The sequence below is a fragment of the Leucopleurus acutus genome (genome assembly GCF_964270905.1).
Source record: "Leucopleurus acutus genome assembly, chromosome: 20".
In the NCBI taxonomy this organism is placed as follows: domain Eukaryota; kingdom Metazoa; phylum Chordata; class Mammalia; order Artiodactyla; family Delphinidae; genus Leucopleurus; species Leucopleurus acutus.
The window spans coordinates 49,022,908-49,094,996 of NC_139162.1; the positions used below are offsets into that span (position 1 = coordinate 49,022,908).

A 72,089-nucleotide genomic window follows, 5' to 3' on the forward strand; every position below is an offset into this window, starting at 1 on the left:
GGTTCATACTCAAATGTACGTTCTGAATGCTCTGTTTTCTTCTAGGGATTATTCCAGCTGTTTGGGTTTTAAGCTCTTTCTTTTTTTCTGTTTTGTTTCCTCTGTAGGTTTATCCTGCTTTCATCTTATCTCCATTCCTACTGATTTCTTAATCCTCAATTGTTTTTCATTCCACTTCCCAATTTGAGTTCTATGATTCATGTATTGGTTATATTTTGCTGTTGTGATAACAAGCATTTAAGGTTATGGAAACTGCTAAAGATTTTGGCAAACTATAAAATTTAATATTCCCTGTTTAGATCGCTGCTTTCCTCTACCTTACATGAACATCCTTTAATTGTGAGTTTAAATTCCCTTATAAACCAAGATTAAATAGTAAGAGATTTTAATCTTGCTAGTGATGGTTTTAATTATTTTTTGTTTTAGTGTCTTGACATATAAAAATTTTAACTGAATGATTTCTGTGTTATTCTATGTATATATACATATATATGTGTATTTTACAATTTAATATTTTGTTTCCTCAATGCTTTTTGGTCATAGACAGTGGATCACAATCCAATCTGCTTAGCTGAATTTCCAGAGAAATTATAATAAATATATATTCCCAGCCCAACATCCTACTTTTAACTCACTTAATCACAAATCTAGGCTAGGGCACAGGAAATAGCATAATTTTAGACAGCCAGGGAAAATTTGAAATTGGCTGTTTTAGGAAGCTCTGGTCTACAAACTGTAAACAAGCCATATGTATTTCAATATAAGGTATCTCCAGAAGCTCTACCATTTTATCCATTATGTTATTGTATGAAGATGACTGAATATGTGGGTCAGTTCCTATGTGTATTTTACTTTTTCTACTGAATGCAAGAGGTGTGGTTACCCCCCAATTCTTCTCTATCACTAACCATTCATGATTATTATATTTATATAAGCATTATGGTTGGTACTTTTTTCCAGTAAACATTGATCTTTTCCTATTTAGTGCTCTTGACTTGATTTTTTTTTTTTTTTGGTTGGGGCTGCCTTTTGTTTATTTATTTAACCAGCTTTACTGAGATATAACTGACAAATAACATCGTGTAAAGTTAAGGTGTACAATGTCATGATTTGGTATACGTCTACATTGTGATATATAAGGTTAGTGAACACATCCGTCACCTCATATAGTTACCTTGCTTTTTTGTGGTGAGAACATTAAGATTTGCTCTCTTAGCTTATTTCAAGTATACAGTATTGTTAACTTTAGTCACCATGCTGACCATTAGATCCCCCGAACTTATTCATCTTATAACTGAATGTTTGTGCTCTTTGGCCAATATCTTCCCATTTCCCCCACCTCCCAGCCCCTGACAACCACCAATCTACTCTTTGTTTCTATGAGTTCAACCTTTTTAGACTCCACATGTAAGTGAGATCATACAGTATTTGTTCTTCTCTGTCTTTGCATTTGCCCTAAGTAAAAAAAGTCACCTTTTAAAAGTCCTCAGTGGCTAAACACAAATATCCGAACTCCTTGCTGAGATCCCTTACAGAGGACTTCTCACGCCTTCTTTTTTTTTTTAAAGTATTTACAAAGTTGTGTTCATTTCTGGTATACAGCAAAGTGATTCATATATATATATATATATATATATATACATATTAATATATATTATATATATGTGTATATATATATTTTTTCATACTTTTCCATTATGATTTACTATAGAATATTGAATATAGTTCCCTGTGCTATACAGTAGGACCTTGTTGTTTATCTATTTTATATATAGTAGTTTGTATCTGCTAATCCCAAACCCCTAATTTATCCCTTCCTCACCCCCTTTCCCCTTTGGTAACCATAAGTTTGTTTTGTATGTCTGTGACTCTGTTTCTGTTTTGTAAATAAGTTCATTTGTATCATTTTTTTTTAGATTCCACATATAAGTGATATCATGTGCTATTTGTCTTTCTCTTTCTGGGTTACTTCACTTAGAATGATAATCTCTAGGTCCATCCATGTTGCTGCAAATGTCATTATTTCGTTCTTTCTTATGGCTGAGTAGTATTCCATTATATATATATATATATATATATATATATATATACACACCCCACATCTTCTTTATCCATTCATCTGTCGATGGACATTTAGGTTGTTTCCATGTCTTGGCTATTGTAAATAGCGCTGCTATGAATATAGGGGTGTATGTATCTTTTCAAACTAGAGTTTTATCTGGATATATGCCCAGGAGTGGGACTGCTGGATCATGTGCTTGCCTTCTTGTATATACTTGAGTGCCTAGAAGAAGAACCTGATAGAGCACAGTGATTATGTGGCAGGTTCCCTTTACTACTATAGTCTAACAAATGACCACAGACTTCGTGCCTTAAAACAACTACTTTATTATGCTCATGGGTTCTCTGGGTCATGAATTGGAAAGGGCACAGCAAGGATGGCTTTCCTCTGTTCCATGATGTCTGGAGCCTCAGCTGGGAAGACCCACAGGCTGGGTGGTAACTTGACAGCTGGGGAATGGAATTACATGACTGGTAGTTGGTGGAGACGGTCAGCTGGGACCTCAGCTGGGGCTGTCAACTACAATACCTACACATGGCCTCTCCACGTGGTTTCCAAGCCTGCTTCACAGCACGGCGGCTCTGTTCCAAGTGTGAGTGCTCCAAGAGAACAAGGGGAAAGCTGCAACACTTTTTACGATTTGGCAACGAAAGTCACATATAGTGTTGCTGTCATCATCATCAAAAGCCTGTTCAGATTCAAGGGCAAAGAAGATCAATGCCCCTCCCCCAACCTCTCAGTGGGAGGAATGTTAAAGTCACAGTGTAAGAAAAGTATGGATTTTAGAGGATTTGTTGGAAAATATAATCTGCCATATGGTGCTTCCCCCGAAGTTATATTTTCTTCCCTTTCTTTTCCCATTTAGCCCACTTGGAGTTTGAATACAAATGAGGATCTGTCCACATGGCAACCGTATCAATCAGCTATACTAACTCCCTATTCTCAGAAACCTCACTTTGATGCCTAGGGGACGTGGCCCTCTCCCTCCATCTTTAAAACCAACAATGGATCACTCTGGCCTGACACTTCTGCCTACCTCTTCCCTATTTACGGATACTCGTGATTATGTTGGGCCACCAGTACTCAGGGTAATCTCCTTACATTACGAGCAGCAGATTAGTAACCTTAATTCCATCTGCTATGACTTACCCAAGTAACATAGCCAGTAAGATGCCAATGAAATGTTGAAACGAATTTGTAATCAGGAATTCTTGGCTTCCAAGCTTGTGTTCTCTTCCCTAAATCCCGCTGCCCCATCGCAGAAACATCGGAGTGCAGGAAAATCGGAGGTTGAAGGTTGATTCATTGACTGAATGATATCTACATCCACCCCTCACATTGAAGGATGTGGGTGGTAGAGGATTCTTAGAAAATTTCTTCCTTGCTCCTCTGGAAAAGTTACAGGATGCCTTTCTCTCTCAGTTCAAATGGTAATGATAAAGCTGTGGACCACATCACATAACTCTGAGAAGAAACCATACCTTGAAGCATTTCTTGTGGACAGCAGAGAGACAAAATCAGAGTGAACCTTGATGATATTGTTAAACCAACACACCAACCAAACAACAGCAAAAGCCACCCCAAATGTGGAATAAAACTTTCTGATGATTGTGGGTGAAAGCATTACTTCCGATAGAGAAGTGGACAGTATTAACCTTGATATAGTCTCTGTAACAACTACTCTATTATGCTCATGGGTTCTCCAGCGTGACACATGATTTTTGTATCCAAAAATCATGTCACAAGTGGACAGTATTTTCAGTGATAAAAAATGTGATAATGATTATGTCATGGGAATAAGCATGAATTGTTCAATGTGAAATCCTCTTGGCTTTTGTTTTTTCAGATATGAAACACTGTGTGGCGTGCTCAAGTCATTAGTACACAAACGCTGAGAGACTGCTGTCTCCCCAAAATCGTGACCTTCCTGGCATTTGAAGACACTGTAGGGATGGTGCTGGCCTGCACTGCTCTTTCCTTGTCTGTACTCACAGCAGTGATTCTCGGGATCTTTGTGAAAGATCAAGAAACCTCCACTGTCAAGGTCAAAAACTGGGTACTCAGCTACCTTCGTCTCATTTCTCATTCTCCACTTCTTCTGCTCCTTACTTTTCATTGGTCAGCCTAACATGGTAACCTGCATCCTCCAACAAATGACATTTGGAGTTGTATGTACTATGTATCTCTACTATTTGGCCCAGACAATCACTGTGGTTGGTTCTAGGCTTCAAGGCCACGGTATCGGGGAGAAGGATGAGGTGGTACTTGTTATCAGGTGCTCCTACCTCTGTCATTCCCACCTGCTCTCTGGATTAAGGGATCCTCTGTGGAATCAGGCAGGAGGGTCACACTGCCCAGCCAAGGGCTGCCAATGGCCAATGTGGTAAAGTCGGCCATTAGAAGTGTCCCTTCTGTGGGCAAAGTGTGTGACAGTAGCTGGGGGACACAGGGGATTCTCTGAGGGCTGTGGGTGAAAAGATAAGGGACATGGGGGAGGAAGCTGGTGAGTTCTGTGAGTTAGTAAGTGTTTCCTGTGGGCGATGGGCTGACTCCTGCAGAAATCTGGGGATGGTAAGAGAGTAGCATGTAGTTTGGTGAGTCAGGGCTGGGGGACCCTTCAGGGTAGAAGCCAGATGGGACTTCACTCTCTTTAGATGAAGACATGATTGAGGAGCCTGCAGCTCCCAGAGCCTCCTCCTTTTTTTTATGACCCCACAAATGGAGAGTAGTGTGCTGTGTATGTGTATGTGGCAGGACGGGCGTGGGTTGGGTGGGGGGTGGACCACGGTCTCGAGACAAATGCAGTAATAAACAAACAAAAGACACAGACTTACCAAGTGTTCTGTCCTCTGTCTTCTGAATCGGGTTCCACACAGGGAGGACTCTGTAAGGACCAAGTGCAGGCGGCTCAGGCAACCCAGACTGAACGCTGCTCTCCCCTGGGAAGATCTGAGCGGAGAGAAGCCGGGGTGGGCTCAAATACCAGGGAGGAGCGCGGGGTGGGGTGTGGGGGGCGGGGACGGGGGAAGGGGCGGGGCTTCACACCTTCTTACGCATCTTGTACAGTTCTGGCTGCCAGACTCTGCCCAACACAAACTTCCTCTCCTAATTTGATTTAAAGTTAAAAGTTTGGCACAATTTAAGACAAGAACTTAGAACTTTTGTGAGCCAGATATATTATAAGTTAATTCCATTTAAATACTTAAAAACGTTCTAGCGCTGTGGTTCTCAGGTTGTGGTCCTGGACCAGCAGAATCATTGCAAACCCCCAAACTCCACCCCAGACCTACTGAATCAGAAACTCTCGGGTCGCGACCCAGAAACCTGTGTTATAAGAAGAACTCCCTCTGATTCTGATGCATGGCAAAGTTTAAGAACCACCTATGTAAAGGAAAAGTTGTGTTTTTTTTTTTAAGTTGAGATATATGTTGTATAAATTAAGATTTTGTTCTTATCATCTGGGGAAATGGAAGCTAGGGAGGTGGTGGATTGATTGCATTCGGGTGATTAGGTTAGGAATTCGATGGTTCTAGATCATTAGATCATCTAATTATTTAAATTATACTAAATCGTTTAAATTATACTTGTGTAAATTGGGGGGCAGTAGGAAACCAATATAGTCTAATTTGTCCCAGATGTTTGGTAGATGGAGTACTGTTTTCCACAAGAGGAAGTAAGCCCATATTGCAATCAGGTTCTAGCACATCTGGCAGAGTGATGTGAAGCTCTTCAACCTTGAAAAATGGAAGCAACTGTTAAAAGCAAGGGGATTAAGAAAACCATACAAGAAGAAAAAAAAAAAAAGAAAACCATACAAGAAAAAGAACTATCAACCAGAATTCTACCTAGATATTTGGTTCCTAAACATCCCTCGGCCATATATTTAGTGTTGCTTTAGAGTTGGTATTTGTATTCCCCCCCCTTTATGGTTTGCCTCCTGGATAAATCTACACGTTGCCTGCCCCACCTCCACTCCCATTCACGGAATGGGCCATATTCATTTACATATTTTTTCTTGTTTTCTTCCTAAGTTTTACCAAAGAGCAAACGAGCGTCTCATGGAAGGTGAGTTATCATTAATCCCAATCACTTTTTCCCCCTTATCTGCTCCCTTCAATGATAAACATGACCAAATACACCTGGGGCTGGGCTCCCTTATTTTTTATTTATTTAATAGATCTTTATTGGAGTATAATTGCTTCAAAAGACTGTTAGTTTCTGTTGCACAACAAAGCGAATCAGCCATATGCGTACACGTCCCCATATCCCCTCCCTCTTGAGTCTCCCTCCCATCCTCCCTATCCCACCCCTCTACGTCATCGCTGGACTCCTTTATTAATGGCATATTTATGTGTCCTTATAGAGCCCGTGGCCTATCCACCAGAAGCAAGTAATGAAGACATCAACCTCCAGGGTCAGTCAGTGAGGGGCCTAAGCTGGAATTTTAGATGCCCCTTTCATTGTGAGATTAAAATGTGTAGTTTCCAGATCTTCATCCTAGTGAAGGTACCTTTTTCTGTATGGACCTCCATATAAGCCTGTTTTTCATATGTTATAAAATTAATGATGACCAACACTTGCCTGCAGGGCAACTGGAACTGACCAATATAATGCACCTTTATTTGAAGGCCATTAGAAATTGAGTTTGTGCCTGTTGTGGACTGAATTCTTGTGTCCCCTCACCAAATTCATATGTTGAAATCCTAACCCCCAATGTGATATTAGGGGGTGAGGGCCTTTGGGAGGTGGTTAGGTCATGAGGGTACCTCACAAATGGGATTAGTGCCCTTATAAAAGAGGCCTCAGAGACCTCAGAGTCCTTGTGAGGACAGAACAAGAAGATGTGCAGCTAACGAGCAGGAAGTGAGTCCTCAGACGCTGATACAGCCAGTTTAAAGTATTTTTGTTAGAGCAGTCTGAACAGAATAAGAATGCCTTTCTTCAGCACGCTTGATACTGCATCTCACGAAGGACCCATGGCTCTGTATTGACCTACCTTGGTCCAGCTGTCTATGACTAATGGTTTCTCAATGCTCAAAGTGTTCCTGCTTGGCTGGCAGGAATTCCACACAGGTTAGTGGCCCCTGTGGCATATGTAACACCACCCAAATGTCTCTTGAAGTGTTTTTTAACCTATTATTCACAAGATAGTACAATCTCATTTCTATCTTTCTGCCTTAACATAAGCTACTCACCAAAGAGCCCTAGTTCCAAATTGCTGCTGCATCACTGATAGATCCCTAGGATGATGTGCAACCCAAGAGGCTGCTCAGCTTTTAAGGGTGTGAACTAATGCTGCTGTTTTCAATTTAACTCTTGTTTTAAACTAGTCTCCATCTTTTACTTAAACATTTTTTTTCTCATTCAGTGTCTTCTGACCAATTTGAATGTTTCATAAACACAACACCCCCACAAACAATTTTATAGTTTCATTTAAAGCTAGAAACTTCAGTTTTCCTTGCATAACAAAATGCAACTGGACTTTATCCAGCAGTAACAGAGAACAATACTCCAAACACAGTAGTCATCCCATCTTCCCATGTGAACATAGGAACCATGGTTGGATACTCATACAAGGTAGAGGCTACACCACCCGGGGATAGGTGTAGCCTGTGGTGACTGGTCATCCAGTTTTCTGGGGACACATCTTGGAACTGGCTGTATTGTATACAGGTCTAGATGATCAATACTATCAGCTATATCTAATTAAAGCACCAGATTACAAAAAAGAGACTCCAACTCCCTCTACCCAGTGCAACATAAATACTAAAGCAGAGAGTTTCAGTGATGGAACCCCATATAATTAGTAGAGAATAGTAATACCAGAGACTACAGATAAACAGTTTTGAGATTTCATCAGAAAACCCTCTTCTGGCTTTTCCACAGGTTTCGTTCTTTTATAACCTAATCCCCACTACTAAAATTTCAGCACATTCCACTTATGATCACAGCTACGCATTACTTCTTAAAAATAAATTATCAATTAAAGTTAATGGCATGTCCATGAAGTTTTTTCAAGAGTACAGAAAAATCAGGAACTTACACCCATAGAAAGTTCCAGCACTCCACAAAATATCTGGCAGGGGTAGTGTGGTCCTAGTCCCTTCAGAAAGCGAGGCAAGGTGGAGAAACATGTGGACGAACCAAATATAGAACAAGAAGAAGAGCTTCCGGTCAGAAGAATCACCAACCTGCTGGATCTGTTGTGCAGTGAACCACAGGCATAGGTATCAACAGTCCAGATCTAAGCAAACACTGTCAGAGAGTAACTAGTAGAGCCTGGGCAGAAAAGAGGAACAATATTCCAAAGGAATATGTGTTTCAAGAACTTGATCCAACAGTTAAATGCCAGGAGTCCTCCCTGAAGAAGAGAGGAGGTGATCATGAAGACTGTCATGACCTCAGTAGAACACAGAAGATGTTAAAGAGTCCAGAAAGGTGCTAAAACTACTACGGAAAGGTTTACCAATCCTATTTATCAACCTATTTCTGCTGAAATGCCATCCTCAGTGGATTACAAATCAGTACCACATTGGCCATAAGACAGAAGGTCCAACTTTACTGTTCCAACATGAAGATCCACTTGGCAAATGCCAAAAGTGATATTTTAAATTTTAACAATACTATTTTTACTGCAAAGCATAATAAAACAGACATTGATTTAGTTAGACCCCCAAACAAATCCAAATGAGGATTAAATTATCGTAAGCAGTAAAAACTACCCATGTCACCAACTTGTTTGTGGTTTTACAAAAGCAGCTTTAGAAAGCTTTTGCATATCTACTCACAATCAAAGTTACTGAATATTTGCTTGGTAATTTGACCTGGTTTATAATCCCCCCCATCCTTTTTAAATGCCCAGCAGCTGAACCATCTTTTTACACGAGGAGTTTTTCACTAGAAATGGAATGGACACCACTCAGAGATCCCAGACTTGGAAGTGGAAGCAAAGATGTGAAGCCCTGGGTGAGGAAGAGAGTACACGTTTTTGGTTATAAGAGAGGTATGATAGGTTAAGTAGGAGGCTGCATATACATATTAAAGTAAGTGAAAATGTAGAGAGTGAAGAAAATGTTGACATATGGGCTAGGCAAGGGCCTGCTATACTGGAAATCTTTTGTTTTTTCCTTTGCTGTTGCTTAGCAAATGAGTAACAATTCTATGAATGACAAACTGCCCAAAGAATTAGTATGAGTGGAAGGTACAGCCCATCTACAACTATGGACTCTCCAGGAAACACTAAGCACTGGTGGCCCTGGCATCTTAACCTTCCACACAACTCAGGTGCAGGCACAGCCTATGATCCACCAGAACCAGGCACTTGCCCAGACTTCGAATCAGAAGATATAGTTAGTTCTTTACTATATCTCAAGGAGCTTTGGGAACACTAAGGAACTCTCATGGCTCTGCAGCATGATTCAGCAATTGTTTCTGTGAAGCCCTGAACATTGTGTTTCTTGCCAGTTCTTGAAGCCACCTAGTATCTTTTGAATCAGCTGGTTAGAACTGGCTCATGTGCTTTCCAATTAAGAACCCAGGCTGCTATAATTTGTAAAGAGCAATATGCAATTTACTGATGTGACTCATCAAGTCTTCTAAAGGGAAACTGAGTCCATGTGCAACCTCTTTCAGCAAACAGGAAGAATACTGATTTTTCAAGATAAAGTTCTAAAGGGTAGGTAAGATTAATTGGTCTTCTCAAGTACGTTAAATGAGACATACGAAATAAAGGGTATTGATTAAGTACAAAATCCAAAAGAAATTTAGAAATATAAAAGGCATATCTGAAAACAGCATCAAAAAGTCTGGATTCCCTCCCCACTCCAAGCTGAAATCTCTTTGGACCAAAAAAACACAAAAACAGGGGCTTCCCAGGTGGCGCAGCGGTGGAGAATCCACCTGCCAATGCAGGAGACACAGGTTCAAGCCCTGGTCTGGGAAGATCCCACATGCCGCGAAGCAACTAAGCCCCTGTGCCACACTACTGAGCCTGCGCTCTAGAGCCTGTGAGCCACAGCTACTGGAACCCACATGCCACAACTACTGAAGCCGACGCCCCTAGAGCCCACGCTCCACAAGAGAAGCCACTGCAATGAGAAGCCCGCACACTGCAATGAACAGTAGCTCCAGGGGCTTCCCTGGTGGTGCAGTGGTTGAGAATCCGCCTGCCAATGCAGGGGACATGGGTTCGTGCCCCGGTCCGGGAAGATCCCACATGCTGTGGAGCGGCTGGGCCTGTGAGCCATGGCAGCTGAGCCTGCGCGTCCAGAGCCTGTGCTCCTCAACGGGAGAGGCCACAACAGTGAGAGGCCCGCGTACTGCAAAAAAAAGAGTAGCTCCAGCTCACCACAATTAGAGAAAGTCCACGTGCAGCAACGAAAACCCAACACAGCCAAAAATAAATAAATAAATAAATTTATAAAAACAAACAAACAAAAACATTAAAAGCACGTTTATCTTTGTCAGGCCTAGGAGTAAGCTGAAACATCAAACCACAAAATAAGGTGGACAAAGTACAAAAGTACTGAAGACTAAGCAGGAGTGTGGGAGGAAACATGATGACTACAGTTAACGCTGCTGAATGGTACATTTTAAAGCTGCTAAGAGAGCAAATCCTAAGATTTCTCTCCACAGGAAAAAAAAAAACCACTTTTCTTCTTTTTCTTCTTTTAGTATCTATATGAGATGATGGATGTTAACTCATTGTGGTAATCATTTCACAATATATATATATTTTTGGCTGTGCTTGTGGGATCTTAATCCCTGACCAGGGATTGAACCCGCGGCCCCGGCAGTGACAGTGTGGAGTCCTAACCACTGGACGGCCAGGGAAGTCCCCATTTCACAATATTTGTAAGTCAAGTCATTATGCTGTACATGTTAAACTTATGTCAATTATATCTCGATAAAACTATAAAAACGTTTTAAAAAATTAGTTCTAGGAGAGAGAGTATTCCTTAACATCCACGTATTTTAAAACGCTTTGGTCACCTTTCACTTATTTCTAATTTTACTGGAATATGGTGAAAGAAATTTGGCCTGTCAAATCTCTATACATTTTGCTATGGCAAAGTACAATTTTACTTTGTGAATTTTACACAAAAATTTTTATGCAGGGGACATATGTGGTTATATATGTGTCATACATATGTCATTAAAATCAAGTTACTGATTCCCCCTTTTAAACCTAAATTTTAGGTTCAGAGGTTTAGTTATGTATTTTTAGCACACTGTCACTTAACTTCTCTTCATTATTGGTCGACCATTTTTTAAAAGAATACCTTTCCTGGGCTTCCCTGGTGGCGCAGTGGTAGAGAGTCTGCCTGCCGATGCAGGGGACACGGGTTCATGCCCCGGTCCGGGAAGATCCCACATGCCGCGGAGCAGCTGGGCCCGTGAGCCATGGCCGCTGAACCTGCGCGTCTGGAGCCTGTGCTCCGCAACGGGAGAGGCCACAGCAGTGAGAGGCCCGCGTACCGCAAAAAAAAAAAAAAAAAAGAATACCTTTCCTACAGAGGGAAATTACTGAGCAAATAATGAAATTAACATTTTTGTTTATTTAGTGGATCTACCCTACTTCAAAACACTTGGCAACCATAATTCACCACCTAGGAACTGATGTAATACTTATGACTTAGTACACACAGATGACTCATATTCAACCTGGCCAATAAACACACAATCACACACATACTCACTTCAAAATTCTTTGCAGTTCTATCAATTTCATTTTCAATGAAATATTTTTAACACTAAAAAGATTACTTTGAGATAAACCCCTTCCAAAATTTGAAATCTTCACAGGCTTCCTTCTTAGCCCAGTTGGCTTTAATCTCATTTGTACAATCCTGTCTCCTGTCTCCTGTCTTCAAAGTAAGATTCAACATGCCCAGTGAAAATCATCCACTTGTACCTAGCACTGGTATTGGTTTTATCTATAATTTTGGGGAAAAGAAGCCTAACCATGTCCCACTACCAAATTAACATTTTCACAATTTTACATCCTCCCCCAAAGGCAGTGCACAGAGAACCCCTTCTCTTCCTCTATCTGTGCATTCATGGACTGACTGAAGATTCTCCTGGGGTGGGCAGCCAGTTTTCCAGCCATCAACAACTGTTCCCCCAGAACTTCAGTCACTGTGAGGTGTGCTGCACTCTCTGGCTTAACCCTCATAAAGATGAATCCACTTAGGGTCATATCCTGGGGACAGAATTTACTAAGGGTAACCCCTATTAGATATCACTTTAGTGTTTTTTTTTTTTCTTTCTCCAGGGAATTTACCTCTATTCTCTGGTCTCTCAGTTCAACTCTCAGCCTATTTTTCAATAACTCTCTGGGATCAGAGGTTTCAGGTCCATGACAATCCACAGAATTAGAATTCATGATAAGGGGCAAAGGCCAGAAAGACTTGTGAACCAAATCTAAAAAACCAATGAGAAGCTACAAATATTACCTCACTAAAAGCATTCTTGTGTGCTTAATTTAGATGGCAAGCACTTAGCCAGGGCAATACCTTCCCACTCAGAGGATTCTCACATTAGGGAACATATCCCAGAGGAAAAAAAGACAATACTACATGAGGGGAGAAAAAAAAACAAAACACCTTAAAAATAAAGCTCCTTTATACTGCTTTTGATATATGGCTTAAAAAAAAAAAAGCCCATATGCCCTCCATACTGCCCATGCACTCTTAGTCCCTCTGGCTTAAATTTCCAGTTCCACATTCACAGGGAAATATTTTATTCTCAATGAGGAACATTCCTGGGAATCTAAGTCCTAAGGAGTAACCTGTTCATGCTAATCCAAATGGAACTCTCAGAACCCTGAGGGATCTTTGCTATCTGACTGTCAGGTCTTTCCTAAATGGTCAAAGAGATGGAAATGTTTGTACTTTTTTGACTATTACTCATATCATTTGTTAGTATTATAAAAAAGCATACACACAAAAAAAAAAACAGGCATAAACCTAAAATTAAAACAGATACACCTAGAATCCCTTTAGACCCTGATCCAAACACAAATATCTTATCATGATGGTTCTAGAAATGAATGTTCTATACTCTTGCCCTGCATTTTTCAGTTCATATCATAGCCATTTCCCTAATTTTTACAAAATCTTCACATATAAGAGAAAGTGCTGTATGAAACTGATTACTAAGTAGCTGCTAGGGAAATCATGTTGGAAAATGATACACTGAAATGCCGTTTTCCAGTCGAAGTTCTAATAACTACAGCAATTTTCCAACCTTCTCAACAACAAGCCCACTGGTATCAGCATTCTCATTTATTCTTTTTTTTTTTTCTCATTTATTCTTTATTGGAAAAAAGGTCCACCTCACTGGCAATCACTCCACAGCATATTGCCCATTTAATGGTAATTCTCTCAAAGTCAGGTCGAAGTGCTTTCTGCAAGGAAAAGCGCCAGTAGTTATTACTTTTGTGGGAATGTGTTATAAGGGCCAAGTTTGATTTTTTAACATGGAACTGTTAAGTAAAATATGTGATAGTTTTTCTATGTTTCTTCCCCAGAACAAATTTCCAGATACACAATAACAGAGAGCTAACTGAAAGCTTTTTCCAGACACATTGTTTTCATAGTAGTTCTTTCCAATACATGTAATCCTGGAGGAATGGAAGGAGGGAAGGAGGAAATGAGGGGCTGAAGGGAGGGAGGAAGGGAAGGAGGGAGGGATATACTCTGGCTGAAAGATTTCCAAACTAGTTACATTCATAGGGTTTCTCTTCAATATGAGTTGCCTGATGCCTAATAAGTTTAGAACTATTAATGAAAGCTTTCCCACACTGATTACATGTAAAGGGTTTCTCTCCAGTATGAGTTCTTTGATGTACAATAAGTCGAGCACTCAAGCTGAATGTTTTTCCACATTGGTTACATTCATAGGGTTTCTCTCCAGTATGAGTTCTCTGATGTTGAGTAAGGCATGAACTCTGCCTGAAGGATTTTCCACACTGACTGCACTCATAGGGCTTTTCTCCAGTATGAGTTCTCTGATGTACAACAAGAACATAACTCTGGCTGAAGGACTTCCCACACTGATTACATTCATAGGGTTTTTCTCCAGTATGAGTTCTCTGATGCATAACAAGGTGAGAACTGCGGTTGAAAGATTTCCCACACTCATTACATTCATAGGGTTTCTCTCCAGTATGAGTTCTTTGGTGTGCAACCAGTTGAGAACTCCAGCTGAAGGATTTTCCACACTGATTACATTCAAAGGGTTTTTCTCCTGTGTGACTCCTCTGATGCGCAACAAGTTTGTAACTTTGACTAAAGGACTTTCCACACTGATTGCATTCATAGGGCTTTTCTCCAGTATGAATTCTTTGATGGGCAATAAGCTTATAGCTCTGGATAAATGATTTCCCACATTGATTACATTCGTAGGGCTTCTCTCCAGTATGAGTTCTTTGATGTGCAATAAGTTTGTAGCTCTGCCTGAATGACTTTCCACACTGACTGCATTCATAAGGCTTCTCTCCAGTATGAGTTCTCTGATGCACGACAAGGACATAGCTCTGGCTAAAGGATTTCCCACACTGATTGCATCTATAAGGTTTCTCTCCAGTATGAGTTCTCTGATGGGAAACGAGGTGAGAGCTGCGGCTGAATGATTTTCCACACTCGTTACATTCATAAGGTTTCTCCCCTGTGTGAGTTCTCTGATGTGCAACAAGATGAGAGCTCCAGCTGAAGGATTTCCCACACTGATTACATTCAAAGGGTTTCTCTTCAGAATGATTTCTCATGTTTTGAGCAAGGGATGAACTCCGGGAGGTTTTATTACATTTATACTGACTCTCTTCAACAGGGATTCTCTGTTGTTCATTATGGGATATGCTGTGGTTCAAAACTTGCCCATGTTCCTTAAAATCAAAGGATTTTCCTTGTGCATGTATTTTCTCATGTAGATTTAGGGGTTTATCATGGCTAAAGTGTTGAATACTGTCACTAAATCCATAGGATTTATCTTCTGTTTGAGCTTTTGTAAACTGAAAAAAATGAATGCTCTGGGGGAGGTTTCCACATTCTTTATTTTCACAGAGTTTCTCACTATCATTAATCATCTGATGAGTGTTTACCATAGAATTATAATGCAATTTTTTAACATGTGAAGCATGTTTATGAAAATGGTTTCTTATGGGTATCATCTGTGGTGAAAGAAGACTGTTATTTGGACCACGCTTCTCCTCAAGGTCATCACTTTTGCAGGCTCTCTCATGACTAATAGCTGTTCTGTGAGTGAATGTCACTTCCTTCAAAAGTCTCTCTTGTTTTTCCTGTTGCTTCTCCAAAAGCTCCTTACAATCCTGAACTTCTTCACATGAAGATAACCAAGGATCATCTCTTGTCAACCTTTCTATCTTCACTCTGTGGGATGGTTCATCACCAAAAATGCTCTGCTTTGATGTTGATTCTCTTCTTCCAAGTGCAGTTGCCGACTCTGGAAGGAAGCAAAATAAAACACCCTAGCCAAAAAAATGTTAGAGCTGGAATAGGGGAATAAAAGCTGACAAGAGAGTATGCAATTATATGTGGATTTGTTTTCAGCTATGGACCTATAACATGAATTGAGAAAGCAAAAGGATGGGATGAAGCAGTAAGCAGAGAACTACCATAGTCCAATAGTGTAACAAGGCATTAATATGAAACTATTTCAATCTTAGTGTTGCTGAATAAAAAGACTTTAGATGTCAAATATCTCCATATTCCAAAATAAGATCCCCTATGCAGAATCTACAGAATTGCAAAACAATTTTGCAATCCTTAGCAAAAAAAGAGGGTCCTTTCTACCTTCTTTAGTGCTAGATATATGTTTACTGAAATAGAAATTAGTGTCTACATTTCTAGAAATTTCTGGAAGCATGAAACTTGCTAGCACAGTCTGTGTTAGTAAAACAAGGTCAAACTACTTCGTGAACCAGGAAAAAATAATGGGGGCACTGTTATCCCAGGTTCCCTAAATGCCTTAGGGGCTAATATGGCCCCATGAATTCCTTTAGTTCCAAGTGAGAGAGGATGAAGATTAGCTCATAAACAGAAGCCTTGGTGGCTATTAGGCCAGGCAATATGAAGCACACTTGGAAAAAGTGGTGATGTATAAGTCCACCAGGAGTAGGAGATGGAGAAATATGCAGCATGCCCTATGGGGATTTTTCAAACAAATCTTCTATACCTGTAATGACTCCCAAATGTCTGTTTCTCACCTGGATATGCATGTTGAGAAACTCTTTTCATATTTATCCCCTTGTTCCAACTAGGAGACTGCATCTGGTTTGAAAAGCCGATAGGGAAAGATACAGGACTTTGGGTATTTGGGCAGGGGACAAAAGAAAATCACTGCAGAATTTGATCCCAGTCCTTGGCCTTTAGGAGCCAAGAAGACTGCATAAGCTCAAACCCAAGAATCTGTACCTTTGCTACCCTACAAATTAAAACTAAATCTTCACTGGGGAATAAAAAGCACAAATGCAATCTATGTGTGGCCAAAATCATTCTGGCCTCTGAATTCCCTAGCTCTTGATCAATGGAAATGAGAAATCATTTCAATACACAGACTTCATTAAAGGGGACTGTACTCTTACCCCAAGAGACTAGGTGCCTGTGGTTCTCCAGGATCACATCTCTGTCCAGGGTCCTCCGGGCAGGGTTCAAAGTGCCTTCTTCCTCCTGAGTGAAGTCCACAGTCACTCTATGGAAGTTCACTCCTTCCTAAAACAGGACACACATTCCTGCTCAGTTGGGTATCATTTCCTTCCAATGTTCACAGAGGAAAAGTTTGACAGGTGGAAGAAAGAAAACCTGATGGCCTGGAAATTGTCCTGAGATGATCACCGTTCAAAGGATTCTAGTCAAGGGATACAGGTACCTTCTAGGTGAGCCCCTTTGGGTTTTGGATGCTGGACCTATTTATATAACCCCAAAGAAGAACACCAGCTAAGAACTGACGTAAACTGTTTTCTCTCTTGTTGACCTTAAAGAAAATGCTTATTCTGATTTTTGCATTGGTGAATATAGAATTCCTACTTAGGAATTCCCTCCAAATTCCCGAGAAACTAACAGAACAGGGTCAGCAAACTTTTTCTCTCAGAGGTCAGAGAGCAAATATTTTAGGCTTGGCAAGCCATACAGTCTCTATCTATTACAACTACTCAGCTCTGGTGCTATAGCAAGAAAGCAGCCACAGAAAATACATGAACAAATGGATGTGGCTGTATTACAATAAAACTTTATTTTCAAAAAACAGGTGACGGGCCAGATTTGGCACACAGGCTTTACTGATGCCTGAGACAGAAAATGAAATGTGGGCCTTAATGAAAGGCAGTATGTACAGGTTTAGAGCACTGGATATGGAAAAGAGACGTGGGTTTTCTTATCTATTAAGAGCCTATGTCTGAATTTTTTTTTTAAATATATCTAATCTGATCATCTGTCTATTAATGGTGAGTTTATTCCACTTCTATTTATTAGGCTTAATGATACCCAATTCATTGTGCTGTTGAGTGAATTAATTGTAATGATATATGAAAAGCCATTACCAGAGTTTACTAAAAAAAACAAAGGCTGGGAATTATTATCAGGATGATTAGGTTTGAGGAGCCTCAAAAAATAAGTGACAGCCAATGAAACCTTTATCCTGAATTCTTAAGTCTTCAGAAAACATTTCTATTTTGTCCACACTATGAGCTGCACCATAGGGCCTGTCATTACTGCCATGTAAAAGGGGTCTCTTGGACTGCCTCCTCTAAGCAGGAAAGAACCTCCTTCTAAGATTTTTGGGCAGGAATTTTGTTCCAAAAAAGTGCTGGAGGTGATCTGTCCTTACCCAAAGGCAGCAAAAACCACAGAAGTCAAATGCCACTTGCCAAGGCTTTTTAAATAGATGGGGTGTTCTTAAGCTGTGGTTCATGCATAGGACACGAAGTCCCTGAATCCCAAGAAACTCCATGCAAAATGCTGCTGTACCTTTTTCTAAGTTGTGGCCCATAAATTTCACTAAAATCTCAAAGGTTTTCACAGTTACCCCAAAATGGGATTCAGAAATATCATTTGTTATTTCTCATTATTCGTTTTGTGCCATTTCTTCAGGATTGAAGATCTTACAAGGATGAACTGAGTCAAAGAAAATAATCAGAACCACAATGCTGTTTATAGGTAATAACAATTAGGTAAATATTTTTAAGCAGCAGTTTAAAGAAACAGAAAGTTCAGCCAGAAGAACCTACAAATATATGTGTTATTCTTTCAGGTCATATATTTTTTAAGATCTTAATAAAAACATTGATCTAATACTTAAAAAAAAAGAAAAGAAAAGAAATATCACTTGCAAACTGCCCCGTGTTGAACATGGATCTATACGTACTGTTTTTCAACCTCCAATACATGCTTCCTTTTAATAAACACACCCCTTCACTGTTTAACGTAGGTCCCTTTAATATCAAACTTCTTCAAATGTTAAATAAATAATACTAGACTAGATTAGCACCCCCCACTGCACCCCAGGCTATATGTTCTCAAAGCTCCAGGAATTTCTATCATAAGACTCACGATGCTTTCTTATCATTTGCATAATGGTCATCTTTGTCACTAGGCTGTAATCCATGAGGGCAGTAACTCCAGAGCTTAGTACAGTGTTGGTGTATAGTATAGACTAATTATATATTTGGTAAATTATTTCAGTAAGTGAATCAACAGTATATCAGTAGACTCTGTAATATATCAAAATAATCCTGGTTCAAATTCTGACGGAAATCCTTTCCTCTCACCTGAATCTCACAAGGCCCATCACATACCCATTTGAAAAGGTCCTTCAGCGTGTGGATACTGGCTGTTTCTGAACTTCTATTCCTCTTATTCTATTCTTCCTCTCACCTGTCCCCTACACCCAAGTCCTCAAAATTTCTTCCCAAACCCTTCAACTGTGCCCTTGGGAACTCTTCTTCTATAATAATGAAATCCGGAATTTCCCTGGTGGCGCAGTGGTTAAGAATCCGCCTGCCAATGCAGGGGACATGGGTTCGAGCCCTGGTCCCGGAAGATCCCACATGCTGTGGAGCAACTAAGCCCGTGCGCCACAACTACTGAGCCTGCTCTCTAGAGCCCACGAGTCACAACTACTGACCCCATGCACCACAACTACTGAAGCCCACACGCTCTAGGGCCCACACGCTGCAACTACTGAAGCCCACACACCTAGAGCCCATGCTCCACAACAATAGAAGCCACCTCAATGAGAAGCCCGCACACCGCAACTACAGAAAGCCCGCATGCAGCAACAAAGACCCAGCACAGCAAAAAAAAAAAAAAAAGAAATCCTACATCTTCACCAAATATTCTCTCTACATCCCTGTGTTAATAGAAACCTACACTTCCCCCCTGAGGACTCCCTCCTCTGAAGTCCTCACAGGCTCAGGGTGGTCGTGCTCTCCCATCCCAGGGGTCTCAGCATCAGAGGGGGAGGAGGGTGTGTGTGCTCCCAGTTACCCTGAAATTCATGCCATTTACCTCACTTCTTGGAGCTTTGTTGTACCAACTTCTTGAACACCACCCATGCCCCCAACCACTGAAGATTTATAATACCCAGGATTTATCCGCTAATTCAAGAACGTGTACTGTCTCGTCTTGCGCAGTCTACAGCATCCACATGTAGAGTTCTCTGGTAATAATATAAAAATAACTGACTTTCATGAAGCACTTACTATGTGGCATCAGGCAGTGTGCTAAGCATGTTGCATAAATTATCACTTACTTAATTCTCACAAGGCCCCTTGTGAGAAAATACCATTAGCAGCAACATTTTTCAGATGAAGAGCTAGAAGGTCGGAGAAATTAACACGTAGGCCTAAGGTTAGTGACTGGGATGCAACCTCAAGTTTCCCTAACATCACAGACTATGTTCTCAGTCATCAACTCATATGGCCAGCCCAACTCCCAGCCCCTCATTCTTAGTGTGAGACCCCAGATCTTGAAATCACCATAAAGTACTCCACCTCGCAAGTCGCACACCCAGAAGCACTCACTCTTTCATTACGACATCAGAATTCTCCACTTTACTTGCTTAATCACTCCCTTTACTCCTCTCATTCTCTGCTGGTTTGGGGCCTTTACTAAAATATCTACTATCACTATCCTCCAGTCTGTAGTCTTTTCCTTTCTGTTTAGCATCCTCTTTTCTCTTTCCCATCTTCATTATTCAGGTGAGAGCCTGTGGATCACTCACCTTAATCTTTCTATTTGATATATTCAAAAATTCTCTTTCAAATATTACCCTGACCTATGGGGCTTCCACTGAATATACCTGGCTACAAAAACTAAACAAATCTGAATGTCAAATCTGCTCTCCATGGAAAGTAGGTTACGGAATGCCACAGGGAAAGAAAATCCACAAAAGCAACTGAATAGAGTATTATTAACAGTCACTATCGGGAATCCCTCTGCGCTCTCACTGCCGAGGCCCCGGGTTCAATCCCTGGTTGGGGAACTAAGATCCCACAAGCTGTGTGGCACGGCCAATAAACAGATAAATAAATTTTAAAAACAGTCACTATCTCAGAATGAGCTTTTCGGACTGACCAGCAACACTATTATACCTCCTGGAGCAGCCTGTCTCTCATAATCCAAATTACTATTTTAAGTCTTCTCTACTCTAGTCAAACATCTCTCCATTCCAAGTCCCACCCACATGCTCAAAAGATAATTTCACCTGACTGTTCACAGAGAGAAACACAAGCCTTCAGATAATTCCCTCAACCTCATTTTTCTTATATGAGCCCTTCTTCCTCTAATAGAGTTAATGCATTCACATATGCTCTGAATTAATTCCCCTGGCACTAATTAAGGACTCTGCTTTAACGCTTTTGTCTTCTTTTTTAAATTATTATTTTTAATTTTTATACAATTTTGAAACGTTACTTTCCATTTACAGTTATTACAACATATTGGCTCTATTCCCCACGTTGTAGAATACATCCTTGAGCCTACCTTACTCCCAATACTTTGTACCTCTCACTCCTCCACCCCTCTACTGCACCCCCCTACACTGGTAACCACTAGTTTGTTCTCTGTATCTGTGAGTTCTACTTTATAGTTTTATCTCCTCTCTCTCCTGACCGTTAACTTCTTTTCCTTCACTTACTCTTTCCTGCAACCATTTAAACCGAGCCAAATCCTTTCTAACCTTTAGGGGATAAAAGACAACAACCCTCAACCTCAGATTTCCTTGCAGTTATCACTCTCTTCAATCTTTTATAGATAACCAACTTTTTGTAAAAAGTTGCCCACTCTTATCTCTATTTCCCCATTTTCTACTCATGTCCCAGCTCACTTCAATGTGGCTTCTGCCACCCACCAGCCATGCACATTTCTCGAGGTGAAGACAGAGGCCCTGTCCAACTCACCTGGGATGCAACGGCCAGTGACCCGGCATCGTCTCTCTCGACCTTGACGATAATCTCCTGAGGAAGGAGACAGTCCTGAGAAGGCAAAGCAGATGAGAAAAAGGAAAATAATCAGGGAGCTAAGCCATGGCTCAAAACTCCCACTGTGAGTTGGCTAGGATTTGACAGGCCATCTGTTTTAACACATCCCACCTACCAAACTTCTGCTCCTCCCCACTGGTAAGCTCAAGCTGAGCATGTGGAGAGAGAGGGGACATCTGGAGGAGCAAGAGGCATCAGAAACATCATGATGTCTTTGTGCATCTTCCAGACCAGCCCAGCTACCAGCTGAACGGAGCTGAGTGACCCCAGACACGATGCAGAAGAAAAGAACTGTCCAGCTTAAATCCCTGCCTGAATTCCTGGATCAAGGAATTGTACGGAAATAACACGTAATACAGCAAGACCAAAGAATGATAAAGACAAAGATCAACAAATTAACTTCATAAAATGTTTGGCAAAAAGTGCCACCGATAAAGGCACCACCAATAAGAATCTATGTTGTTAAGATTTCCTCCGAATCACAAAGAAAGAAAAATAGACAAAGGAAAATGCACAGGCAACTCAACTATGAAGAAATAAAATGGCCAGTGAATATACAAAAAGATGCTCATCTCTTTCAATCAGATAAAATCACATCTCTATTTCTATGACACCTCTATACCTTAGAGACCATAAAATTCACAGCAATAATTCCAATTCCAATTCAACAACACATTTTATTCTAGCCTTCCCACTTTCTGTATTTGTACCTTCCTTCTCTGCGTCCCGTTATCCTATTTATATTTACTTATCTGCTCAATCTCCTTTATGTAACCAATATCCCAACCACATGGACTGTTTCTTCGGCCTGTTGCTAATGGCTCCTGCCCTGGTGGCCCATGGGTCAAGAGCTTCATATACTCCTAGTGCAAGTTTAAGTTGATACAAGCTCCCTGGATTGGCAATATATTTCTTAAAATAATATTTTATTTTGAAATAGTTTAAGACTCACAAGAATTTACAAAAACAGAACAGAGAAAGTTCCTGTGTACCCTTCACCCAGTTTCTCCCAATGATACTATCCCATGTAACCACAGTGCATTGTCAAAACCAGGAAACTGATATCAGTTCAACATTTTTAACTCAGGTACCGACTTTATCCAGATTTCATCCATTTTTACATATACTCTTTGCTTTTATTTTTGTTTTTTTAATGGCAATATTTTAAAAATGTAATATCCAGTAAGTCTTCTTGATAGTGTTTCCTTAGGAAATAACAGAAAGCACACTTAGGGACTTCCCTGGCAGTCCAGTGGTTAGGACCCAGCACTTTCACTGCCCTGGCACAGGTTCAATCCCGGGTCGGGGAACTAAGATCCTGCAAAACATGCGGGCGGAAGGAAGGAAGGAAGGAAGGAAGGAAGGAAGGAAGGAAGGAGGGAAGGAAGGAAGGAAAGAGAGAAAGAAAAGAAAGAGAGAAAGAAGGAAAGAAAGAACACTTAGATGTATGTACAAGAAATCTCATTAAAGAGTTACATTATCATAGCAAAAATGGGAGGGGAGATTAAGTGTCCATCAGTAAGTGCCTGGTTAAATAAATTATGCTTCATCCAGATAACTGAATATTATTTTGCAGCCAAGAGAAGAAAAGATAGATTTGCATGGATTGATGCATATAAAGGACAGAAAGATGTCTATAATATATTGTGGAGTGAAAAAATTAAGAACAGTATATAGACCATGAATAAATTTTTATAAAATACAAACATGCCCAGAAAAGTCCAGAAGGACAGTCTCAAAAGCATTAAAAGCAGTTATATTTTGGAAAAGCAGAATTGAGGTGCAGGTTCACAGTCTGTGTTTCAACATGGTATCCATTTTTTAATGACGTTTCTTTTCCTTAATTCAATATTTACCAAACAGCAACAAATGTTTCCCTCTTGAAAAAATCACTCTGAAACAAGATAATTTCTTTGTGGCTTCCCGAAGTTTTTTTTTTTTTTTTTTCTTCCTGAAGTTTTTACTACTGAGTACAATGACTCATCCTGTCAAATGACATTCTGTTCAAGGACAGGCATACTTTTTTTTTCTTTTTTTGGCCTCGCCACAGCTTGCAGGATCTTAGTTCCCCAACCAGGGATTGAACCCACACCCTCAGCAGTGAAGGTACAGTCCTAACCACTGGACTGCCAGGGAATTCCCCCGGCATACCTCATTTCATTGCACTTTACTGCGCTTCACAGATACCAAGTCTATTGGTGCCATGTGCCCAATAGCATTTGCCCACTTCATGTCTATGTGTCACAGTTTGCTAATTCTCAAAATATTTCAAACTTCTGCATTATTATTATACTTGTCATGGTGATCTGTGATCAGTGGTCTTTGATGTTACTATTGTAATTGTTTTGAGGTGTCACAAACTGTGTCCAAATAAGAGGGCAAATTTAACCCATAAATGTTGTGTATATTCTGACTTCCCCACTGACAAGCCCTTCCTCCGTCTCTCTCCCTCTCCTCAGGACTCCTTATTCCCTGAGACACAACAATATTCAATTAGGCCAGTTAATAACCCTACAATGGCCTCTAAGTGGTCAAGTGAAAAGAAGAGTCATACATACATCTCTCACTTTAAATCAAAAGCCAGAAAGGATTAAGCTTAGTGAGGAAGGCAGGTTGAAAGCTGAGACGGGCTGAAAGCTAGGCCTCTTGCGCCAAACAGTCAGCCAAGGTGTGAATGCAAAGGAAAAGTTCTTGAAGGAAATGAAAAGTGCTACTCCAGTGAACACGCGAATGACAAGAAAGAGAAACAGTTTTATTGCTGATATGGAGAAAGTGTGAGTGAACTGGACAGAAGATCAAACCAACCACAACGTTCCCTTAAGCCAAAGCCTCCTCCAGAGCAAGGCCCTAACTCTCTTGAATTCTGTGAAGGCTGAGAGAGGTGAGGAAGCTGCAGAAGAGAAGTCTGAAGCCAGCAGAGGTTGGTTCCTGAGGTTTAAGGAAAGAAGCGCCTCCGTAACATAAAGGTGCAAAGTGAAGCAGCAAGTGCTGATGGAGAAGCTGCAGCAAGTTACCCAGAAGATCTAGCTAAGTAATTCATGAAGGAGGCTACACTAAACAACAGATTTTCAATGTTTCAATGTACACAAAACAGCCTTAGGTTGGAAGAAGATGCCATCTAGGACTTTCATAGCTAGAGAGGAAAAGTCAATGCCTGGCTTCAGAGCTTCAAAGGACAGACTGACTCTCTGGTTATGGGCTAAGGCAGCTGGTGACTAAGTTAAAGCCAATGCTCATTTACCATTCTGAAAATCGTAGGGCCCTTAAGAATTATGTTAAATCTACTCTACTTGTGCTCTATAAATGGAAGAACAAAGCTTGGATGACAGCACATCTGTTTACAACATAGTTTACCAAATAGTTTAAGCCCGCTGTTGAGACCTATTGCTCAGAAGAGAAGATTCTTTTCAAAATGTTACTGCTGGGCTTCCCTGGTGGCGCAGTGGTTGAGAGTCCGCCTGCCGATGCAGGGGACACGGGTTCGTGCCCCGGTCTGGGAAGATCCCACATGCCGCGGAGCGGCTGGGCCCGTGAGCCATGGCCGCTGAGCCTGCGCGTCCGGAGCCTGTGCTCCGCAACGGGCGAGGCCACGGCAGTGAGAGGCCCGCGTACCGCAAAAAAAAAAAAAAAAAAAATTACTGCTCACCTGAGAGCTCTGATGGAGATGTAAAATGAGATTAATGTTTTGATGCCTGCTAGCACAACATCCATTCTGCAGCCCATGAAGCAAGGAATCATTTCAACTGTCAAGTCTTATTATTTGAGAAATGCATTTCATAAGGTTATAGCTGCCATAGATAGTGATTCCTCTGGTGGATCTGCAGAAAGTCAGTTGAAAACCTCCTGAGAAGGATTCACCATTCCAGATGCCATTAAGAACATTCGTGATTCATGGGAAGAGGTCAAAATACCAACATTAACAGGAGTTAATGTTAACAGGAGTTCCTGCTAATTAACAGGAGTTTGGATGAAGCTGATTCTAACCCTCATGGATGACTTTGAGGGGTTCAAGATTTCAGTGGAAGAAGTAACCACAGATGAAGTGAAAACAGCAAGAGAACTAGAATTAGAAGTGGAGCCGGAAGATGTGACTGCATTGCTGCAATCTCATGGAAAAACTTTAATGAATGAGGAGTTGTTTCTTATGGACGAGGAGAGGAAGTGGTTTCCTGAGTTGGAATCTATTCCCAGTGAAGAAGCTGAGAATATTGCTGAAATGACAACAAAGGATTTAGAATATGACATAAACGTAGTTGATAAAGCAGCAGCGGGGTTTGAGAGAACTGACTCCAATTTTGAAGGAAGTTCTACTGTGGGTAAATGCTACTAAACAGCACTCCATGCCACGGAAATACTGTTCGAGAAAGAAAGAGTCAATGGATGAGGCAAACTTCATCGTTGTCTTATTTTAAGAAATTGCCACAGCTCCCCAAACCTTCAGCGCCCACCACCTTGATCAGTCAGCAGCCACCAGCAGTGAGGCAGGACCCTCCAGCAGCAACAAGATATGACTTGTTGAAGGCTCAGATGATGGTTAGCATTTTTTTAGCAATAAGTATTTTTAAATTAAGGTATGTACATCTTTTAGACATAATGCTCTGGCACACTTAAGAGACAACAGTATAGCGTGAACGTAACTTTTATACGCACTGAGAAACCAAAAAATTCACATGACTCGCTTTATTTCGATATTCACTTTACTGCGGTGGTCTGGAACCGAACGCGCAGTATCTCCAGCGTATGCCTGTGTACTTTGTTCCTTCTTAAATCTTCAAACACTGAGAAATAAGTACAGTTGACCCGTGAACAACATGGGTTTGAACTGCCCGGGTCCACTTATATGTGAATTTCTTTCAATAAGTACGAACAGTACTACCCAACCCTTGGTTGGTTGAATCCATGAATGTGTAACCACATCTGAGGATGTTGGTATACATGGAGACTCCTGGAACCAATCCCTCTTGGATATCGAGGGATGATTTTACTGTTGATTCTTGATTATAACTCAGTTATCATTCAGTCTCAATCATAAACTAAAAGGAGATAAACTACTGTACTTTTCACAGGTGTGCCAATTTCCCTCCCTTATCAACCTAGATAAAATTTCACCATTGCATTGGGAAGGGTCATGAAAAGTAGCTAGCTTAAAGTCAGAAAAGGATTTCTCCAAGCCTAAAAACACCTCTCTATAATTCCTGGGCAGGTACTAAGGGTAACGCTGAGTATTTAATGAACTGGAGTTGTTGCAATGTAAAGGCGGCCCAATGTGAAAGCTTAACTGCTAATTACCTGCATTACTGTTGAGTACAAATGCCAGGATGGTTAAACTGCCTTAACATGGCTGCCTGGGCATTACAAAATAGCTCCAAAGGCCAAGGAACAAAAACATACAAATCTAACTCACAAGGCTAAAATAACAACAACAAAACTACAGATAGCCCCAAGGAGCCACAAGTTTTGACCCCAAACTGCTAACGGACTCAAATATCATGGAAACTCGGCTACTAAGAGAAATCGCATTCTTAATGTGTGACAACACCAAAGCTGTCTTTTCTTGCTACAAAAGTGGCAGACGTTGAATTCTAACAACTTAAGGGCCAGAAGTTAACTCATCCTATAATCTAAAACTACCTGGGAAATGAGAAGTTTCTCAAGAAAGGAAAACCTAGAAACACTGGACTGTGTTTTAAATTATCACATAATCTTTCACGTTGTTTGTTTGTTTTTAACATTTAAGACCAGTTAAGAAACAAAGCCGAGAACTGAAAGACTTCATGTTTCTAACTCAGGAGGTGCTAGTAGACACAAAACCCCGAAATGCTCCTTATCTGCCACAACTGCTAAAACCATTTTACTTGGGGAATACGGATGCACCTTCTCTTTAATCAAAACTGTTTTCAACATCTTTTGATTTAAAAGTTTTCACAAGGAAAACAAAAGGGAGATCACTTCTGCTCACGGTCTTCTCTGCACCAAATGTCCTTCCCTGCCACCAGCCCATAAGTCAATTCCGCCACTTTGCTTTCATTTCTTTGCATCACACATATATTTATACCTTTTTTAAAAAATCCAACTTCCACTAGAGTGGGTTCCATAAGAGCTGAGCTCTCCTCTCTCCTATTTACCATGGTTTCATTGTGCTTCAATCAGCACAGTCATCACTCAGTGTCCTGGGGGGGGGGGTGGTTCCAGGACCCCCACTGATACCAAAATCCACCGATGCTCAAGTCCCTTATATAAGAATGGCGCAGCACTTGCATATAACCAACGTATATCCTCCCGTCTACTTTAAATCATCTCTAGATTACTTATAATACCCCATTCAATGTCAGTGCTATGTAAATGCCATGGAAACGTGATGGAAAGAGTTGCCAGGCAAGCAACAAATTCAAGTTTTGTTTCTTGGAACTTTTTGGAATTAAAAAAAAATTTTTTTGATCCTGGGTTGGTTGAATCTGCAGAAGCCTAGGATATGGAGGACCGACTGTACTGACACATGGTAGCCACTTCATAAACCTGTGTTGACAGTAAAACAACCACACGGAATGTGCTACCTGAGCCTTCACACTGTCCTTTGGTCCCCAAAGGCACCAAGTCTTTGCTGAGTTCAAGTGCCTCCTCTGGTTAGAAGAAACCTCTGTTGGGCGCCCTTTCTTCTCAGAAAAAGCATCAGCCTCCAGAACCTACCCCCAACTTACTCTCTCAAACTAAATGCTCAAAAACCATGTTGTCGGGACTTCGCTGGCAGTCCAGTGGTTAAGACTCCAACGCTCCCAATGCAGGAGGCCTGGGTTCGATCCCTGGTCAGGGAACTAGAATCCTGCATGCTGCACAGTGCGGCCAAAGAAACAAAACCAAACCACCATGTTGTCTCGAAAGTATGTACACACACACACACACACACACACACACACACACACACACACACCCCTACACCCACCCACTCCTTCTATCCACTTCGGATTACCAACCATTTTAGGAATGTCTCCTGTATTTACATCTTAGCTCCTGCGGTTTCCTTCAGATAATACCTATCATTTGCTAGTGTGTTTAACAACACACAGAGTACTTCAACACAGACTATCTCACACAATTATCTAAACTCTTTTGAAGAAGGGAGTGACATGTCAATTTTACCCACACAGAAATAAATGGTAATAAAGTTTCGTAAACTCATTGAAGTCCATGGAGTTCACCAGAGATGGTCCAAACACTGATTGCCTGATGTGAACTCCTCCCCTTTCCATGGCCCCATCGCTCAAAATCTGATCATTCAAGCTCCAGAGCAAATGCCACCTCTTCCATGAAGCGTTCCCAGATAGCACAAAGTCTTGGCTCTTCTTCCCTTAGTTTCTTAGCTGTTTTTATTGGACCCTAACTGTACCAGAAAAATCATTCTCCTCGAATTAATTCCATGTCTATATACCTGGGTCATGAATCCTAAACTGTAAAGAACTGTGTATTTTTCACCTTTGTATTCTCCTCAGTACTGACCAGGAGCACAACGTGAGTGGTCTGAATGTGACAAGGCTAGAGATAAGCGCACGGTTTTGGATATATAACTGGAATGAAAAGCCTTTACTCCCACTTCTGTGTGCTCTGGAGCATTTTTATTTTTATTCTTTTTCAATATTTACAATTTATTTTATTCTACAACTTTACTGAGGTATACCTGACAAATAAAAATTGTACATAGTTACGAGTTTTTTCATGTGGTCAGAACACTTAAGATCAACTCTCAGCAAATTTCGAGGACACAATACAATATTGTTAACTTTAGTCACCATGCTGTATATTAGATTCCCCAGGACTTACTCATCCCACATAACTGACCCTTTGCAACATCTAACCAACATCTTCCCATTTCCCCCACTGCCTGGCAACCACCACTGTACTCTCTGCTTCTACGAGTTGGACTCTTTTAGGTTCCGCACGTAAGTGAGATCATGCAGTATTTGCCTTTCTGTGTCTGGCTTATTTCACTTAGTATAATGTCCTTCTGGAGCATTTTAAAAAGTCTCCCTTTTGTTCAACAATCACCTCTCCATGTAATGAAGAAACGGTTTCCTTCTTCTTTGTGTACTTCACAGAATTGGAATAGGAATTAGCCTGTTGACTTCCACGTGGAGAAGAGTTACAGGCAAGAGATAATAACCGTTCTCTCTGCGACATGTGTGATCCAGGGCCGAGGAAGAGGGACAAGCACAGCCCTCGTGGAGTGGCCTGCCCCCTTCCCGGTGAACCCTTGCTCAAACCAGTCCTAGGACTATTTGCTACTGGCTCCCCTGTAAACAGAGTTGACCAAACATACCTAACTCAGGGGGCAGGGGGTGGTTCTTGGGCGAAAAAAAGCTTCCAGTCAAATCACAGAACGATTACTGAACTCAATTCTCCAAGCTCTGTATTTGGGAAACTCCTACATCTGTGAGGAGGTTCAGGATATTAACTCGAATAGGCATGGCACTAGGAGAATTTCCCTCCTTGGTGTGTTGATTTCTCTTATGGCCCACAGGAGATGTAGGGCAGAGTTCACATTTCCGCTCAAGGGAAGTGATGTACAGGGTCCATTTGGAGGGCACAAGGTTTCTTAATTACTAATTTGAGAGGGAGTAAAAGCAGCCCCTATTCATCCCAAAGGCTGAAGGTTCCCCTCCTGATTTTCTCAGAGACCCTCCTGACCGGAGGGTCTCGCTAGTTCTCATGCACAAGAAAGTTCTCTCTCCCATCCCACACCATTATCTATGAAAATTCTCAACTTTCCTCAGATGGACAGAACAGACGCTCCAGCACGGGGTCACCAACTCATCAACAACCTGCCCGGCTCTGATGTCGAAACTGACAGGGAACAAGCGAGGCTCCGCCACCACCCTGGCCGGACCCTGAAGGCAGGCAGGGTTCAGAGTCGCCTCAAGGCCGAGTTACCTCCAGGTATGTAAGTCACTGAAACCTCTCAGGTGATGTCCCAATACAGTCTCTCCTTGAGTGTCCCTCACTCAGAGCCAAGACTTGGGCTCCCTGGTTGTCTCTCCCTGCCAGGGCTCTCCTTACCGTCTCCAGGCCCAAAGCACCCGTGCGTCTTCTGATAACGATTAAAATGAACTAGAGGCCGTTCAGAGTTGAGAAGTGTGGAAGCCAGCCTCCAAGGTGGCCCCCGGTGACCGCCGCGCCTCCTGGTATTCACAACCTTACGTAGTTCTTGCCCACCTGGTACCAGGGTAGGTCTGTGCGACCAAAAGACTACAGAGGAAGCGATGGTGTGTCATTCTGAGATCAAATGATAAAAGACACGGTGGCTTCCATCTTGGCTGTGTGCACGCTCCCGCTCCCCTCCCCCACTTCCTCTCTCTCTCTCTCTCTCAGATCATTTGCTCTGGGAGAAACCAGCTGCTGTGTTGTGAGCAGCCCCAGGGAGAGGTCTGCGTGATGTGGGACTGAGGCCTCTCGCCAACAGCCACATGAGTGAGCTTGCAAGTGGATCCCCTACCCACGCAAGCCTTCCAAAGGCAGCAGCCCCAGCCAGCAACTTACTGCAGCCTCACCAGGGACCCCGAGTGCCAGAAACATCCCGATACGCTGCTGCCAGATTCCTGACCCTCAGGTACTGTGTGAGATAAAAAATGTTGGTTGCTTTAAGCTGCTAAGTTTGAGAGATGCAACCGGAGATAACTAATACAAGAAGGAAGATGTTTTTGCTTTTTCTATCTATGTAGCCTTTCTGTCTGTGAGAGCCTATCTTTCTCCCCAGCACCTCACACAGGGCCTTACATTGGTTAGTCCCTCAATAAATATTTGAGGAAAGTAAAAATCATCATGAGTAGATTGCTAATTCAGTTGTATAACATAGAAGGAGATGGTGAAAGGACCATTAGGATTCCCAGAAAACACCTGAAGTTACTGCCTTGAAGTACAATACCAATGGTCACAGCAAAACTCATTTTACCTGTACTTTTGATAAAGATGTGAATGCAAATTTATGTAAATTTATATTTGCCTAACTTATCTCTCTGAAACTCTTGTTTACGTGTACAAGGAATCGTTTACATAATCAAAAACATTTATAGCAGTGCTGCCTATAACAGCAACAAACGGAACACTAAATACCCATTAACAGTAAACTCATAAAACCTGTGGCATATTTAGAAGTTGAGATCTGGGCACTAGGGGTGCACACTGGTATCAGAACGTCACTGCTCTCAGGCCCTCACAGTGGACAGAGACAGGGAATACATATGTGTATATCTGTGTGTACACACACACACACACAGAGGCACACAACGTCTGCATGTATTTCTACATCTACATATACTGAAAACCAGGAGCCACCCCAATACCTCCAATTCCACTGATCAACACCAAGTTCATTCCAAAGTCCTCTCTTTCCACAGCTGACGGCGAGAACCCTGCCTCCCACTGATTGATAAGGACAGAGTAAAGGGACAAAGTAGATAATTAAATGGTTAATGCCACTAGGGGATTGTAAGTAAAGAAAGAAGTATGGGAGACCCCTGTAAGTTAATGATCACTCAAGAAAACAGGTTTGCTTAACCACAAAACCAAGCGGGCTCGCTTAGCAACAGAAGCATGAGACATGCCCCCAAACAATAAAACAATGGTGGCATAGACCCACATCCTGCCCAGTGAGCTCAGTAAGTTAATGATTCCTAGGACATGCTCCTCTGTGTGCACTAAAAACAAAAATATGAGGAAAAGGTGGCATTATACTAAAACCTGAGATGATTTACTATTTTTAGCATATGTACCGCCTTTTTGCTCATTTCCACTGCGCCGTGACAGACCCGGCTTGACCATGTAGGGACAAGAAAACTCCCCTGCCCGACACGGAGGAAGAACTGATGATGGAAGCGTGAGATCTACTCAAGAATGAGGAAGAAGGTGGTCTTTTCCCCCTCCCCACTATTCCTTTGATTATAAAACTGTAGCCCACTAAATTTGGGGGGCACGGCACCCTCTTGCCTGCCCACCTGCAAGCCTCACAAGCGTCCTGTTCTAATAAATCACTCCTCATCTCTTATTTGCCTCTCGCTGAATTCTTTCCGCGCTGAGACATAAAGAACTGGGGCTCCAAGAAGCCCCCGCGAAACGCCACCTAGCGGTTTCACCATGACCCTTATTTGATCTATCTGACTGACCCCCTGTAAGTAACTAATCTCCCATTTCCACCGCCACTGCCTCTCCTACACAGTTCTCCTCGGCCCACCTGGGCTCTGCTGCCCCACACGGGGCCGGCCTCTGCCAAGGGGCCCTCGTCACCCTGCCTGGGCTCTGGCTCTGCAGGCCAGGTGGCCTCTTCTCAGGGACTCACTCTCGAGTCACTTGGCCTTGGACTCCGTGTGGATGCCCTCGTCTGAGCTGATACTCCACGTCGAGTCACCCTCACATGCAGATGCCCTCAACCTGCTCAGGCTGTGATACGCCACACCAGGATGCACCCCACCTCCAACACGGGTGCCCGCCTCACCCGGCTCTGGCTCGGACACCCTAAGCTGGACCACCCCTTGCGTGGACACCCTCACTGCACTTGGGCTGCCCACACCGGGGCATCCCCTCTCTGGATGCTCTTCTCACCTGTGCTGACCGTGTCACCCCAAACCAGAACCTCCTCCTCCGTGTGGACACTCACCTCACCCCACTGGGTCACTGACACCCTCACACATGGATGCCCTCATCACCCTGATGAGGCTGTGCCGCCCCCACAGCAGGCAGCCCTCCCTCAACTGCAGACGCCTACCTGGCTCTGCCCCACCTAATAGCTTCAGGATTGAACTGTCCAGGAAGGGAAAGGTGAAATTCTAATTTGACATCTTTAAGAAATGAAATTTTCTCAAAGAAAATGCTTTAAATCATTAATTTCCTAACCTTAAAATGTGTTGTACAGAAGTACAAAAGTATAGATAAGTAACTAAAAACATAAAGTCACTGGGAACATAACTTACAGATAATCTTTGTTAACTGATATACTATAATGTATTTTCTATGCACACGCAAACTACATCCTTTTTTTAATCATTTCAAAATGCTATTTACTTAAGGTAGATCATAAATATCTTTTTATCCTATCAATGGCTACAGTGAATTCCATTTCATGGTCTTTTACTAGAACTCATTTAACTCTCCTCTTGCATTGCACGTTCACAAACATTCTTTCCAATTGCTTATTCTCAAGCAAAGCTGTGAGTCGCTGGCTAAGGGCTTTGGATACAGGATGCCAAATTCCTTCCAGAAAGAGTTATTTGGGTTAAGAGGGTGAGGAAATGCAGGGAGCCCCATAAAATGTACAGTGTGTGTCAGAAGCCTGCTGATCGGGAGGGACCAGAAGCCCCCAAAACACTGCAAAGAGAGCTGGACAGTGTCCCAAACCCAGGGGATCAGGCTGTGGGGCATGGGTGGGGACAAGCTCTGGGTCTCCCAAGGGAAGGGAAGCTCCACTCACCTGCGCGCTGGCCTTCAGGGGTCCCAGGGGCTTCTCATCCCGCTCTTCCATGCTCTCCTCCAGGCACGGGCAGGGGCCTGAGGTCCCGAGCTGCAAGGGGAGAAGCCCTGAGTACAGCATCTTCGTGCAGGTCCACTGTGGCTCCCCCCTCCCTGGATCAGTCTCTGCTTCCGGGATGCAGTACCCATGGCAACTGTGCTTCCAGAGGCTCCTGCCCAGATAGACTCCTGCCTGAACAGCTGTGCTCGCACCTAGAGTCCCTCAGCTCCTCTCCCAGGCCAAGGCTCTGCAGCTCTAGCCTGCAGCTCCTCCACTGTCTGGGGCCTCTGGACCACCGACCTGGAAGCCCACCACATGCCCAAGTGCGGCCTTCCGTCCATCACCAAAACCTGCAGCACGAATCAGTCCCTCTCTATCCCACTGGACCCTGGGACCCCTACAAACACCCAGCACATCAAGGACCCCCTGATGTGCACCCACTACCCCCAACCTGAATCTGCAGCCCCAAATCAGCACCTCCTCCTCAGGCAAACAGCAGGGCTCTGGGCTTGACGGCTCAAACTCCGTGCGTGACTAATTGCGTGAAGTTCGTGACGTAGCCCCGCCCCTCCCAGGACCCACTGACAAGCCTGACCCTCCAGCACCTGTCGGGTGGATTGCCTCTCACTTCCTGCTCAAACAGCCAAGTGTAAGCACAGAGCTCAGCTGCACCCACGACCCGGTCTCTCAACCATTCTAGGGCGGGCGGGCTCCTACCAGAAGAGCGCCAGTCCAGATTCTCCCCTACCCCAAATCTTCCTGGGCCCCGAATTTGTAATTCTGACCTGGCTCCTCCACCAACTTGGGTGTCCTCAGGCCTGAGTCAGAAACAAAGCCGGCATGGGACCGGGGGCTGCCCGACAAACACCAGCACCTGCCAGCCCCTCCTAGGCCCAGAATGTGGACCTCAGTTGTCTTTGTACCAACTCGATGTTTCTGGGTCGGAGACTAGAACAGCAAATCCCCCACCTCCGCACGCCATCCCTGCCCCATCTCTCCCTCTTACCCACCCCTCAGCCCCACTGGATTCTCACTCAAACAGTATAGGCTGAGTTCACAATGCAGCTGTACCCTGAACCCGCACCCAAACTGCTTCCCCCACCAACCTCCCCAGGCCCCTACTTGAGTTGCACCTGCCCAGATTCCTCCCAAACATCTTCCTGGGCACCTGCAGCTCAGGGAGATCCTGTCTCTCCACCAACCTGGGCATCATCAGGCTGTGAGTAGGGTGCCAGGGGCACAAAGACCCCAGCGCCCTCTAATACCCACCTCCAGCTCCTCCCTTCTCACCCAAGTACCTGCTCATGTGCACAGAAGGCACCTGGCACAGCCCTACCCCTCTGCAGCCCAGAATCTGCAGCTACTCCCTCCACCCACCTGGACATCCTCAGGCAGTACCAGGGTCCTAGGACTGCCCATTCTGCCCAAATACCAGTGCATGTGCAGAGCGCGGCCTTGGCCCTCCCAAGTTCAGAACCCAAAGCTCCAAACTGGGGCCCTCAGGCGTCTACTCCAGCAGCCACCGCACAGGGGCCACCCATCGAGGTTCCCTCCTCCTGCTGGCATACCCACGCACGCAGTGCAGGCTCACACCCAGAATCTGCGTCCGGGACCTGGGCCCTCGGCCAGCCCGGGGCACTGTGCAAGTTCCCGCTCCTGAGACGAGAAGCTGCATTTCCCAATCTGTTCCTCAACCTCCCTGGGCTACCTCAAGTACCCACCAGCCCCTGTGAGGGTTCTCAGGTCCCCAGCCTCACTGCCTGCTTACCGCCATTGCTTCAGAACACCCAAACAGTAACTGGAGCAGAGAACTCCAGAATCAGGCCTAGGACATGGGCACTCACCAGCCTGGGGGTTCTCAAACTCACGACAGAGCAGCTCCCATGGGAACCGGGTCCTTTTGCTTCCTCCAACCCAAATGTCAACCCCTGGGTGCCGCCTAGCATACCGCCCCTTCCAGGTCCAAATCTGCAGCCCAGACTCTGTTCCTCTACCACCTGGAGCATTCTCACGCCTGCAAGCTAGGCAGCCCGAGCACAGGTCCTGGGGACACCTGCTTCATAATCATGCTGGCAGCATCCCACTCCCTTCCCAAACAGCTGTCAATCTGATGGCAGCGGCTGCAGCTTGCCATTCCTGGGCTCCGAATCTGTACCTGCCACCCAGTGTCTTCAGCAAACTTGAATGTCCTAGGACTCTGCACTATCCAACGTGGGTCCCAGGATCACTGGTCCAAGTTCCTGCTTTCCATTCAGACATCTCCAACATGTGTAGGAAACCCTCTGCTTAGAACCTGCCTCTAGGCTCTGGTCTCTCCGTCAACCTAGGAGTCTGCAGTCCATCAGCCAGTCTCACGGCGGGGGGCGGGGGGGCAGGGGGGGGTCGCTGAAGTAGCGCTTCCTCTCCTAAAACAAGAAACTGCAACTCCCACTTAGTCTGTCCACTACCCAGGGCGCCCCCAGGTCTGCAAAAAGAGTGGTGTCTGCTCCAGGGTCCTAGAGTCAACTACCCAGAATCTCACCTCCCATCTCGTGTTTCCTGCTCAAACACCTGCTCAAGAGTATAGGAATAATGACAGAGCCCCTCTCCTCCGAGAATCAGAATCTGCAACTGGGCACATCATCACCCAGTCGTTCTCAGCTCCTCCAGCCTTGGATGAGGGAGAGGAAGGGTTCTCAGTATCTTCCCCCACACCCGTGCATATAGCCTGTCTTCCACCAACCTGGGCTTCCCCAGAGCATCCTAAGAGCAACACCCGACCAGGTACCCGCACACGTGCGCAGAGCATAATCCCGTGATCTGCAGCTGCCCTAGTATCACTACCAACTTCTGTGACCCGAAGCTGAAGCACCGCCCACGCAGGTCCTAGATCGCCCACCCACACTCGCCATCCCAGGGGCCCGCCTAGACCCTGCGCATGCGCGCACGGGACACCGGCGTTGCCCCGCCCCTCACCAACCTGGGCGTCCACCGGGTCGAGGACCAGGCAGGGCCTGTCCCAGCCTCAGTGCCCAGCACGGCTCTACGGCAAGACGAGCTCGGTTAAGCAACTCTCTGCCCCGATTCTGCACACGACAGACTCGGGTTAAGCTACTTCTGTCCCCTCCCCTAGTCGGCATCCGCAGGGCCACTGGGCTTAACCTCCGAAGGGCCGAGGTGCGCGGTGACAAAAAACGTCCGCGCGCGGGACAATGGCTGCGCTTCTGGCCGAACCCGGAAGTACGTTTGGGCTCGGCGAGTCTGGACTACAATTCCCAGAAGGCTCGGCGGCGCGGGCGGGGTTCCAGCTCCTCAGGGAATGTGGACACCCGGACGCGGCAACACAGGAAGAGAGAGTTAGGGTTGGGGTCCGGCTGGGGTCTGAGAGTGTGCGTGTCCGAGTTTTTGCGGGGCGCCGAGACGAGGAGCCAGATCGGAGGCCGAGGCCAAGACACCGATGCGTGGGGAGTGGCTGGCTTGGGAAAGGCCGGCCCTGGGCTCGGCTTGACGTCCAGGAGTGACAGTGAAAACGGGATCCGGAGGGAAACGGCGGGGACCCCTCCTGGGCGCCTGCTGCCTTTGTCAAGCGCTTTGCGCCCACCATCTCCTTTGGTCCTTGTGGGCAAAGATAGTTGCTACAAACCCGTTATACAGTCCAAGGAGCTCCTGTCAAGCCCTTCAAGAGTCTGAAATGTTTTTGTAGTCAATAATAGTAAAATAGTAAGAATCCTTTTTTTTTTAAATTGAGGGGTTTTTTTCCCCTACCTATAAGGACTTAAGGATCTGTTCCCCACCCCTCCTCTTTTCTCTTCATCTCCTGAGCGTTTTCCTGGCTCAGTTCCAGTCACGCTGGCCTCTACACTTTCTCCAACAACTCCAGCAGGCTCCCACTTCAGGACCTTAGCCATGCTGCCTGGCAAGCTCTTCCTCTGAGGATTCCCCCACCATCTGGTCGTTAGGCGAATGTCACCTCTTGAGGCATTTCCCCCACCAACCACTGTAAACTTGCAAACCCACTCTGCACTCCCCACGTACTCCCTCCTCCCCCCACCGTTATTTTTTTCCCTAAAGAACTTTTCACTAACGTAGAATATATTTTAGGTGTTTTGTTGTTGTTGGTTTTGTTTTTGGTCTGTTGTCTATCTGCCTTCACCACGAGACCGTGCGCTCCATAAGGGAAAGGATTTATATCTATTTTGATCACGGCTGTATCCCCAGCACCTAAGATATCTGGCACATAATAGCTGCTCAACAAATATTTTGGCCCCCCGTTAAACACTTTAACATCTTATCATCGCGTTAACCAGCACAATCACCCTGTAGGAAATTGTGATGGTTATTTCCACCCCATCAGGGAGGAGGCTAAAAACTGGAGCCCTGCTATATGAAAACAGGGTATTTTTAAGCTTTTTCTTTTAACGCTGTCAAAGAACTGTAGTTTTCCTCACGTGAATCTGACTTTTAACAACAAAAAATTATTGCTGTTTGAAATGTAATCTCTACCCCCGAAGTTTCTTATAATTGGTTATTGTGGTTGATTTTTTAAAAACAATATTTATTCTGTATCTGGTTAACCTACTGAAATGTTATGAATTCTTACAGTATTCCATTTGATTCTCCTGGCTTCTTTAGTGAGACAGTCATCTACAGATAATACTTTCATCTCTTCCTTAACAGTATTTTAAACCAGATATTCCCTTTTACAGAAGATAAAACTGAAGCCCAATAATATTAAGTACATTACCTTTGATTGTATTGTAAGGGCAGAGCTGGTATTTGCGTTCAGGAAGTCTGACTCTGGAGTCCATGCTCTTGACTTTTACATCATTTTGCCCCTTGCCTACACATCAATATCTTTCCTCTACACAAGCAATGCTAAGTTTGCAAACAAGACAGAGAAAGGTTCACATTTATTCATAATAGAAGCAAAAAAAAAAGTCTTACAAATAAATTTAGTAAGGTGTATAGAGACATTAGAAGAAACCTTCAGAACCCTACTGAGAGAGATAAAAGATGTACAAATGCCACATTACAATGGTTGTGTTGTAAAGGTGTCAAATTTTGCAGAATGATCTACAGATTCAGTACAAATAGAACAAAATCACGATGGGGTGCTTTGAGTGTTAGCTCATCTTCCTTCTTTTCTGTTCACTTGTTTGTGTGTGTGTTTACTTCAAGATATTCAGACATTAAAGCATTAGTAATTTATAACTTAAAACTGACTTTGTCTTTTGTTTGGTCTTTTTTTTTTCTTTCAAAATGAACCAATGGTAATGTTTACTGCCAGGAGCACCCAAATCCCTGACCTAACCTGAATATTATAGGGACTTTGGAACAGCCACTACCGTGGAACAGGAACTCCTTCTACAAAGATGCCCAACTAACACAGAGATTTCTCTCTCAGTTGTTTGGCAATTGGCTGAGACCCAAGTTTCATACTGAGGTTCTACTGGCAAGGAGTTGGGTGAGGACTCAACATCTATTGAAGAGCAAGGAGGTTGTAAGTTCATTTGCTTTAAAGATAAAGATAAGGGAGAGGGAGAGAGTGACCTGTCCTTAGGATATTCGGGAGGAAAGCTGGGAAGAAGTCCTCGGCAGGAAAAAAAAAAAGGACAGTCCTTTTCCTTTGCTCAATCCTCTACCTCAAACTATAAATGTTGGAGGGACCAGTGCTTACTGGTCGTCAGCCCCTACTCTTCTCTGTGTTATCTAGTCTCTTTGGGATCTGTAGGGGCAAGGGTTAACTCAGCAGGGCTGAGTTGCTCAAACCCTGCACATTCCCCCAAAAAGGCCTCTTTCAAAGGACTAGTTCTTGGTCAGCTTCCGGGAACTGAGCTTTTATAACGTTCTATCTGGTAGAAGTGTATTTGCGTGCCTGTACCAGTTTGTCCAGATAGTTATACAATGTCATCTATAGTGAACACACCTGCTTTCCTTCTGGGGGTCGGGAGCTTCAGTGACTGACCCCCTGTAAAAACCGTGGACATTTACGTTCAGGGTGAGCCTTCCTGGTTGGCAACACTTCACACGTGTTGTCACATATCGTGGGAATCCCCGTGTGACTCCACAGAGAAAGGACCCTTGGAAGCTTATGCATGGTTTCCTCCAGGCTCCACTTCATTTGCACCTTTTCCCTTTGCTGATTTTACTCTCTGTCCTTTTGCTGTAATAAGCCATAACAACGAGTATGACAGCTTCTAGGTCCTCTGAATCCTTTTAGCAAATCATTGAGCCTGAGGGTGGTCCCGAGGACTCCCGACACAAGATCTCATCTAGCCCCATAACTTCAAATCCCAGTGACAAGCCCTGCTCTATCTAGACTTTTATGAACGTTTACCTGCTTGACTCTCCAACCGATCCTTGACATGTCAAGTCAAATTCTTGATTTCCCCTCTCTATCCCAAATTTGCTCCTCCCCCATTGTTCCTTCAGAAAGTGGTCTGCCAGCCATCCCGTTGCTCTGGCCAGAAACCTGGGAGTCATCCTTGACGACTCTTTACCTTTAGCAAATCTCATTCTCACATCTCCATCCTTGAGTCCCTCAGGATTCTAAGCATCTCACGTCTACGCCTCCCCCGGGTGCCTCATTCCCATGCTTCATTCTATGTTTTTTCTTGTCATCTCTTAATAGCTCCTTGTTCCTTATCCTCTACCACGATTTGAAAAGACACTGCTCGTCTGACCCGTGCATACGTCCCATGCTCTACTCCGGCTGACTCAGACTCACACTTCTCCCTTGGTTGCTGTGTCCATCAGTAGTCTTTGCCCATGTTTGGGATGCAGCGAATACTATGGCATCCCCTGCTTCTGGGTAACAGAACTTGGCCCTCTAATTCTAGGCTGCTTTTGCCTTGTTTCTATTGTTTTTAAAGAAACATGAGTCAAAAGCTTAAGATTTGGTGGGATCTAGGGTCCAGAGCCCGAAAAACACATTGAAATAGAATGTCACCAGGTTTACAAAGAGAATGGCTGGAATATAATATGTACGCAATAAATGTTGCTGAATGTATGATTAAGCATGGCTTCTCTAGGATTTCTGGGGAAAAGATCTCTGCTTCTGTTAGATGAAGGGGTTGATTTGGCAGTACATGTTGTGTTCTGGATTCACAAGCACCTATTACACAAAGAGAAAAGGTAAGTTCCATTTCTAGGTGGGCTTTCCTGGGCTACTTGCTGTAGGAACCCAAACTTTCTGGCATTCTCCTCCCTCATCCTTGAAAATTCTGAAGGTCTTCCTCCTTTCTCATTGTATGTCAGTCGTGCTGCCACCTCTCCATTCCTGGAATGGCGCATGCTCCCCCACTGTGGAGGACAGACTCTAAGGTGACCCCCATTATACTCACCTTCTGGTATTCATGCCCTTACGTAATCTTCCCCTTGAACGCAAGACCTGTGACTTGCATCTACCCATTGGAATACGGCAAAGGTGACAGGATGTACATGCTTCCATGTATGTGATTCTGTTCTATAAGAGCATGACATGTGTCATGGCTTTGAAGAAGCAAGATGCAATGTTGTGAGCTGCCTACGGAGAGGGCTACTTGGCAAAGTGCAGCCTCCAGCTGACAGCCAGTAAGAAACTGAGGCCCTCTTTATGACAGCCTGCAAGGAGCTGAATGCTTCCAATAACCATATGAGCTTGGACGTGGATCCTTCCCCAGTCAAGCCTCAGATGAGACCTGAGACTTGGCCAACACCTTTATTTCAGCATTGCAGAAGACCCATCTAAGCAGTGCCTAGACTCCTGACCCTGGAAACTGTGATATAATAAATGTGTGTTATTTTAAGCCACTAAGTCTGTGGTGATCTGTTATACAGCAACAGATAACAAAGACATTCACTTCAGGGCCTTTTCACCTGATGCCCCTCGACTCAGAATGTTCTACTCCAGACGCTTTGCATTGTTTGCTCCTTCTCATCCCTTCAGAATGTAGCAGACACTGAGGAGGCTGACCTGACACTCTTCCCCATATCTTCTCCCTTGCCTGCTTCTATTGAAGAGACTGGGAAGGATAACATCTCATTTTCTCAGCCTTCCTTGCAAGAAGAAATACCATGTGACAGCATTCTGACCCAAGGAGATACAAGAGGAAGTGCACTGGGTGAGATTTCCAGGAAGAGCTTTTGTTCTACCGATAAAAGGAAACAAATGCGACTCCTTTCCCCAGACCCTGATGAAGAGAGGGACCTAGAAGGCTATGTTTGTACCAGTTCACAGCTAATCGGAGAGCTGACAACTGTCAGCACAATTCATCCAACGGCTGGAGTAAGTGTGCTTCTCCTCTGAAAAATGTGAACCTAGAAAACTTTAAGCAGTAGTAGAGGATGTTGTCACATATAATCTGAGGTTATAGAGGAGTAGTGACCAGGAAGCTTGCATAGGAATTAAATCTGGACCAAAGACAATGGAACAAATTCATTGATCAGCAAAAATGAGCAACCATAAGAGAGAGAAACTTCCTGATTCCAGTCCCCATGAGGCCCACAAGCAATTTCTGACATTGAGTTATCTGAGATTCCCCACTGTTCTCTCAATTAATCCACACTTTAATTAATCTGAACTACTTTCAAGGGGTTTGTCTTTCTTATTTAAAAAAACCCTAAGATATATAGACATTCATATCTTTTGAGAATGGTTCATCTGACAGGTAATGGAGCAGAATGGAATGTGATGCAACAGAGTGAGATGGATTAAAGAGGAATGAACAAGAAATAGAAGGGTGGGGGTGGACTGGGAGTTTGGGATTAGCAGATGCAAACTATTATATATATGTATAACAGAATCACTTTGCTGTACACCAGAAACTAACACAACATTGTAAATCAACTATACTTCGTAAGATAATTTTTTCTAAAAAGTAGAAATAGAAGGGAAGAGAGTGCAATGGAAGGAAATAGAAAACAATGAAACAGAATTGAATGGAAAGGGAAGGGATGAGGAAGGGGAAATGAAGAGATGAGAAAGAAGGAAATGGAAAGAAAATGAAGTGAACGGAAAAGAAATATACAGAATGAGAAGAAATGGAACGTGGTGGGATGAAACAAAAGCCAATCAAATGGAACTGCAAAATGGAAATAAGTAGGGTACTGACTAGAAAGGAGTGGAATAGTAGGAAATAGAATGAATGGAGTGGATTAAATATGTGGCTGGAAAGAACAGGAATGAAATGGGACGGGAAGGAAAAGAATGGAAACGAAATAGAGTGATGGTATGGAAATGGAAAGTGATAGGAATAAAATAGACAGTAATGGAATGTGGAAGAAATGAATGGGGTGGGATTAAAAGGAAAAAATAGAAATGAATAAAACGTAATAGGGAGGAGTGGGAAAGAATGGAAAGGAATGAAAGAAGAAAGAGATGAACAGAACACAATGAGACAAAGCAGAGTGGAGTGGGATGGAATGCAAAGGAATGGCATTGAGTGGGGTGGGTGGGAAATGATGACAAGGAATGGAATGGGAAGAAATAAGAGGAATAAAAGAAATGAAAAGGAAATAAGAGGAATTTTATGGAAAGACATGGAGTGGGGAGGAGTGAAGTGGAATGGAATGGAAAAATAAAACTAACTGGAATGGAGAGGAAATAGCTGGAATTGAGAAGGAAATGAAGTTAAATGGATAGAAAGGAAATGGATGGAGTGAAAATAAATATAATGGAAATGTGGGATGGAGTAAAATGGAGTGGATTGGAGGGAATGGAAGGAAATGAACCAGAAAGTGATAGGATGGAAATGGGTGGAATGGGATTGAAAAGATTTTTGAAAGGAAATGTCTTGATAGTTTATCCTACAGATTCTTTAGCAAGAAGGAAAAAGCAGATTAGTGGCAGCTCTCCAACTGTCCAAAGACTCAGTGTGGCATAAGAGTACCTCATATTTTGACTCTGTTTTCTTTTGGTAGAGTTGGGACCAAGGGATGCAACGCAAGCTTGGGCGATGGCGTCCTGGAGCCACGAGAATAGTCCCCATGGATTGTGGAAGGTGATTCCTTCCTGAAGTGAACAAAGAGATCAGTTAGGGACCACAGGTACCGTTTGCCTTAGAATCACAGCAACTGGAAAGTTCCAACTTTCACCCTTCAGAGAACCAGAGACAAAGAGATTTGACCCGGTTCTTACAAAGGATCAGAAGCAGAAATAGGTTTAGGACCCAGGACACTACCCCTGGCCCAGAACTCTTCCTTCTCACCTGGCTACCTCTGCAATCTCTACTCCAAAACTTCCTTTGCACCCCATCACTTGTTAGGTCAGTGCCACTTCATTTGCAATCCAATTCCAAGCACTGGAAATGGAAGCAGCACAGTATAGGAGCCAGAGTCCTAGAATCTGACCCAGCTCCCTGTGAGGCTTTGAGCCACTTTGCCTCATTCCTGGCCCTGCAATGTTCAGTGAAGGATCTAGACAAGATGACTTCTCAGACTTGTCAAACATAACATTCTCAGACTGTATTCCCTTGCGGCGTCTTTAATAAAAACAAGCTGGGCCAACCTACCTCATAGAACTGCTCTGGAGGGTCTAGTGGCAGCATCTGGGGGAAAAGAAAGTAGTGACGAAGTCATGGGGCTTGGGATAAAGGCCACCCCTGGAAGTTCTTGGAAATAGCTTAGGCCTCAGAGGCAGTTATATCCCTTCTGATTCCCAGAGGGGGTCCAGGTTAGGCATTGTCATGTTGAAGAGAAAGAAGACAAGGAGAAGAGACGAAAAAGCCATGGAAGGTCTTGAGATCCCCAGAGAAAGCAGAGGAGGAGATGCAGAGAGACCCAAGCTGCCACTGGGCATCCTCAAGGGCATATGCCTGAACCCCACCCTACCCCAAGACGTAGGACTGTAACAGCCCTACTGGGCTGGGAAAGGGCCCGACAGTCGGGGGAAAAGAAGGGGTCCCTCTGGGGCATTACCCACCTTTTTGACTTGGATCTGGCCTTGAGTGTCGGGTACATTGGCATACATAGGCATGCACCAGTCTAGAGAAAGTGAATGCCAGCCCAGGGCTGGACTTAGGAAGAGATAGGAGGGAAGGGGCAATTTGCCCAGGTCACTTCTATCCCCAGGAAGGATGTGGCAGAAACCTTCCTTCCTTTCTCCCCAGGACTCCCCATCGCATCTCCAGGGATCTTAACCCAGGAATGTCCTGGAAATCAAGTTCTGGGTTAGATAAGCCTGTTTGATGACACAGATGAGGACAGAAGTCTAAGACTTAGCCCCAGTTGTACCAGGGTCCTCTTTAGCCTGGGTTTATCGTATATCCTCCCTGGTCTTGGTTTTCTTCTCTGTAAAACTGAGCTGAATTGGAGAGTCTCCAGGGGACATCCACTTCATGAGCCCAGCATACCAGAATCGTAGGCCAGACATGACAAAGATGTTTCATTTTGCCTTTGGTCAATTCCCATCCATTAGTAGAGGGTGACAGAGGCACCGTGTTGACATGGACTTTGAGACTGGTTTGGAGTATAGCAGGGAGGAGTGTTGTGATTGATTCTCTCAGTTTATAGCACTCAATTCACAAAGTTTTCTGAGAGTGGGGAAGAAAAGGATGGCAGCACGTTGCCGTATTTGTGTTATGGCTGTTGGAACCAATCTCATCCATTTTCCAGATGGGGACCCGGAGACTCTAAGAGTACAGGGCTTGCCCATGATGGCAGAGTGACTTGGGGGTAAGCTGGGGGCAGAGGCCTGGGCTCTCTGCACCAGCCTCTTCTCCAGACCTCACTGCTGCCCTGGGCATCAGCTATGGAGTCATTTACTGCGACCGGGCTCTGCAAGGTGACCCTCTTCAGAGGTGGGTGTCGTGACCTCATAGATGGGTTCCTCTGTTGTTCTCCTTGAGGGCCTGAAAACCCAAGACCCTCGTTCTTCTGTGCCTCTAGTCCTTGCCCGTCTGCACAGGCTCCGCCTATATCCCATGTATATTTTGGGCAATGTGCCAAACCCTCTCAATTCCCCACGTGCCATGGATTCCGCTCAGCACCAAGGTCAGCAACCCTTCCGCCAGTCAGGTCCCACACCCCCATCCCATGCCCAGGTTTACCCTCTGGCATTTCTGATGTAGAGGAAACAGCCCAGCCCTGTGGCCAGAGCAATGACAGCCAGGATCCCGATGCTAATGCCAGCGATGGCCCCTTCAGAGAGGGATGACCCGGGACCTGGGCAAGGAGAGAGAATCAGGACCTGGGCGTGACACACCCTCATCCCTGTCCCCAGCCCCATTCCCAAGTTTGTGGCTTTATCTCCACTTGATAATTTGATGAGCACTTGTTTTCCAGCCACCGGGAAGCTGAAGTTTGTGGTAGTAATAGAATCATTTCTGGAGTCAAACAGCCTAAGTTCACATCTCAGCTGTGTGACCTTGGCCATGTCATGCTACTTAACCACTCCGTGTGTCCGTTGGCTCTTCTGTAAAGAGAGATAATATGAAGCCTATTCTATATGGTTGCTGAAAAGATTAAACGTATATGTATTCATGTTCAGTATATGTAATGTTTAGTATGTTCAATGTAGGTGAAGTATTTAGACCTACAGTGATCAGTCAATGTTGGTGTGACGATGTTACTAACTAGGATGATGGATTAATATGGCCTTCAGGGCTTCCCTGGTGGCGCAGTGGTTGAGAGTCTGCCTGCTTATGCAGGGGACACGGGTTCGTGCCCCGGTCCAGGAAGATCCCACATGCCGTGGAGCGGCTGGGCCCGTGAGCCATGGCCGCTGAGCCTGCACGACCGGAGCCTGTGCTCCGCAATGGCAGAGGTCACAGCAGTGAGAGGCCCGCGTACCGCAAAAAAAAAAAAAAAAAAAATATTGAGGAATGAATGTTCCCACAAAGATGGGCAATAAAATGTGAACTATTAATTATATCCAGGACTGGGAAAAGAGACCCTTCCAAACACTGTTAGAGAAACTAAATTGATAAAATCTTTGGGATGTCAGTATTTATTAAAATGTATAATACGTGTACCCTTTTCATCCAGAAATTCCACTTCTGAGAGTCTATTCTACAGAAAGAGTCACACATGTGGACAAAGGTATAGGTATCAGATGGTTCACTGAGGCTTTGTTCTTAATTGCAAAGGATTAGAAACAAGCTGAATGTTGACTGACAACAGAGTGATTAAATAAATGCTAGTAAATTTCTACTATGAGATATTAGAAAGTCATTACAAATAATGAGGTAAGTCTACTGATATGGAACGATCCCCCCAAACATACTATTAATTGGAAAGAAAACTACAAATAACAACAACAAAAAAAACAACCACGGGATTATGTAAGCATTTTTTGAGAGCTCTAGAAAGATCTACACCACACTAATAAGAGATATGGTGTATATCTGTTGGAATTTTTAGCTGTCTGGTACCCCTTCCTGTGTTTGGAAAAATGCCGACCATGTGGGTCTTGGGAATAGGCTGAACACATCCTTCCCAACTGAAGCCTCAAAGTTCAGATGTTTGTTTTCCCAGCTTCCCTTGAGTTAGGAAACAGACACATGACCAGGAGTCAGGCAACCTGACCTGCCCTCCTGGGACTTTGAATTGAGAGCTAGTGACATAAAGAAGCAGGACAAGGGGGGTCCCTGGTGGTCTAGTGGTTAGGATTTTGCACTTTCACTGCCGTGGCCCAGGTTCACTCCCTGGTTGGGGAACTGAGATCCCACAAGCCACGAGGTGCAGCCAAAAGAAAACAAATATTTAGAAGCAGGACAATTAATTCTTCACGTGGGGAGCAGAGGCACAGGCAGCAGACCGGTTCCAGCCCTGGGACATAAGCTGTGGATGCCCGTGCTGAGGGTTCCCCGGGGCTGTGCTCTTGAATGCCGACCCCCTTTATTACTGCAGCAGGCAGAGTTCTCAGTTGCAGACAACAGGGTCCACTCTAGTGAGTCCAAGCAGGGTTGGTTTTGAGCAGCTTCTTGACAACGGGAAAGGTTGAAGGAACTGACTCCAAGGTGGGCTTCCAGTTGAAGATCACAGGGGGCCCCAGAACCGGGTTGGCTCTGTCACAAAATAATAGTGGGGTCCAGTTTGGGGGAGATGAGCCTGGTGGAGGGATGGTTTTGATCACCCCAAAAGTGAGTAGGAAAGGCAGGAGGGTGCCCAGACCCCCATCTTGTGGGCTCAGGGTAGGAACAAGGGAGGGAACCATTGGGAGACATACGATTACACTCGACTGAGACAAGAGGGCTCAGAAGCCACGTCGAGGGTCTACATTTTTTTTTTTTTTTTTTTTTGCAGTACGCGGGCCTCTCATTGTTGTGGCTTCTCCCGCTGTGGAGCACAGGCTCTGGATGCGCAGGCTCAGCGGCCATGGCTCACGGGCCCAGCCGCTCCGCGGCATGTGGGATCTTCCCGGACCGGGGCATGAACCTGCGTCCCCTGCATCGGCAGGCGGACTCTCAACCACTGCGCCACCAGGGAAGCCCCAAGGGTCTACATTTAATAAGCACAGTCCTGGAGCTTACTCTTTTCCCCTTACTCTACACCATTTTTTTTTTACATTTTGCATGGTTTCTCTAACTTTTTAATGCTGCATAGTGTTCCACTGTAAGACTATATCATAACTTATATAGTCAGGCCCCTGTGTAGGGACATTTGAGTGGTTCCCAAGCTCATACCTGTGCAAGAGTATCTGTGGAATAAATGCCCAGAAACTGAGTCAACTGGTGAATGTATTGTAGTTACAGTTAAAACTTAGAGGGCAAGGTGACCCCAGCAAACTGGAGGACTCGGGGATGGCCAGGCAGGTGTGTCCTAAACACCTCAGACTTTGTTATGCGCTGGTCTTGCCTATCGACAAACAATGCTGTGGCCGGACTGGCCCTTGTGCTTTTTATTATGATTGCAAGACACCCTTCATCAATATCCTTCAGGAAACTTTGGGGGAAAAGTTTTATCACAGGTCCTGGAAATTACACAGCACACGTGGGGTCACACAGTGAGGTCATGGATAGAGAAAGAGAGAGAGAGAGAGAGAGGGAACCAGCACAGGCCTGGGGTTCTGCTTTCATTGGGGTCAAGGGTGGAGGCCTAAGGTTTCATGGGTTCACTCTTTATTGGTGAAATTAGAGCACAAGAGTGGGAACTTAAAGCATGGGAAGAGAAAAAACAAGTGGACCGAATGGTCAGTTATGGAAACCAACCAAGATCTCTAAAACAAAGGAGCCTGGGGCAGGAGGTGGGGTGGGAGTGGTGGGGTGTGGAAGTGGTCTGGGCGCTTTATCTATTGGGTTGGCCACAACAATCTGGCCAACCCAATAGTTATGTGGCTGGTAGCGTTTTTTAGTCCAGATAGCCGACTTTGAAGTGGATGCCTCAGCAATCGAAGCTTAAATCAGGCACTTGCATGACAAAAAAGAGAGAACCCAACTGCCAGGCCTTAAGCTACAGACTCTCGCCCCTCCCTGTCTCCAGCACCCACAGCCTTGGCAGTCACCTCTCTCCACAACTTTGCATCCACCGGAACTAACTCTGACCTTCATCCCGATTTCTGGTCGTCACCACAAGGGGTTCCAGAAGCCTAGATCGCCCTTCATCTTCTACACTTTAATCCCCTTATGACTCAGCAAGTTCTACTTTCCATCCCCGACTTTCCCACCTCTCACCACAACTCCTGAAACCTTTCCACTGAGCTCCCAGAAAGTCAGGTTCTGTACCAACCAGATCACAGAAGGCAACCTCTTCTGCCTTCACTTTGCTGCAAGGGAAACCTGCTCTCCCCCAGGGAACATCTCTTCCCCGTAGCCTTCTCTAGGGGTGGTTATTTTCTTCTCTCCCACAGCCCTCTGCCAATGAGATTAGAGGCAGGTGGGTGGCCCTTTTTCTCTTCACTGCTGCTTCCAGACCACAGAAGTCCTCATGGAAGGTTCTCTGACCTGACATCTCAGCTCACTTATTCATCTTTAGCTGCCTGCATTCTATGATGCCTACGTATTGAGCTTTTCATTTCAGCTGTTATACTTTTCACAACGAATGCCTCTGGTTGCGTCGTCTTTATAATGTGCTCCTCTGGCTTCTCACTTCCAATACTCTTTCATCTACCAGAGGATACCAAGTTTATTTTCACTTCTTGTTCTGTCTGCTCCAGTTATTCTGCTGTCTGGAATAGTGGTTCATCTCCTCTTTATTATATGCCGTTAGCTCTCTTAAGTGTTGGTTTTCCTAAAATACACGTGGAATTGAGGTTTGTCTGTCTGAACTGACATCAGAATCGTGTGTGATCAGCACCTGGCCAGATCCACTTAGGAGGGAAGGAATAAAGGAAGCGAGAGAGGAGAGGAATGGACTGGGAGTTCGGGGTTATCAGATGCAAAGTATTGTGTATAGAATGGATAAACAACAAGGTCCTACTGTACAGCACAGGGAACTCTATTCAATACCCTGTGACAAACCATAATGGAAAAGAACATGAAAAAGAATATATATATGTGTGTGTGTGTATAACTGAATCACTTTGCTCTACAGCAGAAATCAATACAACATTGTAAATCGACTACACTTCAATAAAATAAATTTTAAAAAAAGGAAGTGAGAGGTGTCAACAGCCTGGCTTCCGGAAGCAAAGGGCTCTGAACATATTGATTTAGGAAGCAAATTGGAAATGCTTCCAAGTATGGGCTCTGGTTTCGAATTCTGACTCACTGCTTTCCAGCTGAGTGATCTTGGGCAAGTTACTAGACCTCTCTGAGCCTCCATTTCCTCATCTGATAGAGGTTACTATATACTTTTTCTTTTTTTCTTTTTTTCTTTTTTTTGGCTGCGTCAGGTCTTTCTCTAGCCGCGGCGAGCAGTGGGCTGCTCTTCATTGCAGTGCGCGGGTTTCTCATTGCGGTGGCTTCTCTTTGTTGTGGAGCATGGGCTCTAGGCGTGCGGGCTTCAGTAGTTGTGGTCCGCAGGCTCTAGAGCGCAGGCTCAGTAGTTGGGGCACACGGGCTTCGTTGCTCCACGGCATGTGGGATCTTCCCGGACCAGGGCTCGAACCAGTGTCCCCTGCATTGGCAGGCGGATTCTTAACCACGGCGCCACCGGGGAAGTCCCGATATACGTTTATCATGAGGTTGTTAAGATATTAAAATGGCTGCTCATTCTTTGTCACTCCTCCCACGAAGAGGTGGGGACCACAACCCCTCCCCTGGAATCTGGGCCAACTTGGGACTCTTTCAACTGATAGTGTAAGACAGAAGTGATGCTGCATGACTCTCCTGGTGAGGTCATAAAAGGCCATGGCGCTTCCATCTAGTTCTCTCGGTATATTAGCTTCCTGTGGCTGCTATAACAAACTCCACGAGCATAGCGGCTTAAGGAAACATCAATGTATTATTTCACCGTTCAGGAAGTCAGACATTTACGATGGCTTGGCGGTGCTGCCTTCCTCTGCGTGCTAGGGCGGAATCCATTTCCTTCCCTTTCCCCTATTGCAGAGGCCATCTGCACTCCTTGGATTAGCTCACGGCTCCTTCCCCACATCACTCCGACCTCTGCTTCCACCATCCTGCCTCCTTCTCCGACTCAGATCCCCTGCTTCCCTCTTGTGAGGACTCTTGTGATTACACTGGGTCCATCTACATAAGTCAGGATGATCTCTCCATCTCAAGATCGTTAGCCTAATTACATCTGCAAAGTCCCTTTTGCCATGTGAAGTGACATATTCACAGGTTCAAGAGACTAAGACGTGGACATCTTTAGGGGACCATTACTCAGCTGACCACAGTTGGATAGATGTCTCCTCCCTGTGCCTCAGTTTCCTCATCCTTAAAATGGGGGTAACAACAGTACCCACCTCTGAGGTTGTGGTGAAGATTAAATGAAATCATAAGTGATTGGAACCAGACCTGGCACCAAAAAGGGCTCAAAAGTATTAGCTATTGTCTTAGTTTAGAATCTCCCAGAACATGACCCTGAAACTTCCTAGTTAGTCTGGGAAGTGCAGTGAACAGTGGTGGGAGGTGATACAGGGAAGGGAAATTAAATAATAAAGGGTGGCCACTAAGCCAGCTGCCACTTCAGGTAACCAGAGATCAAGCCAACAGGGAGAGTCTGGGAAGTGGGACAGAGTGCACACCTGAGGGGCGAGGGCGCTGTTTTTGCTCCAGTTTCCCTCAGTTGTCACCTGAGGGCTGCTCCCCCAGGGTGTTAATTTCCTGGCACTCCCAGTCTGGCCCATGCTGGCAGAGTGGCCTTCTGTGGTTCCAGAAAATAGCTCACAGGTACCAAGATGCACACTGGAAGTCCACTAGAGTGCCACAAAACATATGAGGGATAGGGGCAAGGCTCTGAGAGCATCTGCTGCAACTGGTGTTGTTTTTTTTTAATGTTCTATTTTTAATAATATACCACATTTTGAGATAGTTTTTATGATAAGTATGTAAAGGAAAAACTTGAAATTATATTCAAACTATACCTTGTTAAATACACTATGATCTTCAAAATTTCCTATATCAAAGTTTGTAGTTCGCATTTTTATTCAAAGGATGGCAGCATATTTAAAATTATGTAAAAATATGATTCCATGAGTCTCAGAGTAAAACATTACAGCATATCCAGGTGTATAAGATTGTGGGTGATTAGATCACATTTCACTCTAAGAATGAGCTGAATCGTTAGAGAAGGCTTCCCATCAAAGATACATAGAAATCAACTTTACATCCTCTTTAAAAATAGTATTTTTAAAAGAATACCTCACATTTGCAATGTCATTTTCCTTATGAGCTAAGCCTTCCCTTGTTTTTTAAATTCATAACATTAGCCTGTGTTATTTATTTTTTTTAGCCTGTATTATTTGAATGTTCAATTTACACTGTTGAAAGCTGTATGGAGATATATTAGATATATCTTGCATCTTAAATTTTACATTTAATTAAGTGATAAACACATGTTAAACCCCCATCGTTTTTAATATTATACCCAGCTAAACTGGATAAGAATTCATGCAAGCTGTGTGAATGATCCTGAAACCGAGTCCCCCTAAAACCGAGTCCCCCTGTCCAGTTTATAATTAACCTGTCTATCCACAACTTTATTCCCTTTCTTGTCCTGAAACTGCTCCCCATCAAGATTGAGGAGTATCAAAGAAAGGGGGGTTTTCACCAAGCAGGACCCCATGGGGCCTTCCTGGGACAGACACCCCCCCCACAAGTCCTCCGCCTGCCTCTTGTTTCTAGAAAAGCTTTAGCCTCCTAGGCCTTCCCCAACTTTCAAGTCAGAGAAGTGAGAAAAATGCAGAAACAAAGGAAAACAGTCAAACAAGACAAAACAACAATGGTCTAGCCATTAAACAAAGTCAAGGACCGTTAGTTCCTCCTCAAGGACTATAGATAATATCCTGAGCCATATCCTTGAAGAAGCTAACTGTATGCTGACCGCAAGCACAGAGATTCCAAACTAGTTGGAACCAGAAGGTTGATGACGCTGACTCCCAATTACCTCACCACCAACCGGGCAGAAGAATGTCCACAAGCTGATCCCGCACCCCGCAACACTCTCCCTCACCCTGTCTTTACAACCTTTCCCTGAAAGCCACTGGAGAGTTTGGGTCTTTTGAGCATTAGATGCCCATACTCCTTGCTTGGTGCCCTGTAATAAACACTGTACTCTCCTTCACCACAACCCAGTGCCAGGAGATTGGCTTTACGGCAAGCCGGTGAGCAGACCCACGTTTGGTTCAGCGACACTCCTGAGGCTGTGGAAGAGAAGTGCTAAAGGCACAGCCCTCTAGCTCTTAGTGCCTGCCACGGCTGCCTGAGCCTCCTGCTTGAGGTTTTGTCATGGGTCACCCCCACCTCATCCCCTTGGCATGAGACGTGAACTAGGTATCAGTGGGCAGTGGACAAAGGAGGCCACACAAGAGGGAGGCAAACCACTCCCGAGAGGCTCAGCAGGAAACTGCCCCACTAGATGGACACCATATTCAATGCAGCAAACCACCCCCAAGAACGGCACTCAAAGCAAATCAGGGTTTGGGGCCCCTGAGGAGGGCCAGGCACTGCCAACACACTGCTGGCCTCAAAGGGCAGGAAATCCCAACGTGAAATCATTCAAGTGTGAAGAGGTTTTTTTATCAAGAGGTCAAAGGCTGCCTCCAAATCAAAGACAGGATGGGGCCGGGTCTCATGCACCTGAGCATCCAGGGCCCCCCACACCCTCAGAGCAGCTTCTCTCCATTTCCCTGAACTCAGACGGACCAGGTTCAAATCCCACTTCATGCCCCACAAGCTGTGTGATCTCCAGTTGCGTGACCCCTCTGACCCTCAGTATCCTCATCTTGTTCTCACACACAAGAGGGAAAATAGTAACTTTCCTTCCTGTGGGAATACTGCCTGGCCAACCCCGTGGCTTTGGGTTTGTTATCATATATGTGTATATATTATGTGTGACTATAACATATAATTATATATGTTACGTATAATGTGCATCATTATTCTTAATATTAATTATCCTCTTGGGGACTTCCCTGGTGGCGCAGTGGTTGAGAGTCCGCCTGCCAATGCAGGGGACATGGGTTTGAGCCTTGGTCCGGGAAGATCCCACATGCTGCAGAGCAACTAAGCCCGTGAGCCACAACTACTGAACCTGCACTCTAGAGCCCACAAGCCACAACTACTGAGCCTGCGAGCCACAACTACTGAAGCCTGTGCGCCTACAGCCCATGCTCCGCAACAAGAGAAGCCACCGCAACGAGAAGCCCATGCACCACAACGATGAGTAGCCCCCGCTTGCCGCAACTAGAGAAAGCCTACGCGCAGCAACAAAGACCCAACGCAGCCAACAAAAAATAAATTAAAAAAAAAAAAAATCCTCTCACTGACAAGCTCTCTCCACCAAGGGGAGAAAATGGCTGCAGCAGACCCTGACTTTGTCTCTGAAAGTCAGCCACCAGGGGGCGCATGACTCCCTGGTTTTAAGTCCCAGACACCACTTCTCCCTGAAGCCTGCTGGTGCCAGTCTTGGACATTCTGAGGCCGCTTCTCTAGACAGTTCGTGGAAATGGAATCAGATGTCATGTGGTCTTTCGTGTCCAACCTCTTTTGCTCAGCATCACGCACCTGAGACGCATCCAAGTTGTGTGGATCAAGAGCTCATTCCGTTTTATGTAAATTGGTGCAGCCACTATGGAAAACAGTATGGAAGTTCCTCAAAACACTAAAATTACAGTTGCCATGTGATCCAGCAATCCCACTCCTGGGCATATAACCAGACAAAACTCTAATTCGAAAAGATACTTGCACCCATATGTTCATAGCAGCACTATTTATAATAGCCAAGATGTGGAAGCAAACTAAATGTCCATTGACAGATGAATGGATAAAGAAGATGTGGTACATATATATAATGGAATACTACTCAGCCATAAAAAAGAATGAAATAATGCCATTTGCAGCAACAGGGCTGGATCTAGGGATTATCATACTAAGTGAAGTAAGCCAGACAAAGATAAATGTCCTATGATATCACTCATATGTGGAATGTAAAATATGGCACAAATGAACTTACTTATGAAACAGAAACAGACTCACAGACATAGAGAACAGACTTGTGGTTGCCAAGGGCGGGGGGGGGGTGCGGGAGGGAAGAATTCGGAGTTTGGGGTTAGCGGATGCAAACTATTATATACAGAATGGATAAACAACAAGGTCCTACTGTATAGCACAGGGAACTATATTCAATATCCTATAATAAACCATAATGGAAAAGAATATGAAAAAGAATGTATATATATATATAACTGAATCACTATGCTCTATAGCAGAAATTAACACAACAATGTAAATCAACTATACTTCAATAAAATAATTTCTTTTTTAAAAAGAGCTCATTCTGTTTTACTGCCAAGTGGTCTTGCACTGTATGGATGGTCCGCAATTTGTTTCTCTGTTCTTCTGGTAATGGACATTTGGATTATTTCCAGTTGGGGCTGTTATGAATAATGCATGAACATACAGATAGTGCTCTGGACACATGTGCCCAAGTCTTCGTGTGGAGGCTGTACCTCAGCTTTGAACTGCATTTATGCTATTTGGGGAATGGCCCCCTCAGTGATTGAACTTGGTGGGGCCACTGGAGCCTAGACATTTCTGCCCAGTGCAGGACCTCTCCAAGGGGCTGTCATGGCTCCAGAGCTCCTCCCTGGGTGGCTGGTACTGTCAGGTCGGCACATGGTCCGTGTCCCCCTCTCCTCTCCTCTCGCAGGTGTGCCTTTCCAGCAAACCTCTTGTACCACTAACTCAGTCTCGGTGACTGCTTGCCAGAGAACCCAGCCTGAGACACACTTGTAAAGTGCTCAGAAGGGTACCTGGCACACTGCTCGTCATTGTGATTATCGTGCAGAGGAAGTCACACGGATTCCGGTGCTGGATGCCGGGGTTCAGCTCCAACCCACAAAAGCCACCGCTGAGGGGAGAACAGCAGTGCCAGTCTCTGCCTCACCTGGGCCCACCCATGGAGAGCTTTCTAGGAGCCTCTATGGCTCAGCCCAAAAGAGGGAGAGGGTGAGGAGGAAGGGGGTCAGAATCCCAAGCAGAGAAAATAGAGGAGAATTTCCCACCCTCTTTGTTCTGCCCTCAGCTTCCCAGCCTGAAGCCGCCTTCACTGGAGGAAGCAAGAATCTCTGTAACATTCTGAGTTTTCATGATGAAATGGTGCTGCATATTTTTATTACTGAACCGAGACAGCTCTTGGGACAAAAAGTGGCTTCAGGATCTCTTATAACTGAAGAGGATCTGAAACATATGCGTCCTGCCTGATGCAGTTGTGTCCAAAGGGCATGGGAGAATTGGCCCACATAGCGATCTACGTGGACGGGGAAGGAAAAACACAGATATGAGGTCGGCTTGTGCCCCTGGAATCCTGATACCTCCACTTGGGAGACGTGGTGGTTCCACCATGGTGGTTCCCTGCCCCTCCCTGAAGACTCTAGGACAAAAACTATTAGGTGGGGCATCCAGTAGGCAGGGGTTGAGGGGGAGCTCTCTGGACCAGAGCAGGGAGTCAGAGCCTGTCCAGGGTGAAGCGGACGTCTACACATGGGGGCAGGGAGCAGGCATGGGAGAAGGTTACACATAACACTAAGAGGGTCCATCAAGTAAGCAAATGAATTCACGATAACAGGAGCTGGGTATCTCAGGGTCAGAGTGGGGAGGCCCAAAAACAGGAAGCGAGAAAGCTAGCATGGCACTGTGGCAGTGGGTTGGAATTGAAGACATCAGTGTGTACCTGAGGTTTTCCCCAGGTAGTCAGAGATACAGGCAGACATAAATGTGTGTGTGCACTAAATGGTACCGAGCACGCAGATTTTGGCTTCTAAGTACCATTAACCACTAACAGGAAGCAGGGCTCTTTGAAGATAGGGCTCATTCTGAGGACAGGGCAGCAAAAGTTCAAGGTGAGCCAGGCACATCTTGTTGTGCCAGAAAGTAAAGACATGCACAAGGAAGGATGGGGCCATGTTGACAGGATACAGAAGCCACCTGACATCTGATGGCCAAAAAAGGGATAATTGGGGCATCAAAATAAACAATGATGACATGTTTGTTTTCTATGGCTGAGGTAACCAAGCACCACAGAGTGGCTCAAACAACAGAAATTGATTGTCTCACAGTCCTGGAGTCCAAGATCAAGGTGTCGGCAGGGTTGGTTCCTTCTGAGGTCTGTGAGGGAGCGTCGTCTGTCCCCCTGCCTCTCTCTCGGCTTCTGGTGGTCTGCAAGCAAACTTCACTTTCCTTGGCTTGTAGAAGCCTCACCCCGATCTCCACTTTCATTTTCACATGGCAGTCTCCCCATGAATCTGTGACTCAATCTCCCCTTTTTATAAGGACACCAATCATTTTGGAGTAGGGACCCACCCTACTTCAGTATGACCTCATCTTAAATAATTACATCTGCAATGACCCTATTTCCAAATAAGGTCACATTCTGAGGCCCTAGGGAGTTAGGACTTCAATAGATTTTGAATTTTGAGGGGCACACAACTCAATCCACGATACACAATAACATTATAATGCAATGAATAGGAAGCCACATGTCCATACTGACATATAAATACTGATTTATGTAAATTCATTCATTCACAAAGTAAATGTATGATAAGGAACATGATATTTACATAGTCTCAAAGTATCTCCCCACTAGTTAGCTATTCATTACAAAGGGGGAAAGAAGAACGTTTAAAGAGGCCCCATCTCCAAATACAGTCACATGGGGGCTAAGGACTTCAACCTATGAATTTCAGGGGCAGGGGACAAGATTCGGTCCATAACAAATGCCCTGCCCCGAGGAGGGGAACTCAGGGGATGTTGTACAGTGATTCGCAGAAGTCCCCAGCAGTAACCTGCTCATCAATACCCCCAGGGTTGCCTCCTTCTCCTCCCACTTCCCCACCCGTTACGGGTGCTTCCTGGGATTGTGTAACCAACCGAACCACACATCCTTGAATCCTGGTCACCGGAGCTGCTTCTGGGGACCCTGAACTCACCCGGTGCCCCTACCTCCAGCCTTGGACCAGATGCCCAGCCTGGCGGTAGGGGAGGGGGGCGGCCAGATACCAGCGTCCCTTGGGGCAGGGGCGAGCACATCTCGTGCAACTTCAGAATCCCAGTCTGGACACCAGATTTTCGCTGGCTGACAAGAGTCTCTTTCCCAGGGAATCTGGGACCAAGACCAAGAGATTCTGGCTCAGCCTCTTAAAGGAGGTGAAAACGGGAGCGGGAGGCAGCCTCCTTTCTCCATGCTGGGCACTGAGAGGCAGGGGAAGCAGAGCTGCAGGAGAGGAGAAGAAAGATGGACAGAGACACATAGAGGTGAGGTAGTGTGGGGCTTGGATGAGGCTGTGAGGCTGTCCACTTCTGCTTCCTTTCTCTTCTGAGACCTGGCTGTGTCCTAGGATACGCTCCTTCCTGTTTTAAGGTGTCCTGGGTTAGTGCCCCAGTTACTATTGCTGCAAAACAAAGTACCCCAACGTCAAGCAGCTTGAAACAACCACGTTATTCTCTCTCCCAACTTCTATGGGTCAGGAATGCAGGAAGGGCTCCGTGGAGTGGTCCTAGCTTGGGACCCCTCAGGCAGGTGCAATCAGCCATGCCACTCCTACAAGCAGTGAGACAATTCCTTCTTATTTAAGCCACTACATTGGGGATAATTTGTTTACACAGCAATTGATAATGAATACACCTAGAAAGTGGCAGAGCTGAGGCTTGGACTGAGATCCGAGTCTAAGATCGGTGTTTTCCGCCTTAGAAAATATTGAAGTTCCAATCCCGGGCAGGGCTGGGAAGACTTTTGGGGGATTGCAGGTGGTGACGATTGGGGAAGGGGGCAGACGTAATGATCTCCTGAAAGGGAAGGCTGGAAATTTTGTGAATGAACCCTGAAACAAGACACACACACACACACAAGGGTATAGAAGGTGGTCTGACTCCTGCTTGTTTCTTTGGGAAAGCTTTTTGGTTTGAGTTTTAGTGTAGTATGTGTTTGTTTCTTTGTGATTCCAGCCAACTTTTAATGAGGAAAAATGTCAAGCCTACTCACAGGTGAGAGCAGTACAATGAACATTTATATCTCTTTACGTAGATTTCACAAATCGTTAACATTCTGCCACATCCGTTTTAACACACTCCAAACTTTTTCTCGTGCATTTAGAGGACAAATATGCAGGACCTAAAGAGACAGCTCCAATTCTCACAAAGCTGACACCCACGTAAGCATGAGCTAGAGCCTGCCAGGGACAGAGGCTGCCCTTGTGCCTCACTCCAACTCACCACCTCCACCCTCCTCCCCAAAGGCATACCACATCATTTGGGCAGGTGTGAAAGGAGATTGTCCATCTTCTGGGGAGGGTTAAAGATTCCTAGGAAAAGCAGCAGAAAGCTCTCCAGGCCTCTCTCCAAGCTGAAAATGCAGATAGGCACAACAGTTCGCCACTCAGTTTGGAGAGATTTCCCAGCCCTGAAGTTCACCCCGGGCACGAACCTCCTCCGGGAAAGGGCGGAAGCAGGTACCTACAGCTGGCTCCAGGGGGCGCCTGGGAGACTCTGGACTCAGGCAGCTCTGCAAGGCCCAGCAAGAGTTCCTGGCCTTCCTCTTCCTCCCACAGGAATCTAGCTGCTCCCCCAGCTTCCCTCTGCAAGCGACCAGAGGACGCACTTCCGCACGGATGCTGGCTTTGTCAATGCGGGGCATCGGGGAGCAGATGTGAACAAGCAGATCCCGGGCCGGAGGGAAAATCGGAGCTCACCCAAATGGAGTCTGGGCTGACCGATGGGTTTGTGAGCGCAGGTGGGACGTTTTAAAATGTAGATGTTATTTTTATTCAGCCATGGTGAGATCAAGAGGTCAGGAGACGACTGCCACTAGAAAGATAGTTTATGACTCACAGGTCCCAAGATGCGGGGGATGATCCAGGCATGAAGGGTCCCCTGAGAGAACAATGAGGTTGGTCTCAGGCCTGGGTGGGGAGGGGGGTAAGTGGGCGAGAGCCTTTATTGTGGTTTTTACAGGAAGGAACGGTGGGGGGTGTGGGGCGGGGGAGCAGGGTTAAGCACGTTTAAAATTGGCTAGTTTGAATCATTTCAGTGGGCTCTGGGGCTTAAGGGGCTGTCCCTAGTCGATTGATGCCTGGCCCTCGGGCAATTAGGATAGGGAGATAGTGGCCCAAAACTGGAAAGTCCCAGAAAAAGAAAGTAGCTGGGGTAGTGAGCTCTGGCTTCGTTAGTTTGCATGTGAAAGGCCCGCTGGCGGGCAAGTCATTTGCTATGTCTAGGAATCAGCCAACCCTGTAGGCCGTCCAGGGTCAGCAAGGCCTCAGGTGCATCATAATACAGAAAATTTTTAAATGCAGTTAAAACAATCCACGAGCCAAGAAATCTGCTAAGCACTTTCTCCGCGTTAGCTCTTTTAGCCCTCACAGCAAAATATAAGGCATGATCAAATTTATCTGAGGGACTTCCCTGTTGTTCTGGTGGTAAACCATCTGCCTTCCAATGCAGAGGACGAGGCTTCCATCCCTGGTCGGGAAACTAAGACCCCGCCATGCCTCGGGGCAAGTAAGCCGGCATGCCACAACTACTGAGCTCACACGCCTCAGCTAGAGCCCACGTGCCACAACTAGAGAAGAGAAAACCCGCACGCCACAACTAGAGAAGCCCATGTGCCACACCTAGAGAAGCCCATGCACCACAACGAAGACCCCGCGCACCGCAACTAAGACCCCATGCAGCCAAAATTAAAATAAAATAAATAAATAAATCCTTTAAAAGAATTATCTTATAAAGACACTGGGAACATTTCCTGTAGTTTGACAACTCAGATTTAATTCATGCTGCAGCAAAGGAGTTCGAATCCCCATGGGCTGTCTCCCCAAACAGGAGACCCAGTGTTATATGAGATGTGGGGAAGGGGTAGTGTGTAGGTGAAATTTAAATGACACGGGGCTTTTTTTGTTTGTTTTGCCTCGCCCCAGTCTTGTGGGATCTTAGTTCCCCGACCAGAGATTGAACGCACGCCCTCAGCAGTGAAAGCACAGAGTCCTAACCACTGGACCACCACGGAATTCCTGACAGGGTGTTGACTGACACAGAGAAAAACAGGCCTGTGAGCAAGACGGTTAATAAGACCCCGGCTGTGAAGAGAACTCAGGGCCCCGTTGCCTTGGAAGCTACTAAATTAGGCTAAATATGTAATACTGAGTCTGGAAATCCCTTATCTGAAGCTCTGAATCTAGGTTGGGAATGGAGGCTGTGTTTGCAGATCAGAGCTATTTAGATCCCCCAGGCAAGCGTGGGATGTCCCATGCTCATTAATTTGATCTCAAATACTCAAGTCTCTGACAATTGATTTTAGAGAATGATGTTTCTCTGCCTTTTGTCCTTGGAAGTTAATTAACAAAAGCAGTTTTACAGATTCACAGACAAGTACTATTCAACACCCATTTCACAGATGAGGAAACTGAGGCTCAGCAGTATCAGTCACTTGCTCTGAGTCATGATTGAATCAGCAGCAAACCACACCTATTTGGCTCCAGAGCCTGGGGTCTAATACTTCCTAGACTGTAGTGGGGGGACTCAGAGGGGGGCACTCAGAATCCCCTCCCTCCCCCACCCCAAGGCTTCTAATCCATCCAGGTGGAAGGTGCTAGGCATAAATTTCTTAAATGAGTCTTGAGCGTGTGTCAAAGTCGATTTCTCGCCAACGGGGCCAGCCAGCAGATAGCGTGAGCCTGGTGGCCAGCAGGGCAGCCCGGCACAGTCTTGTTTATTTCCCGAGGATGTCAAAGCGCCACATTCTCGGCAGTGGTAGTGTTAGATTTGGGAGGACATCTTTAGGCAGGAGACATTCATCGGAAATAATAAGCAACTTCTGAGAAACAAACCAATCAACCTGAGGCAATGGAGCTGATTTCCTAGCAGGAGCCAACTAGCGCCCAGGCACCAACAGTCCGTCTCCAGCAGGGTCAGGTGGGGGTCTGTCAGGCAAAGGGGCTCCGCTAGCAGTGATCTCTACATTTCTCTAGTGGGCAGAGATACGGAACACACAGTGGGCTTCGGTCTCAGTTTGGGGACAAAATGTTTTCTTTCTCAGAAACGGGTGAGGGTGGGATGGTGTTTTGTTTGGGGCAAATTGTGCTTCGAGCCTGAGATGGTCTTTACCAATATTTTATCTAACACAGGCTCACTGTGGGAATTATAATAATTTCACAAGGCAGTAGCATATAGGATAACATCTCTTAAGAAGCCAATAAAGAAAGAACCTTCCCCAAATCAATGATAGATGAACTACACTGTTGTTCCAGGCAAGGGGAGATGAAAGAAATAAAGTCCAAATTTAGTTGAGCTGTACCTTTATACAAGTTGGTTCTCAGGAGAGGCAATTTAACCACGAGCTGAGGTCCAGCTACCCACCAGTGAAAACGGAAGTCCCTCACTGCTAGAGCACGTTGCTAGGGAACAAAGGAGGCGTTGGCAGGCAGGACCATCTTCCTCCAGGCTGCTGATGGCTTTTTGCCCCCGTGGGGAAAAGAGTTGCCTTTACCATGGCAGGAGCTAATGCCCCAAGGTCTTCAGAGAGCTATTTCTTTCTTTCTTTTTTTACAATTTTTATTGGAATATAGTTGATTTACAATGTTGGGTTAGTTTCAGGTGTACAGCAAAGTGAATCAGTTATACATATACCTATAACCACACTTTTTTCTTTTTCTTGATTCTTTGCCCATATAGGCCATTACAGAGTATTGAGTAGAGTTCCCTGTGCTATACAGCAGGTTCTTATTAGTTATCTATTTTATATCTAGTAGTGCGTATATGTCAATCCCAATCTCCCAATTTATCCCTCCCCCCACCCTTATCCCCTGGTAACCATAAGTTTGTTTTCTACATCCGTGACTCGACTTCCATTTTGTAAATTAAGTTCATTTGTGCCCTTTTTTTTTTTTTTTTAAGATTCCACAGAGAGCTATTTAGATCAGCAAAGGGTAACTTTGCCCAGACTGGACACTCCTGTATGGTCCTCACTGACAAGCCCCCCAGCGGGGTCCTCGAGCAGCTGAGCTACTGAGGGCTTAATAGCAACCACAGATGCAGATGATGACATCCTGACACACGATTTCACTTTTACATCAAAACCATAACTTCATTCCTGAAAACAACTTCACTCTTAAAAAACAACTTCATTTTTTGTCATAAACAAATGGATCTGAAATCGTATCAAACTGCTACACGGCAGACAGACTGGCTGGGCCCCAGGAATCTAGCAGTTCACTATCGAGCACTGCATCCGTCTGGCGCTTTACGCTTGGGTCTAGCAGCTGCCGGGGAATTTACCTAAAACCGGCACCCAGCAGATGGTTTCCTCGAGATCCAGCCAGGATCTCGCGTGGTTTACCTACAATTCGCCCCCTCCTGAAAGGGGTTTTTCATTCTTTCGTTTTTGTTTTCCTAAGTACTTTAAAGGCTTTTTCAAAAACCAATGTGATACTGAATGAATAGCACTGTCCCAACATCCATTTTCTGATTTTTGACAAGGTGCTATTGTTATACAAAATAAGAGCATCGGTGGAAGGCTGGGTGTGATACGATAAAAACTAAACATTTGGGCTTCCCCGGTGGCGCAGTGGTGGAGAGTCCGCCTGCCGATGCGGGGGACGCAGGTTCGTGTCCCGGTCTGGGAGGATTCCACATGCCGCGGAGTGGCTGGGCCTGTGAGCCATGGCCGCTGGGCCTGCGCGTCCGGAGCCTGTGCTCCGCAACGGGAGAGGCCACAACAGTGAGAGGCCCGCGTACCGCAAAACAAACAAAAAAAACCTACACATTTGGTCTTTGACCCCAGTTCCTGACACACAGCTCCTAAAACCCTTGGAATCTCCAAAGTGAGAGTGTCTTGTGTATGCTGAGGTGGATGGTCACCGGGAGCCCCTAGATAGCTTCAGGATTGGGGCTGGTCACCAGAAAGGCCAAGGCGCGATTAGAGGATTGGAACTTTCAGCCTCATACCACCCTGGACCACTGGGGAGGAGAGAGGGACTGGAGGCTGAATTAATCACCAAGGGCCAATGATGTAATCAATCATGCCTGTGTAATGAAACTTCCATAAAAACCGTAAACAGCAGGGTTCAGAGCGCTTCCGGGTTGGGGAAGACATCAAGGTTCTAGGAGGGTGGTGATCCCGGAGAGGGTGTGGAAGTTCTACACACACACACACCCCCATACCTAGCCTTGTGCATCTATTTGGCTGTTCCTGAGTTGCATCCTTTATAATAAGCCAGAGGGACTTCCCTGGCTGTCCAGGTTAAGCCTCTGAGCTTCCACTGCAGGGGGCGCGAGTTCAATCCCTGGTCGGGGAACTAAGATCCTGCATGCCATGCGGCGTCACCAAAAAAAAAAAAAAGAATAAAGCACAAAATGCAAGTTAAGTGGCTCCCTGAGTTTTGTAAGCTGTTCTGGCAAATGACTGAACCCGAAAGGGAGGGGGGTTGTAGAAACCCCCAACTCTGTAGCCAAGTCCGACAGAAGTTCTGGTAACTTGGGGACCCAATGATCGCTACTGGCCTCTGAAGTGAGGGCCGACTTGTGGGACTGAGCCCTTAACCTGTGGCGTCTGACACTGACTCTGAAAAGCTAGTGTCAAACTGAACTGCAGGACACACGGGTTGGTGTTAGAGAATCAGAGACGCTATAAGAAAAGCAAACCACACATTTGGTATGAGTGCTGTGAGTAAAAACACCACAGTAAGTGAAGGGCGTGTCCAGGAACTCTCGCTCCTATTTCTGCAAATTCTTTTGAGTCAAACTATTTCAAAATGGAAAGTTATCATTAAAAAACAATGTGGGAAAAAAAACAATGTGAAGGGCACTTGGATTTAATTCTGTATTTACAGTAAACTTTTTTCAAATTTGCAGCCTCTTGCAAAGGACTGGATTATTTCACACACCTGTGCCTCGTTTATCGACCTTGGTAAGCCTTTGTGGACTTATGAAGCAATTCCCCTAAGCACCTTTCCTTTCTAAAACAAAATTTAAATTTAGCTTTCATTGCCCATTAAATGTAATGTGAAATTTTACAACACTCTGACAGATGCAAATACATGGCAGAGGGGTTGAAGTTAAGGTGAGCTGGGCATTCGGAGAAGTCACCAGAGACTTAGAAGGGGAAGTTCGGGACCCAGAAGCCTGCCTCCTTTGGGTGTGTGGAGGTGTTGTCTGTAGACCAGCTCAACGTAAACCTGGACAATGCAAGCGAACATGTATTGAGTGCTTACTGTGTGCCAGGTTTAGAGATTTATTGGATTAACTCAACCCTCACATTAACTCTAGGAAGAAGGTATTAGTAATTTTACACAATCACACAGCCAACACGTGGCAGGACTGAAAGTTGAACCCTGGCCATCCAGCACGAGGTCTTCACCGTCCTGCTACAAAAGCAGGACATGGCACAGGCCTGCCTCACGGGAGGTGGTCACAACGTGTGGTCCCTTCAGAATCCATCATCAGCCTTCACCGTGAGCCGAGCTGCCTCAGGGAGTTCCTGTGTCCCTGTGTTTGCCCCGGGGTCCCCGGACAGGAAGTTGCATGGGAGAGGTCTGCCTGCATAGTATTCTCAGATCCAGCCTTGTGAGGTTCTGAGGAGGCAGGGCTAGGTGGAGAGATATGCTGATCTACTGACAGATGGAAGGTGAGGCCTCGGTCCACTCTAAGACCCCACAGGGAGCTCTGAGATTGGGCTGGCCCAAAGTGAGACGAAAAGGTTATTGTGGGTTGACTTGTGTTCCCACAAAGAAGTTGAAGATCCAGATTCCCAGGACCTGTGAATGGGACCTTATTTGGAAATAGGGTCTTTGCGTTCATCAAGCTGAGATGAGGTCATTAGGGTGGGCCCTCATCCAATAGGACTGTGTCCTTATAAAAGGGGGAATTTAGACACAGAGACAGACACCCAAAGAGGGAAGATGAAGTGAAGACACAGGGAGATCGCCATCTACAGGGCAGGGAACTCCTGAGGCTACCAGACGCTGGGAGAGGTGCCTAGAACTGCTCCTCCCTCCCAGTCCTCAGAAGGAACCAACCCTGCCAACACACTGACTTCAGACCTCTAGACTCCAGAACTAGGAGCATATAAATGTCTGTTGCTTAAGCCGCCCAGCTGGCGGTGCTTCATCACGGCAGCCCCAGGAAATTAATACGACCTGTGGATGCTGACCACCTGGGAGGGGCATGAGCTTGGGCGAGGCAGTTCCCTTCGGAGGGGTGATTCCTAGGGAGGCAGGGAGCAGGAGGCCTCGGCAGCTGGCATCTCTGGCAGCTGGGATGGTGTGCCAGCCCTGAAAGAGTGGCTCTGGGGAAAGCAGCGTAGCACCCACTACACAGGCACAAAGTGAGTGGAAAGTATGTGTGGTTGTGTTCTTGTCAAAGGTGAACCTCTAAGCACCCAGACTCATTTCTTTGGGCCCACATTGGTCCCACTTCCCCACTGACACACTGGCACATCTGAGGCTATGAAGATGGCTAAGATCTAACCCCACCCTCAGGACTCTCAAAGGCTGGTGGGTCCATGGTAAGAAAACTTGCCACCCAGAACACGCTCGTGAGAGCTGGGACGGGCATGAAAACAGAGAACGTGGCATCAGAGCGGATGCCCCAACCCACCTGGGGCGGAAGCCAAGCTTCAAGGTAGAAGTCACATCCAGGGGAGACCTGAAGGATGGTCGTGAACGGGGCCCGGGGGCAGGAAAGAACAGAGCACATTTGAGAAAATGCCAGAAGCTCAGTCTGTCTGCTGCATGTGCCAGGACCGTATAGGATCTCAGGAGCCATGTGGGGACAGGTGGACCTGATTCTGATTCAGCGGCAAAGGTGAAGCCACTGAAGGGTTTCAAGCAGAACAGGACGAGTTCTGTTTTGGCAGTGATGGAACTCATGGAGATCCATCTGACGCTGTCCCTCAGATAAGGCTCCACCCGCTCTGACAGGGACACTTCCCCCCTCAGCTCCCTCCACCAGGATGCCTCTCCCTCCCATTCTCCACCCCCGACCCCCTCCCACCACTGGGAATTCAGCTGACACTTCATGGCTGAATAGTGAATGAATGGATGGATGGATGAACGAATTAATGAAAGATTGAAGACCCACCTTTCTTCAATCCCCCCCACCAAGGACTCCCAGAACACTGTTTTCCCCTCCCTTGTGGCCCGGAGAGCAATGGGAAGGCAGCTTTATAGTTTGCTTTTTTACAGTGTGAAAATATGCTCTAATGAGAGTATTAACAAAACAATGTGGAACACAGAGGGGAGGGTGCAACTAGGTGCCTGGGAGCGCTTTTAGGAGAGGTGGCTGGAGCTGGGTGGTGATGGGAGAGGCGGCATCACCAGAAGAAGAGAGAGAGGACTGTCTTTGGGGAAGCCAAGGAAGATTTGGGTGGGGTTTCAGACCGCTCAGAAGAACTGGGATGCCAGTAGGCCTATCTTACAGCTACCAACTGAGTAGCTACTATGTGCCAGGCACCGTGCTAGGTGCTGGGGCTGCAGCCATGAACAAGGCAAAGTCTCTGCCCTTGGGGAGGTGACATGGCGGGGAGGGAGGCAGCCAATGAACATCGCAAATAAGTAAATGATAGGGTAGGTGAGTCGCTGATCACTGCTGTGGAGAAAAGCAAGCAGAGAAGGGAGATGAGAAGTGCTGGGAGCTTGGGAGGGGGCGCCCTCCAGGGAGGAGATGCTGGAGCAGGAACCCAGTGGAGGTGAGAGGAGGAGCTGCATGCAGATCTGGGGGAGGAGCATCCAGATGGAGGGAGGAGCCCAGGCAGAGGACAGGGGTCCACCTGGAGTTGGAGCGTGGCAGGGCACGGTGAAGGAACAAACAGCTAGGAGAGGGGGCAGCCGGGGGATAATGAGTGGGGCGGCGGGGCAGGGAGAGTGGGAGATGCTGGCAGAGAGCTAACAGTGAGCGGTGGGGTGAATATGTGGGTGAGGGGAGGACTCTGGCTTTTACTCTGCTTGAGACAGAGTAGAGCAAAGACACAATTTCTGTTTTAATGGAATCCCTGTGGCTACATGTGGGGGAAAGACAGCAGGGAGACCAGGGAGACTGCGATGACCCAGACCACAGGGGACAGGGCTCAGACCACGGTATTCCTCGTTTCTTGAAACTGGAATGACCCAGGGGTCCATCAACAGGGGAGTGGATAAAACAGATGATGGGAAATCTGTACAACGGACTACTACGCAGCCATGAACAGGAATAAGCTGTTGATGACCCAATAACATGGATAAATCTCAAAATAGTTATGCTGAGTTAAAAAAGCCAGGTGGAAACAGAGTACCCGGTATGTGATTCCATTTACCTAAAAGTTGAGAAAATGTAAACTAACCTATAGTGACAGAAAGCTGACCAGTGGATGCCTGGGGAAGAGGGCAGTGCACGGGGAAAGCACTGGGAGATTCGGGAGATATTCTGGAGGTAGAGTTAACAGGATTTGATGACCGATTGGATGGGCGTGTGTGATACAGGAGCTGGGGATGACTGCAAGGTGTGGGAGGGCTGAGGGTAACCACGGAGGTGCTGGGGGCACGGCAGAGTGGAGGTGACAACGTCGAGTTCCCACACGGGGCTTGAGGGGCCAGTGGGTCTGTACATGGCAACTTGCAGGAGACAGCTGAGTGGATTGCTCTGGGTCCCAGCAAGGAGGTGGGCAAGAGAAGGATTTTCGGGAAACATGGAGCAGGGGGCAACGGTGTGTGCTAGTAAACTAGTTCCCTGAAAAGAAGAGTAAAAGCCCTGATTTGTCCTGCCTGTCAATTTCCATGGTGTGTATGTTCCCACCATGGCCAATTTCAAGCTACTAATGGCTGAACAAGGAGCTGGCATTCCTGAATATTTAACAGCTCAACGAAGCTGGTGGGAGCAGGCTCCAGCAGCCAGTGGAAGGGGTGGAGGCAATAACAACCCTGATAATTAACATCTGGCAGACATTAACTCTTGTCCCAACTGCATCGCATCCTGTCTCGTTCACTCCTTACAATGCACTCTGTGGAGACACAGAGACGGGCTTTACTCAAAGCCCCAGCCACCAACCAGCAAGTGGAAAGACTGGGATACGAACCCAGCAGACAGATGCGATGTCGCATACGTGTTTTGTTTTGTTTTGTTGAGTATAGTTGATTTACAATGTTGTGTTAGTTTCTGCTGTACAGCAAAGTGAACCAGTTATACGTATTCATACATCCACACTATTTTAGATTCTTTTCCCATATATATCATTACAGAGTAGAGTTCCCTGTGCTATACAGTAGGTCCTTATTAGTTACCTATTTTATATATAGTAGTGTGCATATATCAATGCCAATCTCCCAATTTATCCCTCCCCCCTTCCCCCTTGGTAACCATAAGTTCGTTTTTTACATCTGTGACTCTATTTGTTTTGTAAATAAGTTCATTTGTACCCTTTTTTTAGATTCCACATATAAACGATATCCTACGATATTTGTCTTTCTCTGACTTACTTCACTCAGTATGACAATCTCTAGGTCCATCCATGTTGCTGCAAATGGCATTATTTCGTTATTTTTTTATGGCTGAGTAGTATTCCATTGTATGTATGTACCACATCTTCTTTATCCATTCCTTTGTTGATGGACATTTAGGTTGCTTCCATGTCCTGGCTATTGTAAATAGTGCTGCAATGAACATTGGGGTGCATGTATCTTTTCGAATTAGAGTTTTTGTCTTTTACAGTCCAGGAGTGGGATTGCTGGATCATAGGTAGCTCTATTTTTAATTTTTTAAGGAACCTTCATACTGTTCTCCATAATGGTTGTACTAATTTACATTCCCACCAACAGTGCAAGAGGGTTCCCTTTTCTCCACACCCTCTCCAGTATTTGCTGTTTGTAGATTTTCTGATGATGCCCATTCTGACTGGTGTGAGGTGGTACCTCACTGTGGTTTTGATTTGCATCTCTAATGATTAGTGATGTTGAGCAGCTTTTCATGTGCCTCTTGGCCACCTGTATGTCTTCTTTGGAGAAATGTCTATTTAGGTCTTCTGCCCATTTTTTGATTAGGTTGTTTTCTCGATATTGAGCTGCATGAGCTGTTTGTATATTTTGGAGATTAATCCCTTGTCAGTCAATTCGTTTGCAAATATTTTCTCCCATTCTGTGAGTTGTCTTTTCGTTTTGTTTATGGTTTCCTTTGCTGTGCAAAAGCTTTTAAGCTTAATTAATCCCATTTATTTTTGTTTTTATTTTCATTACTCTAGGAGGTGGATCCAAAAAGATCTTGTTGCGATTTATGTCAGAGAGTGTTCTCTGTCTTCTTCTAAGAGTCTTACAGTACCCGACCTTACATTTAGATCTTTAATCCATTGAGTTTATTTTTGTGTATAGTGTTAGGCTGCGTAAGTGTTGATACTTTCATTGCTGTGCCCCAGAAGCTTCCCACACTGAGCCACTCACCGCCCAGCAGGCACTGGCCTTGGACTGTTATTCCTAACAACCCTCCAAGGTAGATTCTATTATTATTCCCATTTTAGATAGGGAAGCTGTGGGTAGAATGAACAATAGCTTGCCCGATGGCTCACAGCTGGCTAGTGGTGAAAGCAGGACTGGTACCCAGGAAGGCTGGCTCCAAAGCTATGCCCTCAACCTCTGGGCTATGTCACCCACAGGCTTCGTCCTCTACCCTTAATTCAACTCAGATCATTGAATCTTACTGAGAAACTGAGCTCAGGAGTTTCAGGAGTAAGCAATTTTAACATGCTTTTATTCCAGTCCGTATTACATTTCCTCCCATTGTTCAATCTGTCTAGCAACCCCAGATTTCAGTGGCTTCGTGATTGTTCCAGTTGGCACAATCAGGACAAAGGACATCAGTAAAAAGGAACAGGGGTGGGGGGGTGGGAAGACAGATACTGGAGGTGGAAGTGGGCATGGCTTGGGAGGCTGCGATGTGGGGAAGCTCAGACCCTCCCAGTGGTCTGAGCCTTCAAGTCAGCACCCCTCCAGCACACCACTGGCCCTGCTGAAATGAGGGGCTGCATCTGTGCCCACTTGGGATTCACAACCGGGGGACCTTGAGAGAATTTGTCTCCCTGTGGGCAGCCAAAAATGCAAGAGAGCTTACGGCTATGAGCAGCTATGTTCTTGCCTCCATGGAGAAAGCCAGGCTGTAAGAAGAGAGAAGAATGAATCCACGGTACGGAGAGAGGCAGACATGAAAGAGAGAGAAAAAATCCCTGCAGGGGTTTGAGCCTGTTTCTGGGTGTCCTACCTTGGAGTTCCCTTACAACAAATTTCCCTTTTTCCTTAAACTACTTCCAGTTGGGTTCCTGCCATGTGGACCCAAAAGAATTTCAAGAGATACACCTGCCTTGACAGGATGTACCCTGAATTTCTCCTTCATGAGAGAGTATTTTGTCAAGACTAGGTTCAGCTGCAAGTAACAGAAAAACCTAAAATCATATGACATAAACAAGTTGGAAGTTTAATTAACTTTTACATACACAGAGTCTGGAGGTAGGGCATGCAGGGCTAATGTGGCAGCTTCATAATCATGAGGACCCAGCCTCCTTTCATATTATTGCTCTGTCATCTTCAGTATATA

The 72,089-nt window shown here is 45.2% G+C and overlaps 1 protein-coding gene across 1 annotated transcript; it reads right to left on the minus strand.

Annotated features, from left to right (window-relative positions):
• Positions 1 to 13,779: 13,779 nt before the first annotated feature.
• Positions 13,780 to 37,225, minus strand: ZNF180 (zinc finger protein 180). The gene is made up of 5 exons (XM_082862850.1): positions 37,010 to 37,225; positions 34,012 to 34,101; positions 21,480 to 21,554; positions 16,668 to 16,794; positions 13,780 to 15,526 (listed from the first exon to the last, which is right to left on the minus strand). Exons 2-5 carry the CDS (start codon positions 34,060 to 34,062, stop codon positions 13,782 to 13,784), a joined length of 1,998 nt encoding a protein of 665 aa, XP_082718976.1. The 5' UTR covers positions 34,063 to 34,101; positions 37,010 to 37,225; the 3' UTR covers positions 13,780 to 13,781.
• Between the last annotated feature and the right edge of the window lie 34,864 nt (positions 37,226 to 72,089).

Excerpts from the sequence above, each read along its gene's own strand:
- ZNF180 (XM_082862850.1), bottom strand. The coding sequence starts at position 34,062 with ATGGAAGAGCGGGATGAGAAGCCCCTGGGACCCCTGAAGGCCAGCGCG. Across the intron at positions 21,555-34,011 it reads CCCTGAAGGCCAGCGCGCAG|GACTGTCTCCTTCCTCAGGA; the intron begins GTGAGTGGAGCT and ends TTGCCTTCTCAG. Across the intron at positions 16,795-21,479 it reads CACTGGCCGTTGCATCCCAG|GAAGGAGTGAACTTCCATAG; the intron begins GTGAGTTGGACA and ends GTCCTGTTTTAG.